This window comes from Phyllobates terribilis, unplaced genomic scaffold (genome assembly GCF_046119375.1).
Source record: "Phyllobates terribilis strain yellow unplaced genomic scaffold, ASM4611937v1 Scaffold_5__5_contigs__length_657084704, whole genome shotgun sequence".
Taxonomy (NCBI): Eukaryota; Metazoa; Chordata; class Amphibia; order Anura; family Dendrobatidae; genus Phyllobates; species Phyllobates terribilis.
The window spans coordinates 33,494,716-33,555,663 of NW_027362765.1; the positions used below are offsets into that span (position 1 = coordinate 33,494,716).

Here is a 60,948-nt window from a genome sequence, read left to right on the forward strand (position 1 = left end):
ACTACAGACATTTCCAGAGTCCTCACCTCTCCAGTTCTGTCCATCTGTTATTCCCATAGATAAGAATGATGTAATGTGACGTCATCAGAATCTCTCACCTCTCCAGTAAGCCGGAAGAGGATCTCTAGGGTGAGGTGTAATATCCTCTCCGCCATCTTCTCCATCCCTCAGACACAGAGGCCTGACAGCGCTCACTAGAGGTCTTCTTCACTACTGTGTAATCCTGGTTATGGAGAGACACATTAATAAATCTCACTACAGACATTTCCAGAGTCCTCACCTCTCCAGTTCTCTCCATCTGTTATTCCCATAGATAAGAATGATGCAATGTGTCGTCATCAGAATCTCTCACCTCTCCAGTAAGCCGGAAGAGGATCTCTAGAGTAAGGTGTAATATTTTCTCCCCCATCTTGTCGCTATCTTGTTCCTTTCCATCCTTGATGGGTAAATCAGGAAACTTCTCTTATATAGAAGATCTCCAATGAGAGGATCTAATATTGTAGGAATCTGAATAGTGAGAAGATGAGGCAATGTAACATCATAAAGAATCCAGTATAATAATACAATTATTGGAGATAATAAGGGCAAACATATCAGACGATAGAACGTGTACATGTTTTATTCTCTCTTGTCTCGCATGGAATGGAAAATAAATTGAATTGCTGACTAAGACGTCTCCTCTATGCTCCCAATCACTGGCTATGTTGGACACGACTTCGGCAACTGATTGGATGTAGGAATCACAAGTTCTTTGGGACAGACAAGGAATTAGAGACTGATGGGGAACCCAAGCAGCGGTGGTATTTTTATTATTTTACAACATTCTGTTTAAGTAAACTCATAAGGCTCCCATACAAATTAGACTAAAGTCGGCTGGAATTGCAGATGATGTCAGAAGCTTAACCCTTTGCTCTTCCTGAAGATAAGCCTCCACTAGAGGAGTTGGCCAAGAGCTCTCTCATAGAGGCCACAGGAAAGCCAAGCCGAGTAGAATGGTCATGTGTATGGAAGAGTCGGGAGAGATAGTCGTCAGCATGATTGTTTGGCCAACAGTTATCTCATGCGTATGGGGCCATTAGTATTACTCTGACAGGAAGGGATAAAACACCGCACTACAGTAGTACAGTGCATCACCGAAACAATCAGAAGCTTGTATGTTGTATGATCGCACTAATGAAGTTTGTTGAAAAAAGTCTAAAAGAGATTTTAAGTGAAAAATAATGGTGGTGTTACATGGAGCAGGGCGCCCCAGCACATTGCATGAATGTGATGGTCCTGGCTAGGTGTGTGGACTTTTTCTGTGAGGGTGTTACGCCCATGCAGGCCGCATATAACTGATGCTGTTGGTTTGCCTGAACCAGATGTTTCACAGTTCAATGAGGCAGAGCACCATTCAAAAATATAATTTTTACTGAACTTTAACTTGTGGAAGGTTATATGCAGTATATAGTGAGTACATACTGTATCTTCTCAAACATTTTGTTGATCATGCTTAATATTTTTCTCACACAAATTCAATCACTTTTTTTCAGTTACTCTTCCTCGTTTCTGTTCCTGATCACGCTATCTCCATCTCCTTTCTCATTTGGGTCACCCATGTAATGTGGCACAGATCACATTGGATCTTAGGTGCTTTCTCTATGCACACTGGGTCCTTTCTGCAGTTCTAACAGGAAACGGTCTCTTTCCCTTCAGCTTGGTCCCTCCAATTCTGGGCTGGTCCTAAACATTAACTCTAACTGTCCCTGTCAACTACCTTTTGCTGGGCAGAATAAGGGTATGTGCACACGATCAGGAGCCGCTGTGGGCTTGACGCTGCGTGCTTATGCAACGTCAAACCCGCAGCGGCCAGATGTTACAGAATAGTGAATGTAATTTGTAGAAATCCTCTGCCCACTATGTGTCTCCGTGCACCTGCGGAAACTGACATGCGGCGCATCTTTCAGACCCGCAACATGTCAATTTCTCTTGCGGAGTCGCTAGTCTCTACAAGAGAAATCTGATCAGTACAATGTATTGAATGCGGTGTGTGAGGATCTGCCCACTTACTAAAGACTATGAGACTTTCCCATTACGGAGCACTGGTTCCGTCAATATTATTATTATGTTTTATTAGTGATTTACTTGTTATGCTTTATATAGTTCTGCTTGCTTGTCAGTATGTGCACTAGATTCACTTGTAAAATGTCCAGCATTCCACTAATCTCATCTGTATCTCAGGAGTCTCTAACCATTGTTCAAACAGGGAATAATCTCATTGTGTGAGTGTTGATTGTAGACACAGTGGAGCCATCACCACAGGGGGCCTCTCAGATGAAGGCTCCTGGAATATTCTTCATTGTTTCAGCTAACAGTAAATGCTTAAGGGGAAGGGTGTCATCCCATCTGACCTTGGAGGGGGCTGAGCCCAGAGAGGGAGAAGGGACATGTTTGAGTTGGGAGTTGGTGGAAGGACGCTGAAGGGATATGATCTATGGCTGTGGACGCGGAGCTGATGGATAGCTTACGGCGTGTTGGAGAAGAGTTATCTACTAAGCTGGATAAACGTGCTTCAGTTGTGGATATGTCGTTTGGATTTAAACTTTATTGAAGGACTGCTGCTACTGGATATTTGTGCTTCCATCGTTTTATCTGTCGTCTGGAGGATCGTGGACTGTGACTACAGACTATACTGGCTGGAGATGCTAAATCTGTGGGCCAACCAAAAGTTGGGAGACAGTGAGTATGGCCTGATAAAAAGCCAGTGGAACTACTGATCCAGGTTGAGAACTTAAGGACTGAGAGAACTGTATTTTGGCCATTTACTTGGAATTGCTGAATTACCACGGATGTCATTAATAAAATATTGTTGCATCGTTAACTTGCCTGTGTGATTACTTACAACCCACAATCTCAGATTCTTACAAATTGTGGCAGTGTATTGAATGTGGTGAATCCAAATGGTTCAATGAAGACATGCGGATTCACCTGCATTCATATAACGCAGTGCTTTGGACGCTGCATAAAGTATGCAGCGTCCAAGGCACTGCCCGGATTGTGTGCACATACCCTAAAGCTTCATCATTAACAATGCAAGACGAATGTAGAAAACACTGGGACTTTTTTAGTTTCAGAATCAAAGCTTTTCAGTGTTATAAAAAAATGCATTAATAACGCTGCTTCAAATCTGCAACAAAAACTCATCAAATAATTCAGAAAGCACATAAATAAATGCAGTAAAAATGCAATAACCTGAGAAGATGGTTATTGTGTAGTTCGGTGCAGACACCTGCAGAAAACCTGCAGCATTTACGCCACACGTGAACACGGCCTTACAGATGTGATTGGCAAGTTGTCTTGCAGAGAATCTGGAGCTCGTATAGTGAAGCTCCATATGAAGGATGACGCGGCTGCGTGATGTGCAGCATGTGATGGGTTTGGAGCGGCTGCTTGGCGCGACGCGGCCGAAGCCAAGATGGCAGCCTGCATGGTCACCCAGAAGTTTCAGAGGGGCGAGCTAGTCCGGGGGAGGGGTTCCCCGCCAGGGAACCTATCCAGAGCCACGTAGAGGGTCTGGTGACCCGATGGTACCGAGCAGTGGCCAATTAAAAAAAAATGTTGGCTCCACTGCTGGGATGCTTCCCAGCTCTTCACGTGACATTCCACGATGAGCCATTGCGAGCAGTAGCAACAAGATCAGCTGCTGCGTGGGGAACCCGACGAATCAGTGGTCCAGTGCCGCCCTCGTTCTAATGGAGGGAGCGACCGTTCCACATGAAGGCATGGATCTACGAGGTCCAGAAAGACAGGTTCAAGCAGGAGGAAGATTTATGCCGCACCGAGCAAGAACCCTCCGGCTGAGAAAGATCCTTCAACAAACCCGGTACCGTATGTCTGAGCAAAGGGTAAGTGATCTTTGTGAAAGTTCACTTGGTGATTGTCCCTTCTCCTTGTTTAATTTTACAGGGAAAGAAGTGTACAAAATCCAAGCACAAGGAGTGTGCCTTATGTAAAATCCCCCTGCCAGACCCTTGCCTTAAAAAACTCTGTAGATCATGTATTGATCATACTGTAGCAGAAGAGACCACCAATTTCTCCTCAGGATTAAGATCCTTGATCAAGGAAGAGATAGGCAAGGCCCCTTTTCCAAAAAAAAACTAGGACAGCAGAGAAGGGTACCTTCTTCAGTATTCGAAGGCTCCTCAGTTCCTATTGATCCTGAGAATTCGGATGATTCTTCCCTTTCTGCATCCTCTTCAGATAGCGACTCAGGTCGTCACTGTTTGTTTTTCCCTGAACGAAGTTAACGCCCTGGTCAAAGCCGTCCATACCACAATGGGTGGACTCGAAGACAGAGAAATCTGTTGAGGATAGAATGTTTGGGGGTCTAGACCAGAAGAAGTGCTTTCCCTTAAATAGTAAAATTCAAGGGTTAATCCAGAAAAAGTGGAAGAAGCCAGAAAGAAAAGGCTCTCTTTCACCTTCATTTAAGAGGAAGTATACTTTTGATGAAGCATCATGCTCCTCTTGGTCCAAAGTCCCTAAACCAGATGTGGCCATAACCAAAGCCTCCAGAAAATCATCTCTACCCTTCGACGACATGGGGGCGTTAAAGGATCCGCTTGACAGAAGGGCGGATACCTTTTCTAAAAGGCACATTGGAGACTTAAGCGGGTGCCTTAAAAGCCTGCAGTGGCAGCTACCTGCACTTCCAGGAGTCTAATGATTTTGCTGGAGCAGTTAGAATCACAGTTAAAGGAGGGAGTAGCAAGAAGTCAAAACTTGCCTCAATTCCCCTTGTTCAGGGTGCTGCAGCCTTTCTTGCTGATGCATCAGCGGACTCTGTAAGATTAGCAGCAAGATTGACCGCCCTCTCAAATGCTGCACGTTTAGCCCTATGGTTAAAGTGTTGGCCGGGGGACATTCAGGCCAGGTCCAGGTCATGTTCCATCCCTTGCAAGGGAGAATATCTGTTCGGTCCTACAATGGATGAGCTACTAGAGAAGGCAGGAGACTCTAAAAAAGGGTTTCCATCAGTATCTATGCCTAGTTACAAACGGTCATTTCGGAAAAAGAAGTTTATCCGCAGTAGACCAGCGAAGGACCAGGACAAGTACGAGGAGTGCAAGCCGAGAGGTAGAGGACTGCTGTTCGGATCCTCCTCTCAGGGAGCCCAAAAGTCAGGGCAATGACGTTTAGCCCAGGTGTGGAGAAGGCTCTCCTCCCTTTTCCCAGCCTGGGAGCGTATCACTGCGAGCAGATGGATTCTCGGTCTGGTGAAATCGGGACTGAAGTTAGAATTTTCTTCTCTACCCCGAGGTGGATTTATGGTTACTCCCTCTCGCTCCTCTCCAGAGCAGCAGCTTTTCCTGCAGCAGGAGGTTCATGACTTAATTGCAAAGTCAGTCCTGGCAGAGGTTCCAGTAACAGAAAGAGGTCAGGGGTTTTACTCCCCTCTCTTCCTGGTGTCCAAACCAGATGGCTCCTTCAGGACTATAGTCAATCTGAAGACCCTGAATAAATACCTTAAGGTGTATACCTTTTAAAATGAAAATGCTAAAAACAGCATCAAAAATTTCTCTTTCCTGGTTCTTATATGGCAGTCTAGGATCTCAAAGATGCGTACTACCATGTACCCATTCATACGGATTTCAAAAAGTACTTGAGGGTGGAGGTGAATATCGGAGGTGTAATTAAACACTTCCAGTACACATCCCTTCCCTTTGGGCTTGCCATAGCACCCAGGGTTTCACTAAAGTGATGGCAGAGGCTATGGCTCATGTTAGAGAAAAGGACATTCTCATCATCCCCTATCTGGACGATTTCCTGGTAGTTGGGAGTTCCTTCCATGATTGAGAACATCATTTGAAGGAAGTAATGGCGACCTTACAAAGCTTGGGTTGGTTGTTAAATCTACAAAAATCTAAGCTAGTTCCTTCAAAGGTCCAGCAATTCCTGGGAGTCATGCTAGATTCAAACAAGCAAGAATCTTACCTACCGCCTCAAAAGATTAGAACGATTCAGCATCAAGTGAAGAAAGCCATGTCCCCTCTATGTCACTTAGGAGTGCCATATCCCTTTTGGGTACCTTTTTACATCCTGTTTCCCCGCAGTCTTATGGGCTCAATTCCACGCTACAGTTGGATGTGTTATATAATGAGTCAGTTCTAGGGGGCAGCTGGAAGGTAAATTTACAATATGCCCCCTGCTCAACACAGTCCCTGGAATGGTGGTTGGATGACCGAAACGTGTCCAGGGGGGGTTCCCTAGGGGGTGAGCCCCTCCCGGGTGTTAGTCACTGATGGAAGTCGGATTGGGTAGCCCATCTAGGAGAAGATCTGGTTCAGGGGGTTTGGTCAGAGGAAGAGAAAAAAATTCTCCTCTAATGCCAAAGAGATATTGGCGATTGATAAAGCAATAAACAAATTCCTTGTATCCTTGCAGGGCCGAGACGTCAAGGTGTTCTCGGACAACCATGTAGCCGTGGCCTATATAAACCACCAAGGGGTAACCCGATCAAAATCTCTAATGAAAGTGGCAGACAAGCTGTTGCAGAAGGCAGAAATACATCTAATCTGCCTTACATATAAAAGGAAGCGAAAACACCAAGACAGATTTCCTAAGCTGCAGTACCTTGAGGGAGAATGGGTATTAGGTTCACCACTGGAAGACCCCACATCTGGGCCATCTGAAAAAAGAGTTGTTGACTTATTTGTCACCAGACAAAATCGAAAAGTAAGAGATATCTGCTTCTGAATCCCAGAGAAGATCCCCTGGTTGTGGACTCTCCTAATTCCATGGACATTCAGTCTAGCTTATGCCTTTCCCCCCATTATCCCTGCTACCAGCAGTCATAAGGAAAATCAGGGCAGACAGAGCATGAATATTTCTCATAGTACCCTTCTGGCCCAAGAGATCCTGATTTGCCTGTCTGAGGGAAATGTTGGTGACAGACCCGTGGATCCTGCCAGAGATCCCGGACCTCCTCTTTCAGGGGCCGATTGTCCACCCTCCAGCTCCAGGATTACATCTGATGGTGTGAAATTTGAAAGGGCATTATTGAAAAGTGTTTTCTTCCAACCTAATAGAAACCCTTTTGTGTAGTAGGAAGCCGGTTACCACATGCATATTATGCTAGAACCTGGCAAAAAATTCTATCTTACTCAGGTGCCAAAGTAGAAGAAGGGGCACCTATAGGAAAGATTTTAGAATTCCTTCAAAAAGGCCTGGAATTGGGCTTGACTACTAGTATACTGAAGGTTCAGGTCTCAGCATTAGGCGCCTTGTTTTCCTGTGATCTGGCAGGAAACTACTGGATCTCACGATTTATTAAGGCATCATTTAGATCTAGGCCTGTTGTTGTAAAATCTAAACGGGCACTTTGGGACTTGAACCTGGTCCTAAATGCACTGACCAACCCACCTTTTGAACCTTTAGAGTCAGTATCCCTAAAAATGATCTCCCTTAAAACATCACTTCTTATCACATTAACCTCAGCCAGAAGGATAGGCGATATCCAAGCACGGCCCCCCCTTCACTCAAATATTAGAGGATAAAATAATCTTCAAACCAGACCCAGCCTATCTCCCTCAGTGTCAGCTCGTTTTCACAAAACCCAAGAGTTTTTTTTACACTCCTTCTGTACAAACCCTAAAAACCAGAAGGAAACAAAATTACACACATTGGATGTTAGGAGATGCGTTATTAAATATCTTGGAGGGTTACAGAAAAGATGGGTCCCTTTTCTTATATTACCAGGGGGTTAGGAAAGGGTATAGGGCCTCAAAATCCACTTTTGACAGGTGGATAAGAGATCATTCTTGCCTATTCATCAACCGGCGGTGAGGAAATACCAGAAAGCCCATTCTACTCGGGCAGTGGCGATCTCATGGGCGGAGAAGACAGACGTCTCCATATAGGAAATATGTAAGGCTGCTACCTGGTCCTCTACTTCTACTTTTTACACGCACTATAGGTTAGATATGTGTGTCTCTACCGATCTCGCCTTTGGGAGAAGGGTGCTCCAAGCTGTGGTCCCTCCCTAGAAATTTCCTCTCTGTAATTCTCTTGTGGTGCTGTCATGGGTGAACGAATAAAGTCTTTAGTTACTACGCGTCTCCCCCCTCCTCCTTTTTTCCGTGTCTCCCCCCACTTTCTGTACTTTCTTTTTCTTGATGGTTCTCTATGGCTTTTTTCTGCACCATCCTAGGAAGTGTGTTATGGGGCCGCCCAGGTTCCCTTCCTTCTGACCGGTTGCCTTTTTTTTTTTCTCTCTAGTCTCTTGTCAACCTCCACTGGCTTCTGTTCCAAGGGTGCTGAGTTGTCAGGTAGTCTCGAAAGATAAGGCTTTTATCGCAACTAGATTGCAAATTTTGTTCTGCCTATAGTGTGCTATGACACCATTCCAACCTCCCCCACCCAGCTTGGGGTCAGTGGATGGCAGGGGTTGGAGAATGGGATTTGTGTCCCCTCAAGTTGTTTTCACAGTGTTTATTTTCTTGGGCTCCTGTGTGTGTTTGCACTGCTGCAGGCCCCCTTGCTGCCTCTTTTCTCTTGTCTTGGTACTATTTATTTTGTCGACAAACATCCAGACAGAAGTCCCAGGTTACTTCTGTCACCATTGCCATTTGAGGACACAGCGTGGTTTCATAGCTCCTGAACCTTTGCTGGTTAGCAATAGGCGCCCTCCTGGTAACTCGGATACAAAAGGTTTTTGTTTTCATTGGCCCTAATGTCCAACATGACTTAATTCTACTTATTGATTTGTAAAGTTCATTGTTATGCATTTGTATGTATAAATATATTTAGATATGTCTCCTTTGTGTTATACAAATAATTCTGTGTTTTAATGAAACTTTTTGAGAACTATGGGCTGAATTTTCATTTCTATAATTATAAATCTTGGTGTGATATTAGTGAAGAGTAACTGCAGGTGGATTTGTATCAGGGCTGTAAGGCAGCGCTTGTCATTATCCTGGGGGATACTCGCTTCGCTGCGTCAATCAACTCACACGTGCAATGTTTTTCCGTTTTTCTCAACTCAGCAGTTTATTGCCTCATCATAAACCGCCGTTCACACAGAAAATGTCAAACAAGCCCAAGTGGCAGACAGGCCCACTTGGTTCTAGTTACAGCCTTCCGCAAGGTAATAATAAAGCAATGTCCATGTAAATGTCCAGAACACAAAGAGTATTACCTTTGCCGGTTTTAGCTGCTTCAGTCCGCCACCACTGTGGCTCTAAGGCTTGACCACACGTGGTCTCCAGCCCTCCTCCCGTCCAAGGCCATTGGCATCTCTCACACTCTCAGATCCAGGCTCTGCCCTCAAGGACGCTTGTGTGGCACTCCGAGGCTTACTGGCATCCCCCACACTCTCACAGGGATCCAGACTTCACCTCCACCGGAGTCCACCAGGCCTCACACGAGCGGTGTTCCCCCCATACACACAGGGAACAGCCTCGTATCTCTCACACGGTGCCCACACAGGAGCTCCCAACACACAGGGTTTATATATATTGCAGCACACGCACACACCCACAGATAGAACCTTAACTGATGTCACAGTCATGTGTCCACACCCTCTGTGTGCATAAGGACCTGTGTGATGTCACAGTCATGTGACCAGTCAGTTAAAGGGGAAGGTACATGGTCATTCAAAACACACTGAACCATTAAAGGGATGTCTGCTACATCACAGGGCATGTTCACACATTGCAATTTGTTGGGGAAACGATCTGCAGCAAAATAATTTATTTTGTCTTCAGCAGCAACCTTTAAAAAAAAAAAGTACTTGCTTATGCGACTTGGCTTTCTATGTGGCCCCTGCATCCTGATTAGTCATCCAGGTCATAAATGGGGCAGAACATTTTTTGACAGATATATTTTTTTTGTTAAGAGGCATACATTTCTTTTCGCTGAGGGTCTGACGCGTGTCCATGGGCAAAAAACACTGACATGTTAGGAATTTGCTGTACAGTTAGCGCTGTTCTCAAGCCACCGCCGGGTGCTGAATGCTGCCCTCATCATTGTCCCCTGCTTGCGCTTATAATCCTTATACTTACCTGTCTGAAGATGTCCCTTGCTGTAATCCACCTGACCGCTCACGCCGAGGAACCGGGGAAATTGATTTGCCCCAGCGAGCGAGCACCGGAGCTGCTCTGAACAAAGTGAGTGACTGGACACCGCTTGGTGAGCTCAGCGGAGGTCTGGGGCACGATCGCTGCAGCGAGTCATTCTCCCCGGCTCCTTGGCGTGAGTGGCCAGGTGACTTACAGCGGGGAACATCTTTGGACAGGTGCATATAAAGATTTTTTTTTAAATGTTATTATTTTTACACAAGGACACAGTGGGAGCAGAATGCTACTCTCATCGTTGTCCTTTGCTAGTGCTGATCGCAGCGCAAGCAGTGGACAATGATGAGGGCAGCGTTCAGCACCTGACGCTTGGGAACAGCACTAACTGTAGCGCTGATTCCCAGGCGCCGGTACGTGTGCTCCTCATGCGGCACACTGTTGCCACACGTATAACGGACACTGATATTTCCAGTACTGTTTTTTTCCAGTACCGGAAATATCCACACATGTGAAAGAGGCCTAATTTTGTAAAAGGGATGAAAATTCCCCATTTTTCCCTATCAGTGCGAGTGGGACACTCACTGATCAGCAAATTATCACAAATCATTTAAGGCCCAAAACCACCTAATCCCTACAATCCTATGGTTGACAGCTCTCATGACTATCACATACAGGAATCCTTGTGCTCTCTATTAGAGTGCAGGTGTCGAGCTCCTCTGGTGGCAGCTTATCTTCAGAGAGAACAAGAGGATCAACTAATGGAATTCCTGCACACCGGATCCTTCTCTCCTCTGACATCAATAAGCAAAGGAGAGGCAGGAAGCCCCAATACACGTCAGATTATTGACTGATCCTGCCGACTTGGCTTTATGTGTATGGAAGCCTTAGTGTAATCTGTATAAGGACTCATTCAGACGTCCATGCACCTTAGTCTGATCTCAGAATGCAATGCGAGGACTAGCCGAGGCTCTGCCAACCAGAGCGTGATAGCCTCATAGAAATATATGAAGCCTCATGCTTGGGTCGGGAGACCCGTGGCCAGTATGTGCATTGCATTCCGAGATGTGTATGGATGTCTGAATGAGCCATGATAGACACGCTGGTGGTGCGGAAATCGTGAAGCTCCGTGCAGTAACTCCGATCTAATAATCTCTGTACTGAGACAGCTACAATGGAGTTGCTGTGCGGAGGACGTCCTTATTCTGCATGCCCAGAAATCATGGACCTCAGTGCAGCAACTCCGATCTAGTCCTCTGCAGTGAGACAGAGAATTGAGTTGCTGTACAGAGGACGTCATTATAGACAGTGCTGTGCACAGAAATCATGACCCTTTGTGCAGTAACTCCGATCTAGTTATCTCTGTAATGAGACAACTAGAATAGAGTTGCTGCAGGGAAGACGTCCTTATAGACAGCACTGTGTACACAGAAATCAGGAACCTCACCCTCTCTCCGACATTTGAACGCTCTGTAGCTCCTCAAGAGGCGAGGCCGATCACCTCTTAGTGCATAAATTAAATTATACATTCACATAATCTCACTCCTGATATCTGTCTCACCCAGGAATTGAATTTATAAATCACAGTGTCACACAATTCTTCCCAATAGCTCACAGGCTGTGTGCTCTACCCACTGAGCTACAGCCCATACTGAGGAAAATAGGAGATTTTGGTTATCTTGACTCTACATTGCAATGAGTCCAGTAGCAGAGTATAAAGCTCCATAGAAATATATTGTATATAAAACAATGTATTTTTATGGTGCCTGTATACTGAGGTGAAGAAAAATATTTATCTTGTTCATATAAGGCGATGAGCCGACGCTCCGTAATGGCAGCGTTTTGGACACCGCTCACCTGCGCTGCATCCAAAGCGCTGCGTTCTACATTAGAAGCACAGTGGATGGATTTATAGAAATCCCACGCCCACGGTGCTTCTGTTTGACACTGCGTAAACTCGCCAGCGGTACGGATTTACGAGGCGCAGAACGTCAATTTCTGTTGCGGAGACGCTGGTCTCCACTATGAAATTTGCACAATAGAATCATATTGGATGCGGTAACTCCACATGGTTCAATGAACACATGCGGAGCTACCTGCGTGATTTGGACGCAGCGAGAATACGCTGCGTCCAAAGCGTTGCTGTTCCTGATCGTGGTAATGTAGCCTAAAAGTATTGAAAATAATAATAAGCAATTAAATTTTTTTTATTTTTTTAAGGAGGACGCCCTTCAGTGTGCACAGAAATCTTGAACCTTAGTGCAGCAACTCTGATCTAGTCTAAAAACACCATGAAATCATTACATTTGTAAAGCTGGTATATATATATATAATATATATATATATATATATATATATATATATATATATAATTAGCCCACTGGAATTTAGCTTTCTTATATAAAGATGCCTAAATCCTAGTGGGAGGAAGGAACTAGTCCTTCAGCCTGCTAGGTCTAGTGTTAAAACACTCACAGGGACCTGGTCCTTTAGCTCACTAGGATTTAGCGGTGTCTTAGAGAGCAGGCTAAATCCTAGTGGGCAGAAGGCCCTTGTCCTTTAGCCTGCTAGGTCTAGTATTAAAAGACTCACAGGGACCTGCTCCTTTTGCCCACTGGGATTTAGCTTTCTCATAGAGAGCAGGTTAAATCCAAGTGGGCAGAAGGACCTGGTCTACTGGGCTAATAGTTATTGTATTAACCCCTTCACAACATATTATGCAGTTACGCCATATATCATTAAAATATAAGAAAAAAAATACAAAATATCCCTTTGCCCCATTAAAAAAATTTATAAAAATAAACAAATTTGGTATTGCCGTGCTCAACGGTGATGTGGATGGAAAAATGAAAAAGTTTTGGGGAGGAAAAAAATGAAAATGAAAAAACGGAAAATTGCCCAAGAGTTAAAACACTCCTAGGTTCAAGCACTGAAAAAAATCTGTGGTCGTATGATCCACAAAAATGATCACCAGTAAATGAAACAGGACGTGGATGAGATCGGTGCAGGAGATTGTACAGACCGAAATTAGGGGGAAAATTCTTGAGTATAACCGTCACATAAAAATAAATATCTGTAATCAGGCTTCATATCTAGTTTGCGGCTTAATATTACTGTGAAAAATAACATTACAGGATTCATATATATCTATATACAATAAGTGTCCTTTAGTCCACTAGGATTTAGCATCTTATATAGAGCCGGATAAATCCAAGTCAGCAAAAGGACCTGGTCCCTCTGCCAACTAGGAAATAGCCAGCTCTGTGTGAGAAAGCGAAAGCCCAGTGCACAGAAGGACCTGAACCAATAGCCGACTTGGATTTAGCTTTCTCTATACAGAGCCGGCTATTCCCTAGTTGGCAGAGGAACCAGGTCCTTTTGCTGACTTGGATTTAGGGTAGCGACTAGATCGGAGTTGATTTTTTGAGGGAACGACGTCACCGGAAGGGGCAGAGGCTCCTCAGTCCAGGTCAGATCGGATATCAGAGCGCAGCGTTGTGCTGTGGCTGCCGGTGAATAAGCTGTGTACATGCGATCCTGAGTGGACTGTGGTGCGGCATACTGGAGCTACGTGGAGATGGAAGTCATGGCTTTTATTTTATTCTCATATAGAACTAACTGTAAATATCTAAGATTGTATTTTGGGAGCATAAAAAGTGCATCATGTGACTACTTCAGAATGCATGTCGTTGCAGGCAGGGGGTCATGTTGGGGGCTTTCACAGGGAAGGAGGGCATGTTGGGGGGCTTTCACAGGGAAGGAGGCCTTGTTGGGGGGCTTTCACAGGGAAATCGCCGCTGCTACTTATATGGGGCTGCATATTGGGATGGTTTTCACAGTAAAAGGGTTGTTTCTTGAGTAGGGCTGCATGGAGAAGGTGATTAGGGGCTGAGCGGAGGATGGGGGGTGATGTGGAGGGGCTGTGCGGAGGATGGCAGGGTGATGTGGAGGGGCTATGGGGAGGAGGGGGTGATGTGGAGGGGCTGTGCAGAGGATGGGGGGTGATGTGGAGGGGCTGTGCGGAGGATGGGGGTGATGTGGAGGGACTGTGCGGCGGAGGAGGGGCTGTACGGAGGAGTAAGGTGATGTGAAGGGGATGTGCGAAGAGGGGTGATGTGGAGGGGCTTTGCGGAGGGGGGGTGATGTGGAGGGGCTGTGCAGAGAAGGGGGTGATGTGGAGGGGCTGTGCGGAGCAGGGGGGTGATGTGGAGGGGCTGTGCGGAGGAGGGAAGGTGATGTGGAGGGGCTGTGCGGAGGAGGAAAGGTGATGTGGAGGGGCTGTGCGGACTAGGGAAGGTGATGTGGAGGGGCTGTGCGGACTAGGGAAGGTGATGTGGAGGGGCTGTGCGGAGGAGGGGGGTTATGTAACTTGCTTGTGGCTGTCAGGAAAAGTGTAATGTCACCCTCGTGAGGCTGCATGGGGCTGGGGGATACTTGGTTAAAGGACTGATGCAACTCACATGGGGCTGCATAGTGAAGTGGGTAATGTCACTCGCGTAGGGCTGAGAGCCTATGTGGAGAAGGGGCGATGTTACTCGCGTGAGGATGTGACGCGCCCCTTGGGCCATGGGGTACTCGGTGCCGGGCCGGTCGTTGCTAAGGGAGATGTCACAGTGGTGGTGACCCTGTCCGTGACCCAGGGCGGTCAATTCAAAGGCGAATATTTACAGGGGATTTATAGTTTTTATATACAGTTCGTGACGCCACCTGTGGTATGCGGCTATGTGGAGCCGCAGCTGCGGAGCAGGTCCTCTGGAGCTGGTGTGAATGCAGCAGAGTTGGTTTAGCTCTCCACAGGTAGTGCTTAGCTCCAGGACAGTGTAGATAGCTCCAGGGCAGTGTAGATGTTGCTCTTATGAAGTAGCACTCGTGGTGCAGTGTAGTGCAGGGAGTGATGGCGCAGCAGCAATTACTGACAGACGGTGGGGTGCAGTCTGCAGGATTTTACTCACGATTTTCAGACTCCAAGTTACCAGGGCCAGGGTAACCTCCTACGTCGTCCTGTGCTTACTCAGGGAGGGGTTCAGCCAACCCCCAGATACCTTCAGAGTACATAGACCCCCTTCTATGTGTTCCTTCTGGCCATCTCCCTGCACCTCACACCTAGTGTCCCACTCCAGTGACCGCGGACCTTGTCGGGCCGACGTCTTCTCTGTCCCCTGGGTCCTCTATGGTTACCTTCTTGGTGAGACTGATGTGGATTGTGGCTGCAGTACCTGAAATACTACAGCCTCCGGTTTCCTAGTTGAGACTTGAAGAACTCTGCTGATTTAGGGACTGGTCCCCTCTGTGTGACCTGACCCCTCCACCGCCTGGTAGATGTGGGCGTACGGGTGGCCTCCAGCACTTCCCGTAGCCCTGGGGTCCCTTCCATGTTCCTGGAGCCTCTCCTGCTCCTCTCTCCCTCAGTCTGTCCAGGGCGTCTCTTCAGGCCCTCTCCTGAGCAGAGCTCCTGCACCCAACTCTTCCTCTCACTGAAGAACCCTTCTAGATTGTTCCACCCTCTTTTTATATCACTCCTTTCAATGCTCCCCTGAACTTCTTCCTCCACCCACACCCACTACATGGTTCCCCCTACTTTGGTTCCCCCCACTCCAGCCAGGGACAGGGCTCAGCAGGAAGCGCGACACATCTTGCCCTTTCAGCTGGTCTGGAGTAGTGTAGTGTTGGATGCAGGTGTTAGGGTCCCGGGCTGTACTCCTTCCTTACCTGAGAGTGAGGTAACACACCTCTGGGTGAGATGCAGTACCTCTGTGGCGACCGAACCTTCAGGGGCGCCACAGATGCATGCTGGGGGGCTGTGCAGGAAAGGGAGTGATGTCACTCATTGGGGCTGTGCGGGGATGTTACTTTCATGGGGCTGCATGCTGGGGATCTGCTTGGTGAATGGCGGCAATGTCACTCGTGTTGGACTGTATGCAGGGCAGCTGCTCGGGTTAGTTGCTGATGTTATTTGCGTGAGACTGCATGTGGTGGGGTGGGCTATGTAGGGAAGGGGTTGATTTCACATGCATGAAGCTGCATGTGGCAGGGTTTTTCTGCACAGGGAAGAGGGTGATGTCAGTCAAGTGAGGTTGTTACTCGCGTGCATTTTGTTTTCATCAGTACTTACAGTATCTCTAACATGGCTTAGTTCTACGTATTGATTTTGTTATATTGTTCATGGTTATAGACTGGTATGACTAAATATATTTATATCTTTTACGTTGTTATAATAATTTATATATGTAAATTATCACAATGTCCAAACAAATAAGATAATGGCACTTCAGAGAAATATGTCAAGACTTATTTATATGTGTTTTAATAAAAGTGTTTGAGAATTATGGGTTGAATTTTCATTTTTATATTTCAAAAGCTCGGGGTGTGTTCACACATTGCAATTTGTTGGGGAAACAATCTGTAGCAAAGTCCTCACCAGTAGACCCGCGCTAAATCATTCAGATCTCGCTGACAATAATTCTTTCCTATCCTGGGCAGAACTTAAATTAAAAAAAAAGGTAAATAAAAAGACGATAATTGCTTATGTAACCAATTTATTCGGTCCCAGCAGTGTATCTCGGCCTTCTGTGGCCCCTTACCATCCTCTGTGGCCCATACAGCTGATCTATTGTACAAGTCATATGGGACAAAACATTTTTTTTTACAGATTTTTATTAAAAGGCCATCAGTTGCTGAGGGTCTGACTGCTGGTCCCCCACTGCCCATAGGACCAGCTCTGGCAGAGGTTAAACTACATATTTTACAGAGGAGTAAAAACACTTCTCTTACCAATTTTGAGGAGTATTTTTAGCCAGGAAGGAGGACATTCAATTTTCAGTAACTTCAATCTATAGTACATGGGTGTACATCAGACCTGGGTAAAGTGCAACACGCAGGCCACGTCTGGCCCTCTGGGTGTTCCTGCTAGGCTCGTGGACCGAGGCAGCCAAAGGGCTCAAAACAGTGGCCCACAAGCTGCACCTTGCAACCACCCTCGCGGTGTCAAAAAAATTCCAGGACAGTCCATAAAAATATGGCAATTTTTGGCCTGGTCCGTAAAAAAATATTTAAGGTGTCCGTGACCTTTTTTTTAGAAGAAACTTACGCAGATAATTTTCACTGTAAGGGTACGTGCACACGGTCATGAATGGCTGCTGATTGGACGCAGCGCACTTGCGCTGCGTGCAATCCGCAGCTGCCAGATGTTACAGCATAGTGGATGGGATTTCAAGAAATCCCATGCCCACTATGCGTCCATGTGCTCCTGCGGCTCACCCACAGAGACGGACATACGGCGCGTCTTTCTAGACCGCAGTATGTCAATTTCTCTTGCGGAGACGCTAGTCTCTGCAAGAAAAATTCTATCAGTGCAATCTATAGGATGCGGTGAATCCGCATGTGTTCAGTGAACACATGCGGATTCACCTGCGTGCAGCGCTTTGGACACAGCATAGAGTATACTGTGTTGAAAGTGCTGTCAGAAAGTATTGTGTGCACATACCCTAATTCTCACCATTTTACAGTGAATACAGCTATTGTCTTCATATCAGAATTATGGGCTGGAGATATGTATCATGTACAGTCATAATGATTTATTATGATTTTTCAATGTGTCCATAAAATAATTTTGCCTGATTTTTTTGATAAGATGTTCAGAAAAAAATAAAAAGTCAAGTTGGCAACCCTGCCGTCGTCCCAATATATAGTGGAGGAGGCAACCCTGCCAGCGTCACAATATATAGTGGAGAAGGCGACCCTGCTGGCATGAACATATTGGAGGAGAAGAGAGCAACTGGCTCCTCCCACCAGTCAGCGCAAGCAACTGTAACAGAAGACGTGATGATGTCACTACATTGCGTCTGCTGTGCAGAACCTCCATGCACACAGGAAAAACAGGAGCAGAGCCCCGGGGAAATGGAAGCAAGATGAGTATTTTTTTTGGGTGTAAATGTGTGGAGTCTCATTAGAATATGGGGGGGGGGGGGGCTGTGTGGAGGCTCATACTATATAGGTGGGCTGTGGTGACCATAATACTGTCTGGGGGATGATAATGTGTATAGGGGCCTGTGAGAACCATTATATCATGCATGGGGCGCTGTGAAGACCGTCCTGTGTGTGATGAGGTCTGTGATGACCATTATTACTGTCTGTGGGGAAATATGGGTGCCATCACTGTGTGGGAGGCTGCGTGTGTGGTGACCATCAAACCATGTGTGGAGGGGGGCTTGGAGGTCCACCATACTATGTAGTCATCATATTGTCTGTGTGGGGCCATCAAATTATGTTAGGGACCTGTGGAGACATTGTACTGTGTGTGGCTGGGGCTGTGGGGGCATCATACTGTGTGTCGGAGGGATGTGGTAGCATTGTACTGTGTGGGAGGGATGTGGGGACATCATACAGTGTGTGGAAGGGATGTGGTGGCATTGTACTGTGTGTAGCTGTTTATCAAGGTACAATGGCTGAATAACGGGAACAAATGATTTATGAATTTTATAAAAAGCAGTGAATTATCTGGTGCTGATTCACTGCTACAAGTAAGGATACAAGTTACAATAAGATCTATCGTAACATGTAGCAGCGAGTCAGCGGAATTAATTCTGCTCAGTATTAAGTGATACAAATAATATAAAATAGCAATATATTAATATTGAGCAGAATTCATTTCAGCCTATTGGTTCGGCACTCTACAACAATCACAGTGCCTCATGTGGCCCCTTGGGAAAACTGGACACCAGTGGCGTACCTCCAATGGCGGCAGACCACGCCACTGCTATGGGGCCCGTGGCCGGAGGGGGCCCGTGAGGGCCCCAAGCAGCATGGGAATGAGGAGGATAGGCGAGTAGGAGGTTGCGGCGGCAGAGGAGCGGGGCACACGCTGTAGCCGCAGCTGCAGCCACCACGTGTCCCCGCTGCTAAAGGGACATGAATATTCCCTCTTCTCCACTCCAATGGGCGTGGAGAAGACGGAATATTCATTCTCTTCAACAGTGGGCACGGAGGAGTGCTGAGCCGCATCTCCTGCTGTCAGTACAGAGGAGTGAATGTGCCGGCAGCAGCTCACCTCGGCTTCTGAGAGCGCGCGCAGCTCAGATGCCGACATGAGCTGCAGCAGACAGGACGCAGCGCTGGAGCAGAGGTGAGGAAGGAAGGTGAGTATAAGTGTTTATTGTTTTGTGTGCAGTGATTGGGGGGTTGAGGAGGCCACACATACCAGGATACTTGGATTGAGGAGGCCACACATACCAGGAATGGGGGATTGAGGAGGCCACACATACCAGGATACTTGGATTGAGGAGGCCACACATACCAGGAATGGGGGATCGAGGAGGCCACACTTACCAGGGATTAGGGGATTGAGGAGGCCACACATACCAGGGATTAGGGGATTGAGGAGGCCACACATACCAGGATACTTGGATTGAGGAGGCCACACATACCAGGAATGGGGGATTAAGGAGGCCACACATACCAGGAATGGGGGATTGAGGAGGCCACACATACCAGGATTGGGGGGTTGAGGAGGCCACACATACCAGGATTGGGGGGTTGAGGCCACACATACCAGGAATGGGGGATTGAGGAGGCCACACATACCAGGATTGGGGGATTGAGGAGGGCACACATACCAGGATTGGGGGATTGAGGAGGCCACACATACAAGGATACTTGGATTGAGGAGGCCACACATACCAGGAATGGGGGATTGAGGAGGCCACACATACCAGGAATGGGGGATTGAGGAGGCCACTTACCAGGAATGGGGGATGGAGGAGGCCACACATACCAGGATTGGGGGATTGAGGAGGGCACACATACAAGGATACTTGGATTGAAGAGGCCACACATACCAGGATACTTGGATTGAGGAGGCCACACATACCAGGAATGGGGGATTGAGGAGGCCACACATACCAGGAATGGGAGATTGAGGAGGCCACACATACCAGGAATGGGGGATTGAGGAGGCCACACATACCAGGAATGGGGGATTGAGGAGGCCACACATACCAGGAATGGGGGATTGAGGAGGCCACTTACCAGGAATGGGGGATTGAGGAGGCCACTTACCAGGAATGGGAGATTGAGGAGGCCACACTTACCAGGAATGGGGGATTGAGGAGGCCACACTTACCAGGAATGGGGGATTGAGGAGGCCACACATACCAGGAATGGGGGATTGAGGAGGCCACACATACCAGGGATTAGGGGATTGAGGAGACCACACATACCAGGATACTTTGATTGAGGAGGCCACACATACCAGGATTGGGGGGTTGAGGAGGCCACACATACCAGGATTGGGGGATTGAGGAGGCCACACATACCAGGGATTGTGGGATTGAGGGGGCCACACATACGAGGATGGGGAAATTTACCAGTAGCTGCTGCATTTCCCACCCTAGGCTTATACTCAAGTCAATAGGTTTTCCCATTTTTATGTGGTAAAATTAGGGGCCTCAGCTTATATTCGGGTCGGCTTATTTAAAATATACGGTATTTTAAAATCAGTGAGTACGTGGTGCCCATAATACTGCAGGACTGTGGCGTGCATTATACTATATGGGGGCTGCATTTACCCTATGGGGTGTGTAATATACTGTATGGAGGACTATGGGGAGTGCATTATATTCTATGGAGGACCATGGGAAGTTCATTATACTATATGGAGGATTATGGGGGGCGCATTATACTATATTGAAGATTATTGGTGGTGCATTATACTATATGGAAGGCTATGTGGGGCCATTATAATATTTTGAGGGCTATGTGGGGGGCCATTATACTGTATGAAAGCAATTATACAGTGTGAAGGTTTGTGTACGGTCATTATACTGTTTGGAGGGCTGTGTGGGGGCCATTTTACTGTTTGGAGGGCTGTGTGGGGCCATGAGAGTGTATGGAGGGCTCTGTGGGGTTCACAGTTGGGGGATTATACTGTGTTAGGGTTACCATACTTTGCCGTGGGAGTTGAAGTGGGGTACAATAGTGTCATTATACTGTGCATGTGGAGGAATGCACTATAGGGGTATCATACTGTTTGGGGGGCACTTTTGTTGGCATCATACTTTATGGGGGCAATGAAGAAGGAATCTACGACTTCAGAAGGAGGTAAATTACTATGTAAAGGCTGGAAAGTTATGAGATCTGCTCTTCTGTGACACAAATATTTTTTTTTTTGTAGGGGGGAGGGGGGGCCCAATTAGAGCTTCTGCTATGGGGCCCCATGACTTCTATGTACGCCCCTGCTGGACACCCCAGGTATACAGTACATAATACTAAACTCTCACTATGAGGGAAATCTGTATATTCTAACAATGCTTCCAAGCATGAATAGAGAGAACTTATTTTAAATCAGACAACCCCTTTATCACCTAACAAGATAAGTGATAGGTGGTGTCCAACAGCTGGGACCTGCACTGATCAACAGAATGGAGCACTTATGTCTTTAAGGGCTCGCTCACACTGGCATACACAGTAACTCGGATGAGTGCAATTCGATAAAAAAATCAGATTGCACTCAGACCAATGTTATAATGAGGCCGTGCAGATCTGTGTATTTTCTCAGCTGTATTTGGCGTGAGAAAAAAATCGCAGCATGCTGTAATTTCATTCTGAAATCTGATGGGTGTGAGAAAAAAAATCAGATGTCGTACGGACCATCAGTGCCATCCAATTTTTACGGATATACTACAATTCTGTAAGATGGGAAACTAAATTTTCCTGTAAAAGATTAATAGCTGCTGCGGAAAAAAAAAATTGTATACGGATGACAAGTGAGAAAAAATCGTCCCAATCTCCTGGATGAGAATGGGACTGATTATACGCTAGTGTGAGCGAGCCCTTAGAATTGAGCAGCAGTGCACATGCTCAGTCTGAGCTCCATTCTTGTTCTATGGAGCTGCAGAAAGCTTTACTTTTTCCAGCAGCCCCATTGAGAATGAACTGAGTAGTGATCAGGCATCCAACCAGCCACTCCATTTTGTAACGGGGATAGAAAGTCCCTGTTTTGCCTATCGGTGCAGGCCCTTGCGGTCGCACACTCACTGATCAGCAAGTTATCACCTATCCCATAGTCAGGTGATAACTTGTTTTCACTGCACAACCCCTGTGAACCCTTATAATACAGCTTATAATCTTAATCAGCCAGACGATTAGATTTGTTAAGCCAAGAGAAATGCACTATTGTGTTTCTGTTGACTTGTAAATAGATGTATTTCTGTGGCTGGTCAAGAAGGACAGACCAGTATTTGCATAACCCTGATTGTTGTCTTCTATTAGTCTGTGAAACAATGATGTTTGTTACTATGCTAATTGCATTTTATATGAAAGCCAGCTAGATGTTTATTTAAAGAGCCCCCTGCTATATCAACTATGTAAATTGACTAAATGCTCAAACAATGAGACCTGAGCCCTGTGGAATCATATCATCCCTAACTCTTGACCTGTGGATGTGTACTTAAAAAAAGAAAAGTTTGAAATAGAGAATTGAAAGAAACTTGACAAGGAGAATTAAAGATCAGGCTCAGACAATCAGCTTGGTAGCATGACTTTACCCAAAGAGACATAGATTTGGATTCTACATGATTCCAGGCTAAGGGTATATGGCCCTGACTGGAAAGATACGGATCTGCTCCATTGACCATCAGAGAACCCATTGATATATTTGGGGAGATCAGGTTGGGAAGATGAAGTCACCTGGCCCCATGGATATGTTGTTTGGGGTTCCCAGGTGGGACCCTCCGGTCGCCTGGAACCCATGGAGACATTGGGAAAAGCCAGATTGGGACCAGCCGGTCATCTGGCCACATGGAAACTCTTGGAGAGGCCAGGGTGGGACCCTCAGGTCTCCTGGCCTTGTACCTTGATGAACTGCTAGCTTCCTAAGCTACTTTCTCTTTGTGGGGGCCTGCCAGAAGCGGGGGGCCACTGATTGAGGTAGTTGGCCCTGAAAGTCCCAAAGTCGCAGCTGTTCTATCCCAGGTGGGCGGAGCGGAAGAGTGAGACTGTGTAATGTGCTGTACCATCTTGGGTATTAGCTGGGACTGTTCTGTTTGTTGTCCACTTTGTGGTTCAATAAAGTGTTGCCATACTGTTTTACCCTCACCCTGTGTTGTCTGAGTAGTATTATGCCCACGGAAGACCCCGGGTCTTCACAACCCCTTTAAAAGGACTCTGTCAGCAAAGAATGTCTATTGAAAGCAAGCACAGGTGCTCTGTGCACACTTGGTGTGGCCACACATTTAAGTGTTCAATATCATCTACTTGTTTTTTTCTCTTATATCCGCCCTCCCTCTAAATTGATTGACAGCTCTTGCTTTATAGAACCAGAGAAGGGCGGAGATAGATGGAGAATAAGTACCGTATATATTCAAGTATAAGCCGAGGCACCTAATTTTACCACAAAAAAATGGGAAAACGTATTGACTCGAGTATAAGCCTAGGGTGGCAAATGCAGAAGCTACTGGTAAATTTCCCCATGTCATGACCGGGGGCAGAAATGGTGCTCTGGACTGGTGCCTGCCATTTTATGGCCGGGGACAGAAATGGCGCTCTGGACTAGTGCCTGCCATGTCATGGCCGGGGGCAGAAGTGGCACTCTGGACTGATGCCTGCCATGTCAAAGGCAGAAGTGGCGCTCTGGACCGGTGTCAGTCATGTCATGGCCGGGGGCATTAGAGGCTCTGGACTGGTGCCAGCCATTTTATGGCCGGGGGCAGAAATGGCGCTCTGGACTGGTGCATGCCATTTTATGGCCGGGGGCAGAAATGGCACTTTGGACTGGTGCCTGCCATGTCATGGCCGGGGGCAGAAATGGCGCTCTGGACTGGTGCCTGCCATGTCATGGCCGGGGGCAGAAATGGCGCTCTGGACTAGTGCCTGCCATGTCAGGGGCAGAAGTGGCACTCTAGACCGGTGCCAGTCATGTCATGGCCGGGGGCAGAAGTGGCACTCTGGACTGGTGTGGAGGAGAGATTGTTGGCAATAACCTTAGTGAGGTTGGGGCGCATATATGTCGGCTCACTGCACATGACTAAGGCGTTCGGAGCCCGGACCCTAATGCTCTGCGCTCACAATGAGGATTTGGTGAGTTTTTGATGCTGCAGACTTTCCACACCCATTAGGTTACGTAGTTTTATTGCATTTTTAGCTTAGATTTTTGTCTCTTTTATTAAGTTATAAATAAAGCTGCTTTGTTTCTGATACTTCCATGTATTTGGCTATGACAGAACTATATTGATAAATTAATTTGTCAATTTCTTGCATTTTTATTGCATTTTCACAAAGCACACAAGCTAAAATTACATGTGCATTTTTTATCCTGTGGATTTTCTGCATCTGATGCAACTCTATGGGAAAAATCAGCACAGAAAACTCAGAGCTCCAGCAAGATAAATATATATGTTGCGGGTTACAAAAATGCACCGCAGGTCATTGTACACCGTGTACAAAAAAGCTCAGTGTGCTTGAGTATTCTATAAATCCCATTCAGTTTGCTGGAATTCTAAGACAATGAGTTATTACAGACAGTAAGGTAAAGTGTTAAGTGGTTGTCGACTACTGGACAATCCCATCTTAATTCAGGACTCCAATAAAACCAGTGCACTCACACTAGCCCCATTCCAGCTATGTTAGTGCCACTGTTCCCACGGAGTGGCGTGACATTGTTGTGTAATGTGCCAGGGAGATGTAGAGCTGCTGCTCTATGACGCCCTGGCACTTTACAGAAAAACAGTGACCAAGTCACACTGTGCTATCTAATTTAGGGTGCATTGCACTCACTTGTAGGCTGCAGGCCTCTGCTGTCTTCAGTTCTCCATACTCCGGAACAGCCGCACACATATCAGGGGACACTCACTTCGTTTCAAAATTCAAAAGTTTACTGGACAGTTCAAGTACATCAGACCTTAAAAGGCAGTACCAGGCATAGCATTCTCCTTTTCTTGTTTCCGTAATACAGTACATTTCCCGCTTTACTTCCCATTCTGCTCGGACTACCCCTAGGCTTACTGATTGATTCAGCCCAAGGGATTTCCCGTACAGTCCCGCAGTATTGCCAAGATCCGTTACCTTTCCCACACACCTTCCACGTCCAACTTCCTCTGTACAGAATTGGTTATGGTGCTCTTCCTAGCACCTGTTTTGAGCTTTAGGCTCCGGATGTTGCAGGAATATCTTCAGTGACTCTTATAAGGCTTCATAACGTCCAGAACAAATGTTCTTGCCATTAGCCCACTACACCATGAATTTGATCTGGTCACTATCACCAATGAACTCTCGAACTCTACATATAGGAAGAAGCTTCATTTTACTGTTACTAGACCCTCCCATTATGGGCTAGTCCCAAACATTAACTGTATCTGTTCCTTCAACCTATTGCTGGACAGATCTCCCTTACAAACACAATATGCACATTACATTTACTTACCCTACTGTACTTGCTTACCTATAGTCACTATCTTTGTCTTAAACACTAAACTATATCTTATCCTGTGCTTACCCTGTGTACATTCTGTACCATACACTACTCACATTGTGCAATAACCCTTTACATTACTGATACACTTTACATTACCATAATACAATAAATGGAAATTCACATCATATCACATGACTACCCTAACACTCCAAAAACTACAGGACATGGTTCACACTTCACATAATGCAAAAGGGTAACAAGGTTTTAAACTTTTAACTTTCAGGCTCTATTTCTCACCATCCACTACTGCTTTTAAGATGAGACTACCATAATTTTATAGACAATCATCTTGGCTATCTCACACATATTTTTGACTTGCAACTATCTAGCATATTAGTTATGCAGATTCTTGTCATATCACTGCATTGTTACTGTTTTGCACCTAAAAATCTAAATTTAAATTTTTATTACCTGGTTAGTATTTTGTAAATCCACCATTGAGCATTCAACAGTGCCTCGACCAAAATCTGATCCCAGGTCTCTTCTACACGCTCCTAAAGTTGGTGCATACTTGTCAACTCACTTGGGTTTGTATACAGCTTTTTCCTCAACTCTACCCACAAGTGTTCGATTGGGTTGAGGTCTGGGGATTGTGGGGGCCAATACAGCACCTGTACTTAATTCTCACTGAACCATTTCTTCGTCAATCTCTACGTATGCTTCTGGTCATTGTCCTGCTTAAACACTGTTGTCCATTTCATACCCATAGTACTCGAGTGTGTGAAGGAACTAGTCTTGGAGGATATTCACAATTAACTCAGCATTGAGACCACCATCAATCCTGGTTAAGTATCCAACACCTTTGGCTGTGAAACAAAACCGAACGTGACAATTCCTTCAATTTCTCGATCCGTTAGCCACTTTAATCATTTTTTTCTTCCAGACTCATTTGCATTCATCAGAGCCTAGTCTATTGACTTTCGTCTCATCGCTCCGAGTCACACATTTCCAATCTTTTACTGTCCACTTTTAGTACTTTTTGGAAAACTTGAGCCGACGCTTCTTATGCCGATATTGAAGTCAAGGCTTCTTCACTTTTTTTTCGAGCCACCATTCTAGACTTGTGTATAGTGCATCGCACGATGCTTGCATGGACATCTGTGATACGAGCATATGAGCCACCTCAACTGCCACATTTGTCGCACCAGAACTGATAGACCTGGTCATGAGCAGACTTGTTGACTCCGATATTTTGCGTGGACGTCTTGGCTTTTGAATGGATGGATGGACTTCATTTTGTATTCTTAAAACTGTCATGGCACTCAAATGATGCAGTTTGGCAATTTTCTTGGCTGAGAGAGCACTATTGATGAGCTGGATGATGCAGTTTCTCTTTTCTTGGGAAATCTTCTTAATGGCTACACCTATTCAAACCAGTGAACTTTCACTTGGGAATCAACCTCATAACACACAGTGAGCTATTAGGAGATGTGAGAAAAGGTTATATTTTGTAGTATACAGGAAGAAAAAGATTTTTCCGCCACCAGGAGCAAACCAGAAACAATGCAGTGACATGACAAGAATCTGCATAACTAATCATATGCTAAATAGTTGCAAGTCAAATTTCTGTATGAGATAGTCAAGATGATGGTCTGTAAAATGATGGTAGTCTCATGTTCGAAGCAATAGTAGATTGTGAGATATGGAGCCTGAAAGTTGAAAACGTTGATACCAATTTGCTCGTCACTGTATCAATTGTGAGGCAGTGTTGGGAATCATATACAAAGTTCGTTATGGGTCCCCCAGGATGTGTGTGGAAACATACTGAACCTGCTGTAGAGCTTTGTAATTACAGCCACAGCTGTGGTTACAACGTAAAATAAAAGTAACTGTGGACTGCGTCAAGCTATTTGACCAAGTCAGATTTAGGGAAACCTGATGTGAATAACTGAGGTTGTGGGTTGTAATACTCACCTAGGCAGGTTAACAATGTAACTATTTTTATTCCTTATATCCACGGTCTTACAGCAATTTCAGATAGATTGCATTGTGACTATGTCCCAGTCCACAAGATCCCATCCTGGAGCCGATAGTTCCACTGTCTTCCAACATTTGGTTGGCCCACAGCTTTTGTATCTCCTGTCAGTATAGTCTGCAGTCACAGCCTATGCTCCTCCAGACAATGGATACCACAACCATAGCACATGAATCCAGCTCCAGCCAGCAACAACAACAACCCTCCATTTCCTCGTCAGTGTCCTAAAGACCCCAAGCTGCCCCCTGGAATTGAGCCTGGCCCTCGGGAAACACTATCTCCCCAAAGCAAACTGTGCATTGGTGGAGGAATTTTCCTCAGGCCTAGCCCCATCACCTATGGCTTAATTGAAGCCCCAGTTACTGCAGATAGAACATAATGCACCTATGTGGCTCCCACTTAAACGTCTTCACCATATACATGTGTATTTCAAAGATCTGCTTTGGAACAGAGGTCACCAGAGACTAAAACTAGAAGTGTTACAAACGGCTAAGGATGATGTAGACTGGCACTTCCAAACCTGTGGCTCTATTACCTTGCAGCAAAAGCCAACCTTTAAAGGGGTATTCCAGGGAGATAAAGTATTCTCCTGAAAAAACGTTCATAAACTATAGAGCTGATATCCATAGCGCTGTTTCTAATCTTGACAGTATCAGCTATTCACTGTGTTGGTGAAGCTGCTCTTTTGTGTTGCCTCTTAGATCAGCGTGGACAACCTCTGAGCAGCTACAGTCATTCGTCTGTTCTCTGGTTGCCCTCCCCTTACCGAGGAACTTATCCTTCCTCATAGATGTTTTATCAATATATTCAGATCCGACACACCTTTTATGCACAAAACAGGATTTTATGGAGTAAAGTTATTAGAATTGTAAAATCATAATCAGAAGGTTTGGCTGGAGACTCCATGTTTTTTTTTTTTTTACTGGGGAACGTAGAACAACTGACACTGAACATAGACAGTAAAACTGCGGTAGGACATTTATTGTTTCTAGTACATAAATTGATAACATTTAGATAGATTCAGATGAACCATCCTACAAAACATGATTAAAGGGGCTGTATAAGAAAGTGATTTATTCTAAAAGAAACTCTAGAGGCAAAAATTATAGAATCCGGGCACCATGGCTGAATACAAATACTCCGGACCTGGCCTTCAGCATATTGGTACGAGATGGGGTCTTTGTCCCTGGAGCTTCTCTACTCGGTATAATGAGACTCACTGATCTTGTTCATATAAAGAGTGTTTGAGAATAATAGAAACTGCCTAAATATGAGGACCTTGTCTGATCTATATGTCATTGTATAAATAACTATGGAGATAGCGCTATTCTCTGTATAGAATACGCTGATAAGCAAAAGGGTAACAATGTTGTGAACTTTTGGGCTCCATATCTCACCATCCACTACTGCTTCTAACGTGATACTACCATCATTTTATAGACAATCATCTTGGTTATCTCATACATAAATTTGACTTGCAACTATTTTGCATATGATTAGTTATGCAGATTCCTGTCATGGCACTGCATTATTACTGTTTTGCTCCTAAAAATCTAAATTTTTATTATTTTGTTAGTATATTGTAAATTCATCTTTGGTTTTCAACACTGGCTGAATCCTTCTGGGCATGCTCTCGATCAGATTCAAACATGTCTCAACCGAAATCTGATCCCAGGTCTCTTCTAAACGTTTCCAAAGTTGATGCATACTGGTCGACTCACTTGGGTATGTATACAGTTTTTTTTTTCAACTTTAACCACAAGTGTTCGATTCGGTTGAGGTCTGGGGACTGTGGGGTCCATTCCAGCACCTCTACTTCATTGTGATTGAACCATTTCTTCACCAATCTCAAAGTATGCTTTGAGTCATTGTCCTACTGGAACACTATGTCGTCCTTTTCATACCCATAGTACTAAAGTGTATGAAGTAACTCATCTTGTAGGATTCTCACATATGCTCAGCGTCGACACCACCATCGATCCTGGTCAAGTATCCAATGCCTTTGGCTGTAAAACAACCTCATATCATTAAGCTTCCTCCGCCGAACTTCACAGTTGCTTCAGTTTCTCGATCCTTAAACCTCTTTTTCCCTTGTTTCTTCCAGACCCATTTGTACCCATCAGAGCCTAGTCTAATGACTTTAGTTTCACTGCTCCAAATTAACCGTTTCCAATCTACTACTGTCCACTTTTCTGAAAACTTGAACCAGCGCTTCTTATGACAATATTGAAGTTGAGGCCTCTTCACCTTTTTTTCGGGCCACCATTCAAGACTTGTGTAATATGCATTGCACGGTGCTTGCTTGGACATCTGTGATCTCAGTATTATGAAGCGCACAAGCCACCTTCACTGTCATGTTTGTCACGCCAGAACTGATGAGCCGACTTATTGACTTCAATATTTTGCCTGGACGCCCACCTCTTGGCTTTTGAAGGGATGGACGGACTTCATTTTATGTTCTTCCATTTGTCATGGCACTCACATGATGCAGTTAGACAATTTTCTTGGCCGAGAGACCACTATCGGTGAGCTGGCTGAAGCAGTTTTTCTTTTTTTTGGGAAATCTTTTTCGTGGCTGCTTCTCTATCTCAACCAGTGACCTTTTGCTTGGGAATCTACCTAATACCTAATAACATAATAACATAATAACTGAGCTATTAGGGAATCTGAGAAAAGGTAGTATTTTTAGTATACAAAAATACTAATCTGCATAACTAATCGTATGCTAAATAGTTGCAAATACTAATACACATAACTAAACATATGCTAAATAGTTGCAAGTCAAATTTATGTATGAGATAGCCAAGATGATTGTCTATAAAATGATGGTAGTCTCACTTTCGAAGCAGTAGTGGATGGTGAGATATGGAGCCGGAAATTCAAAAGTTCAAAACATTGTTACCCTTTTACTCGTCGGTGTATGTGATATTATTGTAGCCCTAATATTTCTGTACAGAGGTCTCTGAATAATCTTTTGCCAGCATTACAAACTGAGATAAGGGAGATGGAGAGTGGGAGACATTTTACCTTAATTGGAATGGATCACACCAGACATTCCAATAAAGGAATGGATCATATATGTAAATAGTAATTTGCAATAGGGAACAATTCAATGCAATTGCATTCAATATGCTTTTTAGATAACAGATGTACATTATATTACTACGGTATATTTTGTAATTCAAATGTAAGTTCTAACTTGCTTTCTCATTTACTTATTTATCATTATATTGACTCTCTGTTATGTGTTTTCTTGTACAGTTTGTCAAAAATATATGGTTTCTTCTTGTGTGAGCTTTCTTTTGTGGACAACAAAAAATTATTTTTTTAAGTAAAATATTTCCCACCTTCTAGGTATGCGAATGACTTTTTACTTTGTGAGATATCTGATGTCTAGTAAGACTCCTTTTGTTGGTAAAACATTTCCCACACTCTGAACATGAATAAGGCATCTCCCCTGTATGAGTTCTCTGATGTCTAAAAAAATTAGATTTATCTCCAAAACGTCTACCACATTCTGAACATGCAAATGGCTTCTCCCCTGTGTGAATTCTCTGATGTGTAACAAGATTTGTCTTACTTGCATAACAATTACCACATTCTGAACATGTATATGGTTTCTCCCCTGCGTGAACTCTTTTTTGGCTAACAAGCTCTGATTTCTGGTTAAAATATTTCCCACACTCTGAAGAAGAAAATCTTTCCTCCTCTATGTATATTTTTGGATGTGTAACAGTTGGATACTTAACACTTCTTTTGGGACTTTTGAAAGGATCAGGTGATAGATCTTTGCTGTGAAAGGATGACGACATATCTGGAATAGTGGCATTCACTTTAGTTATATCTTGATTGATTTCAAGGTCAATTGAAGATTTCAATTTTCCCTCTGATCTCCTGGTGCAGTCATCTGCCAAAAATAAAGATTATTTTTAAATAAATTATGATGAATTTTATATTTTTATAACATTTCTACAATACCCAAAGAAACTGCAAGTTATGTAGCAAAATTCAATTATGTACTAAGACAAAAACAGTTAAACATCTAACAGTAGACCTTGAAAAGCAACATGGCTTCTGTAAACCAATCCAACAAAATCTACGTTCCCAAAGCCAAATGTCCCCATTGCTCCTGAGCCTTACAGTGTGCCAAAAAATTGTCAGCGTCCACATGTTTAGCATTGCAGTGACGGAAAGAACCCATTTAAACATTTAGCACAAGTTGGGCACAACTTATTGGGTACTAAAATGACATATTTGCAATTTTCATTCTTCAACATCTACTGTGTGCTAGTTTCCAGAGAATACCTGTGGAGTCAAAATAGTCACTACTCCTAACGATGAATTCACTGAGGGATTTCCCAAAGCCAAATGGTGCTCCTTTCCTTTTGAGCCCTGCCATGTGCCCAAACAGTATGATATTGTTCTTTTTTAGGAGAAGTTGCAAAATATATTGTGAAGTTCATTTTTTCCCATTTTCCCTTGTAAAAAATGTATTGTGATACTCCTAAAGGGTTAAATTTCGTGAATGTAGTTTTTGATGCTATGAAAAGTGCCATTTTCTAAAATATAGGCATTCCAAGTAACTCCAAAAGTGATTTAGTCCCCAAAAAGTAGGTTTTATAAATTTCCTTGAACATATGATAATTGGTTGTTTTAGCTTTTTAACCCCTTTACGACCTACAATGTATAGTTACGTCATAAGTCTCCTCCCTTTGTTTGATGCGGGTTCTGTCGCTAAGCCCACATCTTTTCAGGCACATGACAGCTGATTTAATCAGCTGTCATGTGCCCTCAATAGCCGCGGGTGGAATCGCACCCGCGGCTGTTAATATGTTAAATGCCGCTGTCAATCTGTGACAGCGGCATTTAACTCGCGGTTACCGGAAGCGCGTTACAAGACCAGCCCATCGGCGCCCCTGTCACATGATTGTCGAAGACCTCCTTGCCTATCATTGCTGATCATTTTTTCTACACATATAAGGGCTGAAGCTCTGCTAAGTGTAGCACAAGTGGTCGGATGATCACAGCTTCAAGTCTCCTAAGGAACCTATTGAAGCCAGTGAAAAGTGTTAAAAAAAAGTCAGCGTAAAGGGAAACTCTGCTGTTATTGTACAGAAATTCACATATAGCCAAGATTAAAAATTATTACATTTAATTTACTCTACTAATTAGAGGATATTTTTATTTTCTGGCATCATAGATTTAACAATGGATGACTCCACTGCAAATTCTTATATAAATGTTCAATCTAATAGGGACAGTTTTGGGTGGAGGAGCATGCACTGGTCAAGCAGCAGAATAGTGACCTTTAATTGTGATATGACCAGACAACACCACCGAAAAAGCAGTGTCAGCCAGTGACTGAGAAGAATCTGTGACCTCTGCGCATCTAGTGGTTACTACTCACCTGGGTGGTCATATGTAGGAGTCTTCTCTTTACACCGCTCATCACCCCTCACATACGTCTCTGTAGTATTAATATGGGTCAGATCTTTATTCTGAAACAAATATTGTAAAAGTCACAGACAGATGGAGAAGTCACATCTATGATCAGCTCTAATCCTGCCATCTCCACCGTTCTCATTACACAAGTATAAAACATATAAAACTGATGGATAAAACAAGACTGAGCACAAGACCTTCACAGCCGTCTACGCATCATAGGGGAGATCTCATGACACCTTCTCACCATTTACCTGATGATCCTGAGGAACATTGGAATTTTGTTGTTGATAGTCCTGTGGAAGAAGAGGACGAGGACATATCTCTGGTGTTGTCATCTTACTGGATAGAACTGGAGGAAACACATACAGGGACTGAATTCATTCTTTACGTACAGATAATTATAGGCTGTGTATGTTTAGTCCTGTCTATTACCTGGTGATGTGAAGGGCTGGGGAACCTCCATCATGACGTCCTTGTACAGATCTTTGTGTCCTTCTAAATACTCCCACTCTTCCATAGAGAAATAGACGGTGACATCCTGACACCTTATAGGAACCTGGCAAATACAATGACACTGTCATCCCCCAATCCCTTCATAGCGTTACTATATAATGTCCCAGCATTCCCAGCAGTGTCACCTCTCCGGTCAGCAGCTCAATCATCTTATAGGTGAGTTCTAGGATCTTCTGGTCATTGATGTCCCCATGTATCTGGGCGTGAGGTGGAGGCCCCGTGATTGGGATAAGGGTTCTTCTCCATCCCTCAGACACCGGGGCCTGGCAGCGCTCACTAGAGGTCTTCTTCAGTACAATGTAATCCTGGTTATGGAGAGACACATTAATAAATCTCACTACACACATTTCCAGAGTCCTCACCTCTCCAGTTCTGTCCATCTGTTATTCCCATAGATAAGAATGATGTAATGTGACATCATCAGAATCTCTCACCTGTCCAGTAAGCCGGAAGAGGATCTCTAGGGTGAGGTGTAATATCTTCTCTGCCATTTTGTCCCTATCCATGTTTGATAGTTCAATCAGGAAAATTCTTTTATACAGAAGATCTCCACTGAGAGGATCCAATATTGTAGGGAACTGAATAAGAAGAAGATGAGGCTGATGTAACATCATAAAGATCCAGTTTAATAATACAATTACTGAGATAATAAGGGGAAACATAATAAGGTAAATCTAGTCAAACACCCGCGCTCCCAGAAGTGTAGAAAGTATATGAGAAGGAGAGGGAAGTCCACACCAAGCAGAAAATGGTATTGCACACACCTATTAATGATGTGATACAAATGAGGAATGGAATCAGTGATAAAAAAACCTATACCTTTGCACTTATGATATCCCATAAATAAAGCCTACAATCTACGTGGACTGTCTGAGCAAAGGAAGCAAATGTGGGCAACTTCCAGAAAAAATGGGGGAGTTGTGATACACATAAAAATACTGTTGCACAAACCAGTAAAAATAATGGCGGGTACATAACTAGGGAACTGGTAATTACACAGAAAATCTGCTCTCCATCCAATAATGTATAATAAAATCTAATTCTTCCTCAGAATCATAAGAATCAGGCTGCAGTTGGTATGTGGTAAGAAATGTTTTGTAGGCTGGAAAATGTACATGCAAAAATGTGAAGGAGGTTGTGGTAGTAGCAGCCTGATTACAATCAACCATCAGAGATATCACACATGAAACACGATAAACAGGTTGGACAAAAATGGAACAATGTAATATAGCCGGAGCAGGATGAATACCCACTCACCGCTATGGAGACCTGGTCAGGAAGTCCAATATTTGGAAACCTATCTTTAGTTAGTGCAGTAAAATCCAGACAATATCTCTCACAAGGACAAACTCTGGAGTATGCCAATTAAAGCAAATGATGTGCTAAGGTGCGATGCCGCGATCCGTGAGCTCCGGCCGGTGACATTTCTGGAAACTAAAGCAGGGCACTGAAGCCTTGAACAGCGTGTGATGTCACACAATCAGAAGAGTATGGGAGCCGATTGGGTCCACACTTCCTTACACGTTTCGGAAATCACGGTTGCTTGCTTTGCTCAAACAGTCCATGTGGATTGTAGGCTTTATTTATGGGATATACTTACCGCAAAGGTACAGTGCCTACAAGTAGTATTCAACCCCCTGCAGATTTAGCTGGTTGACACATGCGGAATTAACTTGGCATTGTGACATTTGTACTGTAGATCAGCCTGGAAGTGGGAAATGCACTGCAGCAATTTTTTTTTTTTTTTTTTTTAAAAACGTTAAAAGTTAATTCAGAGTGTCATTTATTATTCAACCCCTAAAACCACAAGAATTCTGTTTGGTCCCCCTAAAGTATTAAGAAGTAGTTCAGGCACCAAGAATAATGAGCTTCACATGTGTGGATTAAAGATCTCTTTTGCCAGCCTTTTCTGACTATTTAAGACCCTCCCCAAACTTGTGAACAGCACTCAGACATGGTCAACATGGGAAAGACAAAGGAGCATTCCAAGGCCATCAGAGACAAGATCGTGGAGGGTCACAAGGCTGGCAAGGGGTACAAAACCCTTTCCAAGGAGTTGGGCCTACCTGTCTTCACTGTTGGGAGCATCATCCGTAAGTGGAAGGCTTATGGAACTACTGTTAGCCTTCCACGGCCTGGACAGCCTTTGAAAGTGTCCTCCCGTGCCGAGGCCAGGCTTGTCCGAAGAGTTAAGGCTAACCCAAGGACAACAAGGAAGGAGCTCCGGGAAGATCTCATGGCAGTGGGGACATTGGTTTCAGTCAATACCATAAGTAATGTACTCCACCGCAATGGTCTCCGTTCCAGACGAGCCCGTAAGGTACCTTTACTTTCAAAGCGTCATGTCAAGGCTCGTCTACAGTTTGCTCATGATCACTTGGAGGACTCTGAGACAGACTGGTTTAAGGTTCTATGGTCTGATGAGACCAAGATCGAGATTTTTGGTGCCAACCACACACGTGACGTTTGGAGACTGGATGGCACTGCATACGACCCCAAGAATACCATCCCTACAGTCAAGCATGGTGGTGGCAGCATCATGCTGTGGGGCTGTTTCTCAGCCAAGGGGCCTGGCCATCTGGTCCGCATCCATGGGAAGATGGATAGCATGGCCTACCTGGAGATTTTGGCCAAGAACCTCCGCTCCTCCATCAAGGATCTTAAGATAGGTCGTAATTTCATCTTCCAACAAGACAACGACCCAAAGGTCGTAATTTCATCTTCCAATAAGACAACGACCCAAAGCACACAGCCAAGAAAATCAAGGCCTGGTTCAAGAGGGAAAAAGTCAAGGTGTTGGAGTGGCCTAGTCAGTCTCCTGACCTTAACCCAATTGAAAACTTGTGTAAGGAGCTCAAGAATAAAGTCCACATGAGACACCCAAAGAACCTAGATAACTTGGAGAAGATCTGCATGGAGGAGTGGGCCAAGATAACTCCACAGACCTGTGCCGGCCTGATCAGGTCTTATAAAAGACGATTATTAGCTGTAATTGCAAACAAGGGTTATTCCACAAAATATTAAACATAGGGGTTGTATAATAATTGACCCACACTTTTATGTTTAAAATTTAATAAAATTCAACTGAGCAACATAACTTTTTGGTTTGTAAGATTTATGCTTCTGTTCATAAAACCTCTCATTTGCAGTTTGAAGGCTCTAACTTATTTGCATCTTATCAAACCAGCTAAATCTGCAGGGGGTTGAATACTACTTGTAGGCACTGTATATGTTTTTTAGCAATGATTCTACCAACATATAATGCTATACAACATGCAAATGTTGTGTTCTCAGATCATATAAATTGGAATATCATAAACATCACCCACTTGCTTCATTTGTTACTCTGATGCGACTGTAAAATAAAACTCTGCTCTTCACATTCACTTGTTCATACAACTACCCAAATAGGATGACAATGAGCTAGGCGCACCCCACAGCCAGCTCACACATCCAACACCACACTTCTGGCAGCCACCGCTCGCCATTTTGAATGGTCATGGAGACACCTGCCCTGGGTGACACACTAAACACATGCACAGCTAACTTGCACTTTGACATACACTGGGTAAAAAAAAAAAAAAAAACAATTATACTTTTCCTCTTTGAGGTTGTGGGTACATTTAGTGCAGCAAAGAGAAAGCTTATTAAACTTTAGATTTTATATACCAAAAATAAAGCTCAATGCTCAAAAAAAATGGCAAAAAATGGAATGATATTATGATTTATACACAAGGCAAAAACAGTGCAAAGATAAATGGGTTAAATACAGAAATGTCTTAGGGATTGAACTTTCTGGCGGAGGAGATCACCACAGAAATTAGGACAGATCTACAATTCACATAGTCTCTCCTGGATCTGACAATGAATTCTTCTTTCTGGAGGAGGTATTATAAAAGGGTCTCAGGTGAGAGGAGGATGGCTAATTGTATGCACAGAAAGATGCTGCAAAGACTTGATATTATATTTCTGTGGTTTCCCGAGGGTGAAAATCCTGGTGGTTGAACCCACAAAGGAATTAGGTCTCCGGATCACAGATATATCTGTGGATGGTGTTGATTTCAGATTACTATTGATATGACATCGTAACATTGCATTTCCATTGTGCCATTTGATGCTAGAGACGTCCAGACGACTCGCTAATTTATTTATTTGCACACAGAGGAGGAGGCTTAAGTGATTTTGAATTTTGAATCTTCTGATCCTGATCACAATCCATGTCATGGAATATACCGTAAGTTGAATTGCTGAGTAAGACTTCTCCTCCATGCTTTCATCCACTCGCTATGTTGGTCAGTTTCAGCCACTGATTGGCTGTAGAGATCATGTTTGTTAAGGCTTAACTTTTCTACCAATCCCCTAAAATCTTGCATTCTCTTTCCTCCTACACTTAATCTAGCTCACTTTCTGTCTTTGAACCAGTCACTGAAGAAGTTAACCATGCTACTCGCATCTTCTTACCCTACTACCTGCATCACTGATACTATCCCCTCTCACCTCCTCCAATCCCTTTCCCCAGCGGCCACCATACACTTAACTAAAATACGTAACCTCGCTCATCCAGTATCTTTCCCTCCTTCTTTAAACATGGCAGCATACACCCATTACTTAATATATCCTCCCTCGGCCAGAACTGCGCTGCTAACTACAGACATGTCTCTATTTTCCCCTTCATCTGTAACTTCCAGGAATGCTTGGTCTACTCTGCTCTGATCCGCTATCTCTCAGATAAAAGGAGTCGCAGATTCAAGTGATAATATAAGTGTATATACACAGAAAAAATACACCTAAAATTAATTGTTTATTAGTATCATTAAAATATTATTAGCCCTCAAAAAACACAAAAGAACCAAGAAACAAAAAACGTCCAGAAAAAGTTCCCAGCTCAATAGTTACAATCAAATGGAGAAGGGGCAATGCCCTAAACTGGCCCCTAATCTCTCCCAGCCTACCAGCGCAGGTTGGCACCCTCTTGAACGCAAATGGCGCCCCCGCTCCCCGTATGCTCACTCTAAAGGTACCTACAAATCCCTGAGCAGATGATAAGTGATGGGAGTTAAATATCCGTGTCAGGGGACGAAAGAGGATGACCAACACTACATACCCGAGTCACCAAGGTCATCAGCACTGTGTGGTACCTGCAGTGTACAGGTGTGGTAAATTAAATATTACAATCAGGAGGTGACAGTAGTATACCACCTACTGTCAATTGATTACACTAATGACCCCGATGCCAAGAGAATGTCTAACATTAATTGTAAAGATAGTACCAGTTATGAATCTCCAACAGGCTGTAACCATAATAAAGAATCAATAGTTATTTAAACAGTATCAAACAATATGGGAGCAATCTTGTGTCCCTCACCAGAGTAGGGGAAAATGTCCCTCTAAATAATTGAAGATAACATACTATAAAAAACTTTAGTGCCATTGTATGCATAAAGTGACAGCATTAATCAGCCAAAGGGTCAAGAGGAGCCATCCTGGCGTGCAGTTCCCGGCCGGATCCCGAACCTGCGCAGTTTCCCCTGTACGGACAGCGCTCTTCTTCCTGCCGTCTGTATAGCCTTGTGCAGCAGAAAACTTGTGCACAGACGAGTCACCCTGTTTTCCCAGCGCCTGCGCACAAGTTTCCTGCTGCACAACACTACACAGACGGCAGGGAGAAGAGTGCCATCCGTAAAAGGGAAACAGCGCAGGCGCGGGATCCGGCCGGGAAATGCACATCACAGGGCCCTGTGACGTGCAGGGGAGGTGGGGTGAGTATGTAAATGAAGCAAGTAGGCGGCTGCAGCCGGGGGTCACATGATGCCTGTGAGCAGCCGATAGCGCCGCTCACAGGCAGTAACTGCAACAGAAGGTAATTACAAAGACACTTATGGGCCCGGGGGGAATATCAGAAAGAGTTCGAGGAGCATTTGTTTTTTTTTTGCTTTCTTTCAGTCCTTGCTCAGCCCAATAAGGGGGCAATAGCCTCGTGATCCACGGAGTGTCTAGTATCGCTGCATAACCGCCCTATTTTTGCTGCTCCGGTGAATAATTTTTAGGTCATTGTTGGATGTTTCTGCTGACAGTAATAAAGTGTGACCGTTGAATGACTGTAAGAGGTTTTTTACCCTTCTGAGTTTTTCCCGTAGCTGCCTGTTGTTTCTGATTCTATGACTCGTTTTGGATGCGCCTTTTGTTATGCCTATGGTTTTTTGTTGGGCAGAGTGGAATACCGAACCGTCGAGAAATGTTTTTGATTTTTTTGGATACGAGTTTAGCCAGGGGCCTTTTGCTGTTACGCTCACCGGGATCCTTGGATTCTGCTTGTGAGAGTTTAATTAATACTTTGCTTGTTGGGCAGGAACATTCTGCCGCGGGGTGGGCTCCCCTGCAGGCTGAGCATTCATGTATGTATCTGCATAAGCCGACAAACAACAATGTCCGTCGTTATACTACCAGCAGGCCCTTGGTCTACGTACGACCACTGAATTTTAGCCTGCTGTTGTCGGTTGTTCATTGGCTGCTGTTGTAAATGGATGGTGTTTTTGTGATAGCATTAGTTGTAGCCATACGTTAGTAGCTTTTACCCGTCCCCCCCTGCCCAGCTGTAGTTGCAGCCGTGGGCTTTGTACGAATTATACACAGTATCTTGGTATATGAATAGTTGAGACAGCGTTCCGGATGCTTTTAGTCCATAGTGCAACCGAGCACAGAGAACGCCTGTAACCAGTTGCTCACTGTTTTTGTGACCTTTTGTCTGCATTTTTCGAACTGTCTGTTGGCTACCCTTCTCTCTTTGTCGATAGTATGCTGGTCAGTGGATACAAGTGACCATATTTCGATGTACTCGTTATTCCATATTTTTGCTTTAGTTTCCTCATCTATGTGTGAGCTTAATGGGCTGATCCCGCAAAAGAATGCGTCTTTATGCACGCCGGCTAATGGCGGTGTCATTTTTGTCGTATTATTTTCCGTGCCTGGTGGCGTGGATAGTTGGTCAACTAGGGCCTTAAGGGCCGCTATCAAATAGTTGTTGCTACTTCCCATTCCCGTTATGTCACTCTCACCCGTGCCTGCAGCTGGAGGAGGGACTCTGATGTATGGAGGAACTCCGGCACCAGTATCGTCCGGGATTAGAGGCGTGCCTTGGCTTGAAGTCCTGCGTGATGTCATTGGCTCGTGCAGGCTGAAAGCTCTAGAGGGTGCCATTGTCTCGCTTCTGTCCCCCGAAGGACAGGATCGATACGACTGGCTGTCGGGGCTCACCAATGAGCTTGACATCTCGGATGGTGAGCGCCACCTGGAGGACCTAGCCAGTGCCCCCTCCTGTGTGATGTCGATCTCCTCCATGCCTGTGCCGACAGCTCCTCTCGCCGGCATGTGTATACAGGCATGTGGGTACTACTTGTGGCCAGCTGGTGGACGTAAAGGGCACGGTAAAACAGATGGGATCGGTTGGGAGCTGCACTGTTGTAGTTACAGAGGGGGGCGCGGAGTTAACTGCATCCCCTGCATCGCGATTATTGATGCTGAGGTGAATGGATGAGAGCTGGGCTACTGTCATCTCAGGGGGCGCAGAGGTGAATGCGTTTCCTACCGCACATGTCAGTGGGGTATTGTTTTGTGATGTGTTGTGGGGAACTTTTTCTTTTCTTTTTGCTTGAGGGGGAGGCAGAGCACAACTCCTTGCCAAGAATTTGGCTCTGCCTCTGCACTGTGCTGAGGGGGCGGGGACTTCTTGCTCTGTGGACGGCTGTGACTGAAGAGCTGAGCTCCGGAGGGCGGGAGTGCCTGCCGGACCTCCGCTCTCCAGGGCGCTTCCCTGATGGGAGACAGGGACCGGGAAGGTGAGTATGCCGGGGTGGGGGGGTAGCGTCACACGCGCTGGGGACTTCTGAGATTGAGGCCCCCGGCTTCGGCGGGACAGGTGCGTACTTGTTGCCAGCTGGTGGGTGTAAGGGGCATGTTAAAACTGAGGTGATCGTTTGTGAGCTGAGCTGCTGTAGTTATGGTGGTTGCGGGGTTAAGCGCATCCGTCGCCACGCCATTGTTGCTGCCGGGGTGAATAGATGAGAGCTGGGCTAATGTCATGTCCGGGGGTGCCGAAGTGGGTACGATCCCTGCCGTGCCTGTCAGTGGGGTATTGTTGTGTGTGGTGTTTTGTGTACTTTTACTTTTATTTTTATTCTTACTATTGTTTTGTTTTTTTATTTGGTGCCAGAGGAGGAGAGCAGAGCTCCTGGGAGAGAACTGTAAGCCAGCGCTCTGCTCTGCCTCAGCCTCTGCTGTGTGATGAAGGGGCGGGGTCTTATGACATTGAGACCAGCGGGTTCTGCGGGACAGTGGGGTGCTGTTCCTGAAGCGCTCTGGAGGGCGCACCTTCAACGTGGACTGTAGCCAGGTAGTGGAGCATGAGGGGAGGGGGGGTCGTGCCTGGAACATCGCGGCCGCCAGCGACGGGTGCCGGCCTAGAGCATGTGCCTCGCTGGCCGCCGCTGCCTGGGCTGCAGCATGCGGTGCCTGCCTAGGTGACATGGGGGGGCAGGAGCTCTCTCGATCTAACCGGCTCCACGTTGGACACTGGCGGCGGGTGCGGACCAAGTCCAGGCGCTGCACTGGCCGCACCGCTGCCTGTGCGCAGCATGCGGCGCCTGCCTGGGTGTGGGAGCAGCGTTATATACATTTCCTTCGACGGCAGGCGCGGGCCTATATCCAGCGCTGCGTTTGTCGCTGGTGCAGCCGCCACCTGTGTCGCATCACATGGAGCCTGGCTGGAGGGCTCCTGACTCGCCGCAGACACCGGTGGTGGGCATGGGCCTAGCACCTGAGACACACCGTCCGCCGGTACCACGGCACGCAGTGGGTCGGGGAGCATGGTGAGAGGGGGCAAGGTGAACAGAGAGGGGGTCGCTGGCGGCATGGGTCTCTCGCCGCGAGGGGGCTGCAGGGGACAGGCCGGCACTACGGGGACTGACATTAGAAGTGGAGATTCAGAGCTGGGTACAGGGGGATGAGGGCTAAGCCCAGAGATGAGGGCCTGTAACCAGCGCTCGCCCCCCTGTGTAAACCAAGCCCACAGGGCCTCAACAAACTGATCTGATCCTTCCATGAGACTCTCGATTCCAGGGCCAATCGATTCCAGGACCACCGGGGAAAGGAAGGAGGGTGGGACATCTCTGTTTTTTTTATAACTATGGGACGGCTTGTGACAGCCATCCCTTTCACTTTATTGGTCCCTTCGGTCCTAAGGGGCAGCGGAGGGGACCACCAATCGCCACGGCTCAGGGAGGAGCCACCACAGTCAGAAGCACTTTCCTTATTGAGTGCAGCGCCAGCCAGGAAGCACTGCTGGAATTGGAGAACACTCCAAAAGGCCCTAAGTCGCCATTGTGTTGACTTTGAGATGCAAAGAAATTTAGCAAAGGAAGCGGAGAAGCTTGTGGCTCTTCTAGAAAGACTTAGATGTGACCCTGCATTTAGATTCATGCAATAGGTCTTTCAGGGGAACACTGCAGAGAACTGGAGCACTACTTAAAGTTGATTATCTCGGAACCTTGGAAATCTTGTCACAATATGACAGAGTACTCAAAGAGCATCTAGAAAAAAATCCAGCTCATTATTTCTAAATATTTGTGCAAAACATGTCCTGGATGCCATAATTTCAGAAAGGTAAGAAGCTATTAATTTGTGATGCTACTCCAGATGTCTTGCACACTGAAAAACAATTTTATAGTTTTAAGGTATGTTTCCAGGGATCCCCAAACAGGAATTTGGCATGTCCAAGAAAGGTTTTTGGAATTTTTTGTTTTCTTTTCACAAGATGGGCGAACAAATTGTGGACATGATTATATCAAGACTGAATGAGCATGCCAATGACCTCAAAAACTGCAGAGGCCAGGGATATTATAATGGAGCAAACATGTCTGGTAGGATTAAAGGTGTAAGGGCCAAAATTCTTCTGTCCTTGTGCTGCCCATTCTTTAAACGTTGTAGGTGTGCAAGCTCCTGCAAGCTGCCCTAAAATGAAGACTTTTTTTGGAAACGTAAACCAGCTATACATTCTGTTTAGCAACAGCCATGAGAGATGGAGCACCTTGCTGGATATAGTTGGAAGGTCTTTGCAGGGTTTAAGTGACACCAGGTGGAGCTCAAGAATAGAGGCTGTACGTCACATTGCTCAAAAGCTGCCAAGCATTTTGAAGGCTCTTGATAAAGTTATTTCTGCTGGAAAACTTACAAATGATGCACATTTGGAAGCTGAAGGTCTCCCTTGACTATTTTTCATGGTAGTGGTTTTAGCGACATTTTAGGTAAAAGTTCTTACCAGTTTTGAGGAGAGAAACAAAATACTACAATCTAGATCTGTCTCCTTGGAAGTTGGAGCTGCCAAAAACAGAAAGCTCTCTCTGAAGAGATGAAATTACTCTAGGAAAAGTAGACTACTCTGCTTTTCTGAAGCTAATTTGGTAACAGATTGCATGGGTATTCAAAGCAACATGAAGCTGCAAATCCTGAAGAGCACTTCAAAGCTAATTTCTTTCTTGTGGCAATGGACACTATAATTTCTGATCTACACCAGCGAATCTGCAAGTTGTTTGTTCCTATTCTTAATTTGATAACGAGCAAAAATTTTAGGATGATATCCAACAACCTCTCTCACCCTATATTTTTATAACCGAAAGCACTATGTAGGTATCATTAAAATATAACCTTTACTAATTAGTTTTAAATTTGAACAATAGTTCCTGTAAAGACCTGGGTATAACATAGAAAAAATAAAAAACAGATGACACAAACAAGGCCAAACAGAATTGGCCTACAACATAGAAGTAAAAAATGCACTCATGAATAGTGCACTACACTTACAAATAGTAAATGAATGCCGGAACTGCATAAGTTGTTTGAGTGACAATGGTCATCTCTAAACCTTTATGTATAGATATACAGTGGTGGCCAAAAGTATTGGCAACCCTGCAATTCTGTCAGATAATACTCAGTTTCTTCCTGAAAATGATTGCAATCACAAATTCTTTGGTATTATTATCTTCATTTAATTTGTCTTCAATGAAAAAAACACAAAAAGAATTGTCCTAAAGTCAAATTGGATATAATTCCACACCAAACCTAAAAAAGGGGGTGGACAAAAGTATTGGCACTGTTTGAAAAATCATGTGATGCTTCTCTAATTCGTGTAATTAACAGCACCTGTAACTTACCTGTGGCACCTAACAGGTGTTGGCAATAACTAAATCACACTTGCAGTCAGTTAACATGGATTAAAGTTGATTCAACCTCTGCCCTGTGTCCTTGTGTGTACCACATTGAGCATGGAGAAAAGAAAGAAGACCAGAGAACTGTCTGAGGACTTGAGAAACCAAATTGTGAGGAAGCATGAGCAATCTCAAGGCTACAAGTCCATCTCCAAAGACCTGAATGTTCCTGTGTCTTCCGTGCGCAGTGTCATCAAGAAGTTTAAAGCCCATGGCACTGTGACTAACCTCCCTAGATGTGGACGGAAAAGAAAAATTGAAGAGAGATTTCAACGCAAGATTGTGTGGATGGTGGACAAAGAACCTCGACTAACATCCAAACAAGTTCAAGCTGCCCTGTAGTCCGAGGGTGCAACAGTGTCAACCCGTACTATCAGTCGGCGTCTGAATGAAAAGGGACTGTATGGTAGGATACCCAGGAAGACCCCACTTCTTACCCCGAGACATAAAAAAGCCAGGCTGGAGTTTGCCAAAACTTACCTGAGAAAGCCTAAAACATTTTGGAAGAATGTTCTCTGGTCAGATGAGACAAAAGTAGAGCTTTTTGGGAAAAAGCATCAACATAGAGGGTACAGGAAAAAAAAAGAGGCATTCAAAGAAAAGAACACGGTCCCTACAGTCAAACATGGCGGAGGTTCCCTGATGTTTTGGGGTTGCTTTGCTGCCTCTGGCACTGGACTGCTTGACCGTGTGCATGGCATTATGAAGTCTGAAGACTACCAACAAATTTTGCAGCATAATGTAGGGCCCAGTGTGAGAAAGCTGGGTTTCCCTCAGAGGTCATAGGTCTTCCAGCAGGACAATGACCTAAAACACACTTCCAAAAGCACTATAAAATGGTTTGAGAGAAAGCACTGGAGACTTCTAAGGTGGCCAGCAATGAGTCCAGACCTGAATCCCATAGAACACCTGTGGAGAGATCTCAAAATGGCTGTTTAGAGAAGGCACACTTCAAATATCAGGGACCTGGAGCAGTTTGCCAAAGAAGAATGGTCTACAATTCCAGCAGAGCATTGTAAGAAACTCATTGATGGTTACCGGAAGCGGTTGTTCGCAGTTATTTTGGCTAAAGGTTGTGCAACCAAGTATTAGGCTGAGGGTGCCAATACTTTTGACTGGCCCATTTTTGGAGTTTTGTGTGAAATGATCAATGATTTGATTTTTGCTTCATTCTCTTTTGTGTTTTTTCCTTGCAAGCAAATTAAATGAAGGTAATAATACCAAAGAATTTGTGATTGCAATCATTTTCAGGAAGAAACTTAGTATTATCTGACAGAATTGCAGGGGTGCCAATACTTTTGGCCACCACTGTATATAAAGCCAAAGATTTGGAAAGATCTCACCATATTCCAGTCATGCATAGTGCGCACCTCTGAAGCCGTGAAGCATACACCTGGCTACATAGCCGCAGTGACGCTGCCGGAATGAGTGGTGTGCATGAGCACATTTGCATTAGCTGGCGATGACGCCACTCGTGCAAATTATGCACAGGGGCGTGATAACATGGCAAGAGGGCTGACTAGTCAAAGCCCTCATTAGAATTGGGAAAGAAGAGGTCATAAATGCTTTTTTAAAGCATTTATTTAACTGATATATGTTACACAGGACTGGTTAGGGAGGGGGTATAATCGCATATAGCTGACTGCTGCTGGATTAGAGGGCACAGCGGACCTAATAGGTTCCCTTTAACCCTCAACTGGTGAGGTGGGATTTTCGTCACGCAACTGGTGATGTGGGGTTTCCTATACCCCAGTGTTTAGAAATCTCTTATTTTTACAGAAAATGCAAAGATCACGTTTGTTTTAATCGTTTTCTTATTGGTGATTGATTACACATGAGTATAACAAATTTTTGACACCCACAAATGGATGGAAGCTAGTGAGACACGTATCCTCATACCAGCATTCAATGAATGGCAGCCGAACAAAAATTCCCTGGGGAGTGGCAAACCCCACCTCACCAGTTGAGGGTTAAGGACATTGGTTAACAATAACCAGAGAGTGGTCAATGTGTTTGTGAGATGATTAAAAGGCACTTAGTGCAGAAATTTAACATAGCCAATAATCTAATTCCCATGTCTCTTATTTAAAGGGATTGCCCAGTCCATATGGATAAGTCTGCAGTCACTTTGTGTGACTACAGACTTATGAATCCCACCAGCACAAGCACTGTGCGCAAAGGGTATTCGGCGATTTCTGAGCTGGGACCGGAGGGCATGTATGTGTTATACATGCTCCCGGCCAGTGGGCGCGACCTCTCTCTCCATAAACATGCACTCTGTGCCCACTGTTCAGGAGTATGTATAACGCATACATTCCCTCCGGTCTCGGCTCAGAAACCGGTGAATCTCCGCAATGCACAGTGCAGGGATTCATAAGTCTGCAGTTACACAGAGTGACTGCAGAAATTTCAATATGGACCAGAAAACCGCTTAAATGCTGAAATTCAAGAAATGCATATTGGTAAATGCCTTATCATCATCTCAACAATACCCAGAAAATGGCCAATCCTTTTAATCATAGTTTAAAGCTTTGAAAGAATTTACTTTAATGTTGATGTCCCCCCTTATATCATAAAATAATAAATAAACAGAAACTGCTTTTCTAATAGACCAACAGGTCCAGAAGAGATCCCTTTTCAACAGTCACCTCATTATCAAAACAAGCTGGATTACAATGAGAGATGACAGAAACCACCATCATTCACAGTAGTTAGTGTCATAGCTCACCTCTTCCCCCTTCCTGCACATTGACATCTGAATGTCACAAAGGCTGTGTGCCCACGTAGCATTTTTCAAGCGTATATGCTGCGGAATTTCCGCAGCGTAAACGCTTGAAAAACACATGTATATCTGCACCCCATGGTCCCCAATGGGATTCCGCAAGTTCTATGCACATGCTGCGGATTTTTCCGCAGCGTTTATGCCGCGTTCAAAAATCCGCAGCATGTCATTTAATTTTGCGTTTCCGCAAGCGGAATTGCCTTTGTCCAATGCATAAAAAACGCAAGGCAATTCCGCATGTGGAAAACGCGTGATAAACGCGCGAAAAATGCGCGATAAACGTGTGCGGAATTCCGCATGCGTTTTTCCGGGAGAGGACTTGCATTTATGCAGCAGAAATTTTCTGCTTCATAAATGCAACGTGGGCACATAGCCTAAACATGAGAACATGTATAGAAAACTCTCCCAAGGAAATAGAGTCCCTTATAATGTGTTGTGATATATATACATGCTTTGAATATGTCCAATGTCCATATCTTTAAACAGGCAAGAGAGCAGAAAGCAGAATATAATAATCTGCAATCAGAAATACAGATGCTAAAAAAATTATCACAATCCGGTTTCAATTAGTTTAAAATATGTATGCGACACATTCCCTTAAAGAAAATAATTAAAATATATCTAAAACGAGTATAGGGCATTTTATGAAATATTTAATAGGTTAGAGTAGAGTAGGGCCCGGCCAGAAGAGTCTCTTTGTCGTGGTGGCGACTTAAAAATTCTTTTGGCCAAAACAAAAGCTGCTGGATATGTATGTGATGTGGTGTTCAATGGGAACTGGTAATGTGTGATTGGTGAGGATGGGGTGCAGAAGGAGAGTTTTCCAAGAGTGGGCGGTGGGACTGTGGAAGATTCAAGGGATGGAGGCGAAGATGGAGCCTGGGCAGAATCTCAACTCAAGGGGCCCTGAAACGCTTGGTGGTAGCCCTGCGTGTTGTGTGCGAAGGGGATGGCGGTACAGTGGAAACAATGTACTGTGTGGGGCGCATGGTGGTACTGGGGGAACATTATACTGTGTGTGGGGCGCATGGCGGTACTGGGGGAACATTATACTGTGTGTGGGGAGATGGCGGGACTGTGGGAACATTATACTGTGTGGGGGGATGGCTGTACTATGGGAACATTATACTGTGTGTGGGAGGATGGCGGTACTGTGGGAACATTATACTGTGTGTGGGAGGATGGCGGTACTGTGGGAACATTATACTGTGTGTGGGGGGATGGCGGTGCTGTGGGAACATTATACTGTGTGTGGGGAGATGGCGGTACTGTGGGAACATTATACTGTGTGTGGGGGGATGGCTGTACTATGGGAACATTATACTGTGTGTGGGGGGATGGCGGTGCTGTGGGAACATTATACTGTGTGGGGGGATGGCGGTACTGTGGGAACATTATACTGTGTGTGGGAGGATGGCGGTACTGTGGGAACATTATACTGTGTGTGGGGCCAAAAAGTGTTAATGTACTATGTGAGGAAAATTTCTTACTTCTTGTTTTCCACAGTTGGGTGGTATGTATCTATCAGAGGAAGAGGAGCAAAACGTCAGGAGTCATAGAAAGTAGTAACAGAAAAGCACCAAAATAGTCTCAGCACTGAGGGGGTTAATGCCCCCCCGCGCGCCCAGTAATGGGGTCTCTCCACATACCTGCACCTGCAGAGCCGCCACCACATATATGGCTGTTCTGTGCGCACAGGACCTGTGATGAGGTCACAGGAGGGGAGGAGTCAGGGGTCACATGATCAGGGGCCTCAGTGGATGCAGGACTCTGCTGTGCTGGTTGTCATGGTGCTGGATGAGGTGAAGGTTATGTGTGGGGTCAGGAGGGGTTTACAGTGTGGATGTAGCAGAGCCGCGTGTGTACGAGGTGTACGGAGCGGAGCCGCGTGTGTACGAGGTGTACGGAGCGGAGCCGCGCGTGTACGAGGCGTACGGAGCGGAGCCGCGCGTGTACGAGGGGTACGGAGCTGAGCCGCGCGTGTATGAGGCGTACGGAGCGGAGCCGCGCGTGTACGAGGCGTACGGAGCGGAGCCGCGCGTGTACGAGGCGTACGGAGCGGAGCCGCGCGTGTACGAGGCGTACGGAGCGGAGCCGCGTGTGTACGGAGCGGAGCCGCGTGTGTATGAGGTGTACGGAGCGGAGCGCGCACGTGTACGAGGCGTGCGGAGCGGAGCCGCGCGTGTACGAGGCGTGCGGAGCGGAGCCGCGAGTGTGCGAGGTGTGCGGAGCGGAGCTGCGCGTGTACGAGGAGTGCGGAGCCGCGCGTGTACGAGGCGTGCAGAGCAGAGCCGTGTGTGCGACGTGTACGGAGCAGAGCCGTGTGTGTAAGGAGCAGAGCTTTGGGTGTACGGAGCAGAGCCGTGGATGTACGGAGCGGAGTCGTGTGTGTACAACGTGTACGGAGCGGAGTTGTGTGTGTGTGGGTGTACAACGTGAACTGAGAGAAACAGTGAGTGTACAAAGCAGAGTCATGCATGTACACCATGTACGGAGCGGTACTGTGTATGTACGATGTTTACAGAGTGGGGTCGTGCGTATATGAAGTGTACGGAGACGGAGCGGATCTGTGCATGTATAGAGCGGAGCCATGCATCTACGAAGTGTATGGAGCAGAGTCGTGCATGTAGGGGGTGTACAGAGCAGAGCCATGGGTGTACGGAATGGAGCCGTGGGTGTACAACGTGTACGGAGAGGTACTGTGGGTGGAAGGAGTGGAGCCGTGTATGTACAACGTGTACGGGGCGGAGTCGTGTATTTATTACGTTTACGGGGTGGAGTCGTACATGTAGGACGTGTACGGTGCGTAGCTGGGCATGTACGGAGTGAAGCCATGTATGATGGATGTGTGTCACATCTACCCTGGTGTGATGTGTGGATTAATGATGGGCGAGCGTGAACGCCACTACTTGATTGAGTATCACAGGTGCACGATAACCATGCTTGAGTCCCCGCCCCACATGTTTGGCGCCCGTAAGACAGGCAATAAGACAGGGTATTAGTAAATATGGCAGCACTTGGGCTGTGCCTCTCTCTTCTCTCCTCGTAGTTTTTCTGGGAGAGAAGAGAGATAAACTACCCCCAAAGTGCTGTCCTGTCAGTGAAGACCAAAAACCAATTTATATGCCGACAATACATTTTCCAAAAACCCAGTGCCTTTCATTCCCGTTCCTGGATCCCCACAAATGTCCCTGAAATAAAAAATGTTTTGGGCTTTACCCTGAACATGGAATTATAAAAAAAACAAACAAACACACTCTGATCCTACTGGGCAACAAAATCTGTCCACAGTACCCCCTGTATTTGCAACTGTAATGTCCCGTTATGAAGCCTTAATGAGATTCCTTCATTTTAGTGATAATTCCCTAGCCCCCCAAGAAATGACCCCCAATTATGATCACCTAAACAAATTGAGAACCTTAATTTCCCTCTTACAACATTAATTTCTAAATTCATATATCCCAGAGCAAAATGTGGCAGTTGACAAGTCCTTCATGAGTTTCAAGGGCCGTGTATCATTCCGTTAATTCATCCCCTCCAAGCAAGCCAAATATGGTGTCAAACTGTAGAAAATGTGCAAGGGCACATCAGGGTACACAACCACTTTCCTAATATATGAAGGTAGGGTCCGCCAAATTAGCCCCCCAAACTGCAACCAGACAGTTGCATCCCAGGTAAAATTGTGTGGGAGCTAATGACACCTTTCTTCATCAAAGGTACCATGTGCATACCGGCAACTATTACACGAGTATCCCCCTATACAAATCCCTCCTTGCTGCAAATACAGGGGTCTGTGGGACAGTCAGGAGAAACAGTAGGGTTTCCATCACAATTGGTGCCCAGATGTTTGGAGAAGGGGCGTCATTCTCACTTACAAGCACCAACATCTTGCAGTGAAGTGGAATGACAGGAAGGACGTCTACATGCTGACCACGCTGCATGCGGACACCACTCTGACTGTCAGAGACAGTGGTGCCACCAGGGACAAACAGAAACCAATCTGCATCACAGATTACAATAAACTCAAGGGTGGCGTTGACCTGTCAGACCAGGTGCCTCAACCAAACCTGGTGAAGCGTAAAACCAGGGCCTGGTATTAAAAGATATCAATCTACCTAATCCAAATTGCTACATACAACAGTTTTGTCCTGTACAAAAACTCCCAAGGAGCACTCCCTTTCCTCCAGTTCCAGGAGAAAATTGTTGAGTGTCTGATATTTGACTCGATGGCACAAGAGGAAGCCTTTAAGTCCGAGGATGTCCAGAGACTTTGCAAAGCGCCATTTTCTTTGCACCGTCCCTGCCACTCCCACCCAAAATTATCCCCCAAAAAGACGCCATGTTTGTAGGATGCACGGTAGAAGGAGTGATTCCTGGTACCATTGCCTTGCCCATGTGCCTATCCGAACCAGGCCTTGGTATCTCCCCCTGTTTTGAGACCTACCAAACATCTTACAATTATTGGGATTTTTTTATTTTCAAATAATTTATATTTTTTGCTTAGTGGGCCTCAGGAGAGCAATTTTTATGGAACAAGTAATGAAGAGAATATTCTCATCAGTAAATCACATTTTACCACATTTCATAATTGCAGGACTTGATCAATCACATACCAAACTATTATTCAGACAAATTTTCGTCCACATGCCCACGTCTGTATACTCCAGAATGTGGACCCCACAAATGTTCTTGAAAAAAGGTCATCTGACAATTCCAGGACTTAAACAATCACATACCAAACTACTATTCAGACAAATTCTCATCCATATGCCCACATCTGTATACTCCAGAATGTGGAACCCACAAATGTCCTTGATAAAAGTCAGGTCATCTGAAAATTAATTCCACGACTTGATTACTCACATAAACATTTTTGACCATTCATCTTAGTTTGACTGTTTATACGACTGTCTTGCTACACAACATTTTTTTTTTCATCTATATTACTTATTTATCATTTATATTGGTTTACAAAAAAAGACATTTATGGAGTATTTATGTTGCTCTTGAACCACACAGGCTCTGCAACTATGACAATCTACTTTATTCCAAATAGAGCCAAATTTGTGTTCCAAAATTCACATGGTGCACCTTCTGTTCTGAGGCCTGCCGTTTGTCCAAACAGAATTTTTTGACTACATGTGGGGTATCACTGCACTCGTAGGAAAGTGGTTAACAAATTGTGGGGTCCACTTTTTGGTGTTATCTCTGGCAAAAGTGAGAGATTTGGGGATAAAGCAAGATTTTTGTGAAAAAAAATAACTTTTTCAATATGACGACCTAATGATATCAAATTCTGTGCCATACTTGTGGGTACAAATGCTTACTATACCCCTGGATAAAATCCTTGAGGGGTGTAGTTTCCAAAATGGGGTCAGTTGTGGGGGTTTTCCATTGTTTAGGCACATCATTGGCTCTTGAAACCCGACATAGTGTCCGCTCTCAATTCCAGCCAATTTTGCATTCAAAAGTCAAATGGTGCTACTTCACTTCCGGACCTTGCCGTGCGCCCAAGCAGAGGTTTTCCCCCACATATGGGGTATCATCATGCTCAGGAGACATTGTACAACAACTTTTGTGGTCCACTTTCTCTTGTTACCCTTGTGTGGTAGATCGGTCCACTTGACAGCACACGGAGATAGACACGGGAACACTATCTCTTTAAATTCTTCCCAGGTTTATTATACAGGCAGCATAAATTGTGGCAAAACAAAAATAAACATGGCCCTTTGGGCAAAAACAGGAACGCTCTCAGCACCAGAAATGCGTCAGAGTGTTTTTACCGCCAACATGTGGAAATTTTTATTCTCTTTTTGATATCAAATAAAGTTTGAAGATTGTTTTAACTGAAGGTGCCTTCCCACTTTATGCTTTTGATGGATTTTTCTGCAGGTCAGCAGTTTTGGATACGGCACTCCACTGAGATGAAGCAGGCATGAGATGATATAGTATGGTGAGATTTTTTTCCTTTTTTCTAGTCGTGCATAATCTGACACTAGCCTGAACTTTCGGCCTAATAGGTAGTTCCGCAGGGTGTCAATTGCCCACTTGATTGCCAAGCACTCTTTTTCCATGATAGCGTAATTTTTCTCACAGTTAGGGCTCATACTCACTTGCGAGAAAAACGGATGAGAGAAATCCGATAAAAAATCATATTGCACTCTTACCAATGTTATTCTATGAGGTGCATCTCATATGGGATTTTTTTCTCAGCTGAAATCGTACTGAAAAAAAAATCGCAGCATGCTGCGTATATCGGACGAGACTCACCAATGCAAGTCAATGAGTGCGAGAGAAAATACGCGCAGCACACTTACCATCCGTTTTGTTGCATAAAAAAACGCACACAAGTATCCAAATCCCACTAAATTGATCAGGACAACCCAGAAAGCTCATTAATTCCAACAAGTGATGTCATATATAGGAAGTCTCCACACAGTCATGCCTCCACAGAAGCAGAGGCAAAAAATGAATGTGAGCAGCCTTATTTCATTAGTGCAGCAGCGGCCCTAGTTATGGGACATTGGACATGTTGGCTACCAGGATGTGGGCCAGTGAAATGAAGTCTGGAGGAACATAAGTGGGAGTCTGTACCCAAACTTCCAGAAGATGTCTAAAATAGATCAGGAAGGCATAAGTATTTGTGTTTTTTTTTGCTTTTACTTTGTAACGTACTTGTCTGAATCATTACAAATCCTAAATAGATTATGTTTTTCCAATGCTTACAGTACAGAAACAGTGGAGAAGCTGCCGGAATCAATTTAGGCGGGAGAGACAGATAAGCTCCCAGAGTGATCCAACCGTTATCAAGAAGCGGGAGTATCTCTCTTTTGAAAAGCTGCAACTTTTGTCACCCGTCATTGATCTGAGACCATAAGTTTGTAACACTATGCTATTTTGTAATGTAAGTAGACATGTTATATAGCCTTCATTGTTGTTTGCTTTTCCACGCAGATCCAAAAAGGTAAAACCTGCGGGTTCGGAGGCTGAGGAGCAGTCCCTTGAAACAAGCAGCACCAGTGTCTCTCAGGACAGCTCCCCCCAGCCACCCATGAGCCGTCCTGATGTCAACTGGCGAAGGAGGGGCCACAAGATCACAAAAAAACACCAACCGTGAGGAGGTTGTGATTGAGGATGGTAAGGAGGGGTTCTGTAGGAGTCTGGCCCAATATTTGGAGAAGGTTCCTTTCCACTTGAGGCTGAGGACCAGGACGGCTATACAAATCTTGATTTCTGCTGCCACCCCCCCAAACATGCCAATGGTTCTATTTGATTTGCTGGAAAAGTGGCAGCTTTCTAATGCAAATCAAATACAATCATTGCCATCAACACACAGCCATGCAAGCCACCCTACCTCAGCCTCTTGCTCCTAGGTGCCAGACCCTACAGGCCCAGCCTGGGTACATCCACCTTCCTCCAAGGCCTCACACATGTTTCGTTCCCCTACAGCCTCCTCCAAGGCCGGCATCATTTTTGGATCCCCTTCATCCTCCTCCATCTTTTGGTTCCTGCTCTCCTCCGCCACCACCTCCTCCATCTGCTGGTTCCTGCTCTCCCCCGCCACCACCTCCTTCATCTTCTGGTTCCTGCTCTCCTCTGCCACAACCTCATACAAGTTATGGTGCATTATTTTTACAAAACCCCAAATCCAATGTCAATTCAACATCTCCTTTTCCAAATGATTCATTCAATCAATCTCCTGTGGCAAATGTATCCAAGCAATGTTGGGTCAGTCCCGGAACACCTGACCCCGTCCAATCTGGACCCATCGTTGCTCCCATACTTAACTCCCCCGCTGTCTGGTCCCCCAAATATGTGCCCCCCCAACCTCTCCCAACCCCTAGCCCAGGTACCCATTTTTATGCGCCCCCCCCCTAAATATCATAATTTATAGGTTTTAGAATGTCCTGTTAGTTTTTATTGTTTTTAACACCTGTTGCATTTGTTTGATCTGTTTTTCAAAAAACAATACCAAATATATTTTGTTTAATAAAATGTTATTTTTGTTTAAAAATTCTGCATTATTTGTATTTATTAAAAACAACCTTTTTTTGAGGCCTACAAATAAAGGCTTTGTTTAAAATAAAAAAAAAAAATTCTTGGGGTCCCCCGTAATTTTATAGTCTAGCAGAGGTTAAGCGGACAGCTGGGGCAGATGTTAGAAGCCTGGGAAGGGGGTAATACCCATGAAGCTTCCCAGGCTACTAATATCAGCCCCCAGCTGAATACTTAGCCTTTACTGGCTATTAAAATTGGGGACCCCCTAAAAAAATGACGTGGGGGTCCCCCTATTTTAACAGCTAGCAAAGACTAGGCAGAGCGCTGGGGGCTGATATTAATAGCCTACGAAGGGGCCATAAATATTACCCCCCTCCGAGGTTAAAAACAGGAGCCCTCAGCCACCCCAGAAATGGAGAATCCATAAAATGCGACAATTCTGACACTTAACCTCGCTCTGCCACACTGCCCTGTAGCTGACATCACGCCCAGGTTAGTAATGGAGAGGCGTCTATCACCCCATAGTAAAAGTGATATGTGCAATAAAGACAACCACACCGTGAAGAAAAAAAATTATTTGAAATAAAGACAGTATTCTTTTAATAATCCAAATTAAACTCTACTTACTGTCATGCCCATTCCACCTGAAGCCAATGTCACCTGCAATAAAAGTAAAATAGAAAAGCAACCTCATCCTTACCTTTCCGACATAAGGAACATCCATGTGTCCCGCGACTGCTCCAGCTCTGCTACATCTAGATGGCAGGCTGGATCATAGCTGGATGCGACCATCCAGCCTGCCATCCAGCAGAGACACTGACTTGCTGTGACGGCATCGAGATGAGCCGAGTTCATGTAACATGAACTCAGTTCATCTCATTCTCATTAACGTCACTGCGAGCATGGGAAAGTTCTCACGCTCGCAGTGCCGGAAAATGATGCCACCGCATGCACGGTGAGAACTTTCTCACGCTCGCAGTAACGTCAATGAGGTGAACTGAGTTCATGTTAAAATATCTGACATAAAAAATAATGTGTACAAAGAAACACAACAAGACGGTGACACAGTATATTTAATTAGTCTAAAAGATATTTTTAATTAGTCCAATTACTGCTGTACCAATCTTGAATTACCTTGGTGGATCTCATTATCCCTAGCCTTTTCAAAATGTGGAAACCTGGTGTCAGCCCCCGACTCTCGAGCGACCCCATTTATCACAGACACATTGTCAAATGCCCCTTTTAAAGTAAGATCCTGCATTTGAGCAGTCCCAAAATTCCCCCCAGAAACACCCAATTCAGGAATCTCAGCCTCCTGGGTCACTGTCCTTATCACCAGCAAGGACACACCGGGGAAACTCATCCTACTTCAATGGACATTCATCATGGTTGACCTGGCTCCTGTCTGAGATACTTGGCACCCCCCCCCCTTCCGCCATAAGTCCCATAACAAGCTAAAGTCCCGCCCTATTATCACGGGGTGTAGCAAATTTTTAACCACTACCACCTCATGGGACTCAACGCCGCAGTTTGTTTTTAGTCACTCTTGCAACAGGGTAGTCCTTGGCGTCCCCATGAATACAACGGACACCCACGTTTTTCCCAGGGATTAACTGGTGGGGGAGTGTGGCCTTTATCTGAGTCACTAAACTCCAGTCCAAGAGTCCTGTCACCAGTATCCCATTTATTGTTACGGGAGATGCCTGCGGCCCCTCACCAGGCTGATCCATCTGTTCGGAGGACATAGGACAACCGGCGGCTAGGTGTCCAGGATCGTGACATTTCCAATAGGTCAAGTCTTTACCAGCAGCTTTTGGAAACCCCTCAGCGACCCCTTGGAACCTCTAACTCCCCCCAGTTGTGGCTTTACTAACCCTCTTTTGAGATTCGGGCTCCTTCTGGGTACCCCAGTATGGGGATGCAACAACACCTGGCTTCCTTAGGGACTTCTCAACCACCTGGTACTTTTCTAGTAGGACAGCTAAGTCGTCTGCATTTCGTTGGTCCCTGTGGGCAACCAAGGTCTGCACCGGCCTAGGAAGGGAATCTGTCTATAACAACTCACTTGACCATCTGGGCTGGAGTGGAGGACTCCAACTGCAACCACTTTTTGTGCAAGATGCAGTAAGTCGAACATCTGGGAGTGAGGGGCTTTGTCACCACAATATGCCTAGTGGTGAACTCTTTGGTCTCTGACCGACATAGTCATTCCTGCGCATGCCAAAATTTCAGTTTTTAATTTGGCATACTCTTGTGCATCCTGTAAGGCCAGGTCATAATAAGCCTTTTGGGGCTCGCCAGTTAGATAGGAGGCCAACACCTCCACCGTCTGCTTTGGTGACAGCTTCTCTCGTTCTGCTACCCGTTCAGAGTGGGTGAACCATGTGGATGGGTAGCATCCACATGCTATCCGATGTGGATGCCTCCACATCATCCCCTGGGTTCATCTTTGCATGGCTCATCTTACCACTTTCCGAACCTACGAGTCATCACCTGGACATGGGGGAGGCGCCTCAGTGAGCAACTCAATCTGCTGCTGTTGTCGGTACTACTTTTGTTGCTGCTGCTGTTGGATCTGTTGCAACAGCAGCTTACTTGTCTCCTGATGTGCCAGCTGTTGGGCCAACTGTTGCTGCTGTTGATCTTTCAGAAAGTGCTTAATCAGGTCCTCCATTCTGTCTGACTTCGCTTTCTGGATCACTGACAACTTCTCCCAAGACATGCAGGTTATCTACTGCCGTCACACGTGCTCTCTGGGGATCTTTCCCACATTCTCCACCACCCGTGGTAGATCGGACCACTCGACAACACACGGAGGTAGAGACAAATTGTTTCTAAGGCACCAGAGAGATAATTCTATTCCTTTATTCATCTGAAATGCATCATAAAAGCAAACTTTCGGCCAGCAAGTGGCCTTTTTCAAGCATAAACAAAAATGGCAGATGAAGCACACGGAGGTAGACATGGGAACACTGTCTCTTTAAATTCTTCCCAGGTTTATTATACAGGCAGCATAAACCATGGTGAACCAAAAATAAACATGACCCTTTGGGCAAAAACAGGAGAACAAAGTGGTTGCACAAAGCACAGTCCTTGTGGTAGTGGTGATCGGCCCGCTCAGGGTTTAGCAAGCAAACGGTTCAGGTTTTCCTTGTCAGACACAAAGCACTGGAATTCCTCTCTCCAGCCCTACTAAACACTAAATGATTCAAAAGGCTGGCTATTTATAGCCCAGGCCACACCCTGTAGTGGATATATGGTGAACAGCCTCCCACCCGATCTCCAGCTGTTCACATAAAAACCTAGCCCATTAAAAATAGCCGATTAACCCCTCAGCACATAACATGCTGGAGAAAACTTCAAGGTTTCACATCACTGAAGCAAATAGCCTCAGTGAAACATATCTCCCCTTCAGTACTTTGCCAATAACTTTGTCACACTTGTGAAAATAAAAAAAAATTGGGTCTGAAGTAAAATTTTTGTGAAAAAGTTAAATGATCATTTTTCCTTCCACGTTGCTTTAGTTCCTGTGAAGCACATGAAGGGTTAATAAACTTATTGAATGTGGTTTTAAGCACCTTGAGGGGTGCAGTTTTTAGAATGGTGTCACTTTTGGGTATTTTCAGTCATAAAGTCCCCTCAAAGTCACTTCAAATGTGATGTGGTCCCTAAATAAAATGAAAAAAAGATTTCCAATATAAGTCTTTTTCTATTGTTAATGTTAGAACCCTCCTGTTTGTTTTTTCCATCTTGTGTCTTGCGGTCACGTGACCATCTGCCTTTATATTCCAGCTCCGCCCCTTTGGCTGTGCTGGACTTCAGTGTTTGACTGCTTCTCTAGCCAGGTGCTTCGGTGCCTTTCTCTGTCAGTTCACTTGGTCCTTCTGGCACCTCTAGTACCTTTTTGTCAGTTTGTCTTTTAGTGTTCTGCAACAACTTCTCTGTTTAGGAGGTGTCCCATTTTTGTCCCAGTCCTTAGTTCTTTTAGGGACCCCTCCCCTTATGCTATAGGTCTTCGTTCAGACTAGCCGAGGACTAAGGCGGGTCTGTTCGCTAGGAACAGTCAGCCCGCTACATCGTAGGGATTCAGCTTAGTCTTACTGTAGGGACAGCTTTCCACTATCTTTCCTTAGTACTTGTTGCAGATCATAACAGTAAGTCCAGCCCAAAAAACTGAAAGGAAAGAAATTCGGGGATCAGTATGGTTTCCATCCAGGATTTGGCTCAACGCTTGCAGGGATTGTCTCTGGAGGTGGCTGAGCTACAGCAACACGTGAGTAGCTGTTCTGGAGCGCATTTTGTGGAACCCAAGGTAGGACTGCCTGATGTTTTTTATGGTAAACATCAAGATTTTTTTTCCTTTAAAAATGCTTGTTTGTTATATTTTCGTTTGAGACCAAGGTCCTCTGGGAATGAATCACTGCGCATTGGTTTTATGTCACTTTTGCGCAATGAACCACAGGGGTGGGCCTTTTCTCTCCAACCTAATGATCCATGTTTAATCCCTTCGCAACCTTGGGTTTTGTCGTTTTTGCTTTTTCGTTTTTTGCTCCCCTTGTTCCCAGAGCCATAGCGTTTTTATTTTTTGGTCAATATGGCCGTGTGAGGGCTTATTTTTTGCGGGACGAGTTGTACTTTTCAACGCCATTACTAGTTTTACCACATCGTGTACGGGAAAACGGGAAAAAAATTCCAAGTGCGGTAAAATTGCAAAAAAAGTGCAAAACCACAGTTGTTTTTTATTTACTTTTTTTACCACGTTCACTGAATGCTAAAACTGACCTGCCATTCTTATTCTCCAGGTCATTATGAGTTCGTAGACACCAAACATGTATAGGTTCTTTTATATTTAAGTGGTGAAAAAAATTCCAAAATTTGGTAAAAAAAAAAAAAAAAATAGCGCCATTTTCTAAGACCTGTAGCGTCTCAATTTTTCGGGATCTGGGGCTGGGTGAGGGCTTATTTTTTGCGCGCCGGGCTGACATTTTTATTGATAACATTTTGGAGTAGATCCGATGTTTTGATAATCCGTTATTGCATTTTATTGCGATTTTGCTGCGACCAAAAAACGTAATTCTGGCGTTTAGATTTTTTTTCTCGTTACGCCGTTTACCATTCGGATTAATTCTTTTTTTATATTGATAGATCGGGCGATTCTGAACGCGGCGATACCAAATATGCCTTTGTAGGGTTTTTTTTTTAAATATTTTATTTTGAATGGGGCGAAAGGGGGGTGATTTAAACTTTTATATTTTTTAATTTTTTTTTTATATTTTTAAAAACGTTTTTTTTTTTCACTTTTTGCTTGCTTCAATAGTCTCCATAGGAGACAAGAAGCAGCAACTATCCGATCGCCTCTGCAACATACAGGGGATCAGCAGATCCCCTGCATATAGCAGAATTGGTCCTGTGCTATGTGCACCGACCACTAGGTGGCACTCATAGCGACCAGCTCATGACAACCA

The 60,948-nt window shown here is 45.0% G+C and overlaps 2 protein-coding genes and 1 long non-coding RNA gene across 3 annotated transcripts in view; 1 reads left to right on the plus strand and 2 right to left on the minus strand.

Moving 5' to 3' along the window:
* LOC141271856 (gastrula zinc finger protein XlCGF66.1-like) overlaps positions 1–9,582 on the minus strand; it is an 11,073-nt gene extending 1,491 nt beyond the window's left edge. Inside the window, exons 1-3 of the mRNA XM_073682052.1 lie at positions 9,176–9,582; positions 353–507; positions 99–223 (exon numbers count right to left, since the gene is read on the minus strand). Coding sequence (XP_073538153.1) covers positions 99–164 — 66 coding nt within the window. The 5' untranslated portion in view covers positions 165–223; positions 353–507; positions 9,176–9,582. The remainder of the gene's footprint in view (positions 1–98; positions 224–352; positions 508–9,175) is intronic.
* Positions 9,583–28,581: 18,999 nt separating this feature from the next.
* LOC141271854 (uncharacterized) lies at positions 28,582–49,212 on the minus strand. The gene is made up of 7 exons (XM_073682049.1): positions 49,135–49,212; positions 33,880–33,997; positions 33,571–33,750; positions 33,365–33,488; positions 33,184–33,281; positions 32,895–32,985; positions 28,582–31,394 (listed from the first exon to the last, which is right to left on the minus strand). The coding sequence occupies exons 1-7, from the start codon at positions 49,158–49,160 to the stop codon at positions 30,838–30,840; spliced, it is 1,194 nt and encodes a 397-aa protein (XP_073538150.1). The 5' UTR covers positions 49,161–49,212; the 3' UTR covers positions 28,582–30,837.
* Positions 49,213–53,318: 4,106 nt separating this feature from the next.
* On the plus strand, positions 53,319–54,770 carry LOC141271863 (uncharacterized). Its single transcript, XR_012321941.1, has 3 exons — positions 53,319–53,438; positions 54,214–54,362; positions 54,440–54,770. It is a non-coding gene; the product is annotated as an uncharacterized lncRNA (long non-coding RNA).
* The last annotated feature ends 6,178 nt before the right edge of the window (positions 54,771–60,948 follow it).

What these genes read in the sequence shown, in the direction of transcription:
- LOC141271854 (XM_073682049.1), bottom strand. Translation starts at nt 49,160, where the DNA reads ATGTGGTGGCGGCTCTGCAGGTGCAG. An exon ending in TTGAGCTGCTGACCGGAGAG is followed by an intron (nt 33,489 to 33,570) that starts GTGACACTGCTG and finishes TGTATTTGCCAG; the next exon opens with GTTCCTATAAGGTGTCAGGA. An exon ending in ATGTTCCTCAGGATCATCAG is followed by an intron (nt 32,986 to 33,183) that starts GTAAATGGTGAG and finishes TATTTGTTTCAG; the next exon opens with AATAAAGATCTGACCCATAT.